Genomic DNA, 71,041 nt, shown 5'->3' with positions numbered 1-71,041 from the left:
CAGCCACAAGAAACTGAACTCAGTGAGTACAGCTCTGTCAAGGTGTGATTTCCTTGAGAGGCCCCTCCTGACCCCTCCTTCCTCATTTGTTACTGGACCAAGACACACCCACCCTTGCTCCCCTCTGCATGGTTTATTGTACTTTTCACCTAGATAGGAAAGTGCTTCCTTCTCTTTCTGCTCCCCTCCTTCCTCTGTGCTGTGCATACTATAGAGGTTTCCCCAGTATACCACCCATGTTGGTGTCCTTTTGCTCATATCTAAACACACCTGCCAAATTTGAGAGAAACAGAAATATGGCTGAGTCTTCTCTCCTAAGCTCAGATGTCTTGATCATGAACATTTCTCCCACCACCAAAACAAACCCAAATTAAGGAACACGAAGCCAACTAGAGTATTCAAAGCAACTGTTTCCAATGTGTTTTTTCCAACCCCACCAAATAATTCTGCAATTCTCAGTAGACAGTGATTGCATGCATGTTAAGTCACTTCAGTCATATCAGACTCTTTACAACCCCATGGACTGTAGCCTGCCAGGCTCCTCTGTCTATGGGATACTCCCAGCAAGAATACTGGAGTGGGGTTGCCATGCCCTTCTCCAGAGGATCTTCCCGACCCCAGGAATAGAACCTGAGTCTGTCTCCTGCATTGGCAGGTGGGTTCTTTACCACTAGCACCACCTGGGAAATCTCAGACACTGAATAGGTGTTTCACAAATTGAGCTCAATTTTGACATCTACCGCAGAAGGCATCAGATCCCACAGGTTGCTGCTAAGGCGCTTCAGTCGCGTCCGACTCTTTGCGACCTCATGACGGCAGCCCACCAGGCTCCCAACATCCCTGGGAATCTCCAGGCAAGAACACTGGAGTGGGTTGCCATTTCCTTCTCCAATGCATGAAAGTGAAAAGTGAAAGTGAAGTTGCTCAGTCGTGTCCGACTCATAGTGACCCTATGGACTGCGGCCCATCAGGCTCCTCTGTCCATGGGATTTTCCAGGTAAGAGTACTGGAGTGGGGTGCCACTGCCTTCTCCATCCCACAGGTTAAGTCCCACTTAATCAGTCCTACTTTGTGTTCTCCTGGGGTCATAACTTGGCTCAGTCCTACCAAGACTACCCCACTTTAAATGTCAGGGCAAGGCTGGATTGTTACCTGTGCTTCTGACCAACTAGCTGTCAGTTGAAGGTTCCCCAAACACCTATGATTAATTTGCTGCAGTGCCTTACAGAACTCAGGAAAACAGTTTACTTAATTAGGTTACTGATTTATTACAAAGGACAGGAATGAACAGTCAAACAAAGAGATACACGGGGTGAGATCTGAAAAGGTCCTGAGCACAGGAGCTTCTGTGTTTGAGGAGTTTAAGGTGTGTCACGCTCTCAGCATGATGGTGCATTCTGGTTAACTGATCTGGAAGCTCTACAAAGTCAGAAGTTCAGGGATATTTATGGAGGCTTCACTACATGGGCATGACCAATTGAATCTTTGGCCATTGATGACTGAACTCAATTTCTAGCCATCGCCCATGACCCCACATTCCCAGGTGGGAGGTTGGTGCTGAGTGTTCCAACCCTCTAATCATCTTAGTGGTTTCCCAGACAACCAGCATCCAACCTCGGTGCATGCAAAGTTGCTTCAGTCATGTCCGACTCTTTGCAGTCCCACAGACTATAGCCCACCAGGCTCCTCTGTCCAAGGTATTCTTCAGACAAGAATACTGGAGTGGTTGCCACTTGCTACTCCAGGGGAATCTTTCTGATCCAGAGACTGAACCCATGTCTCCTGTGTCTCCTACACTGGTAGGCAGGTTCTTTACCACTAACGCCACCTGGAAAGACCTCAGGGGTTTTCCAAAAGTCATCTTATTAATGTAAATTCAGGTATGGTAGAAATGGTTTGTTACAAATAACATGACACTTATTTCACCTTTATGGCTCTGAAGCACTTTCAAGAACTGAGGACAAAAGATCATATCTTATAACAAAAGCGCTCCCCTTGCTCTTACTACTTAGGAAATTCCAAGGGTTTGGGGAGCTGGGAGCCAGGAACAATAGATGAAGTCAAAAATAAATATTTGTTACAAATCACAATATCCCATTATTGATATTTTTGATGTTGCTTGATTTTAAAGCGTCTACTGTATACATAATGCAAATTTGAACCAGATCCTGGTAGCTGTAGAGCTGCTGATCCCACACTCTCATGGGGGCTTTGACCTATTTAAAGGTCAGGGTGGAAAAAGTTCAACTTTAGGCTTTTAGGCATGATCACACTGTAGTGCTATTTCTCACCAACAGTTTCCATTCTTATTAAATTCAATAAATATTTATTTACTAACCCCAAACTCTGCTGAACCCGTGAAAGAAAACAAAAAATTTTGAAACTGGCGTCTTGCTTACCATGATAAGTTTAACAAGAAAAGGCAAAAATTCCTACTCCTTGGGATTTCCCTGGTGGTCCAGTGGCTAAGACTCGATGTGGCCAATGCAGGGCCTGGATTCAACCCCAGATCAGGGAACTAGATCCCACACGCCACAGCTAAGAGGTTTCATGCTGCAACTAAGAGTCCACAGGCCACAACTATGGCAAGACTCAATGCAGCCAAATAAATATTTTTAAAAAGTTCCTACTCTTGGCACTTGAAAAAAAGTCATGGTAGTCACCCTGTTCACCTTATCAGTCATCAGTCCCCAAATAGCCAATCAGATACATAGACTTCTTAGGGAAGTCATCCTCAAAGAGAAGGCTGCAGGCCATATGTTTACTTGAGACCTGTGGAATCCATTGAAATCACTTCTCAAGCGAACTTTGTGTTTATGTTTGGACCATCTTAGCTGTCAAAGCCTCTGAAACTGATTAGAATGCTGATGTGGCTTTTACAAACCCTGTCTTTCTCATATTTTCTTAAGGATTCATATCCTCTGGAGCAATTTATATATTCTACAAGAAATATGCCATAAAATAAGTAAATAAAATAATTCCCACTTACTAGATAATTTATTCATATGTTGACCTTATATTTGGACTAAATTTAGCTGTTATCAAACTTTGACCAATGAACAATAGCTGCTTAGTGATTTCTTTCACGAGTTTCACTGAGGCCGCAATTGGCATCTGCAGGCTTTCCAACAAGACCATTTTGCAGGAGTCTCCAAAATTTACAAACAGCTTATGACAACCCACTTAAAAACTGGGAAGAAGACCTGAATAGACATTTCTCTAAAGAGGACATACAGATGGCCAATAGGCACATGAAAAAATGCTCAACATCGCTGGAACTGCAAATCAAAACTACAATGAGATATCACCTCACACCAATCAGAATGGCTATTATCAAAAAATCCGCAAACAACAAATGCTGGAGAGGGCATGAAGTGAAGGGAACCCTCCTGCACACTTGGTGGGAATATAAATTGGTACAGCCACTATGGAGAACAGTACAGAGGTTCCTTAAAAAACTAAAAATAGAACTACCATATGACCCTACAATCCCACTCCTGGGCAGAGAAAAACATGGCTGAAAAAGGTACATGCACCCCCCCATCTTCATCGCAGCACTGTTTACAATAGCCAAGACATGTAAACAACCTAAATATCCATCAACAGTGAGTGAAAGTGAAAATCACTCAGTCATGTCCGACTCTCTGTGACCTCATGGACTATACAGTCCATGGAATCTCCAGGCCATAATACTGGAGTGGGTAGCCTTTTCCTTCTCCAGGGGGTCTTCCCAACCCAGGGATTAAACACAGGTCTCCTGCATCGCAGGCAGATTCTTTACCAGCTGAGAAAGATGTGGTATATATATACAGTGGAATATTACTCTGTCATTAAAAAGAGTGAAATAAGGCCATTTGCAGCAACATGGATGGACCTGGAGAGTGTAATACTTAGTGAAGTAAGTCAGGGAAAGAGAAATAGCATATGACATGCCTTATATGTGGAATCTAAAAAGAAATTATACAAATGAACTTACAAAACAGAAGGAGACTCACAGACTTAGAAAACGAACTCATGGTTGTTGGTGGGGGAAGGGATAGTTAAGACTTTGGGAAGGTCATATCAGTTCAGTTCAGTTCAGTCGCTCAGTCATGTCCGACTCTTTGCAGCCCCATGAATCGCAGCACGCCAGGCCTCCCTGTCCATCACCAACTCCCAGAGTTCACTCAGACTCACGTCCATCGAGTCAGTGATGCCATCCAGCCATCTCATCCTCTGTCGTCCCCTTCTCCTCCTGTCCCCAATCCCTCCCAGCATTAGAGTCTTTTCCAATGAGTCAACTCTTCGCATGAGGTGGCCAAAGTACTGAAGTTTCAGCTTTAGCATCATTCCTTCCAAAGAAACCCCAGGGCTGATCTCCTTCAGAATGGACTGGAAGGTCGTATATACATTGCTATATTCAAAATGGATAACCAACAAAAATCTATTGTATAGCACATGGAACTCTGTTCAATGTCATGTGGCAGACTGGATGGAAGGGGCTTTCAGGGGAGAATGGATACATGTATATACATGGCTAAGTCCATTCACTGTTCACCTGAAACTCACAACATTGTTAATTGCCTGTACACCGATGCAAAATGTTTTTGGTGTTAAAAAATTAAATTAAAATTTTAAGAAAAGACCAATTTGCAGGACATGACTGAGCAATTCCACTTGCTGAACTGAAATCCACATGTACTGAGCACTGCTGTGTACAGGGTATGCTCCAAGCATATAGGCAGCAAAGAAGAGCAATACGCATCCCTGACCCACAGAATTACCCTGCAGTCCCTGAATCATTCCAGCCAGGGAAGGATATTACAAGAGCTAACACCAGGTTTTCTGGGAAATAGAGGCCAAAGGGTAGGGCAGGTGAGAGAATGTTCCATCCTTTCCCTGAGCAGATGAGATAGGAGCTGGGTCCTGTGGGATGAGGGAAGCTATAACTGAAGGAGAGTAGGGAGCTTTGGGGAAGGCAGTGCATTTTGCTGGGACCACTGGCTTTGTGTGTGAGAGAAAGTAGAAGGTGGGAAAAATAAGTGGGATGGGGCCTGGCAGCCCAGTTGCCAAAAGCCATTAGATTCTTAGCAGCCCTAGACCTCAGAGACTCCCTTCTGTGTAAGATTTGAGAAGTTCACTGAGGACCTGAGACCTAAAGGGAAATTCTTCACCTCTTCTGGCTGCATGAGATCAGCTACCCATTGCCCGATGTCCAGCAGCATCTTTCAGTACCACGTTTTGGTGGTGGGCGGTGCAGAGGGAGGTGAGCAATAAGAGCATTGAATTAAGAGTTAAGAAACTGGGACTTCGCAGGCAGTCCAGTGGTTAAGACTGTGCTGGCAAGGCAGGGGACATGGGTTCAATTCGCGGTCAGGGAACTTAAATCCCACATGCTGTGTGATGTGGCCAAAAGATAGAGTTAGGAAATGAAAACAAAGTTTCCATCACTGTGTAAAACACCTCTACACAACTGGGGTTAAAAGTAACACATGCAACAAATGGATGAAAGCTGTGGTACATATACACAATGAAATATTACTCAGCTATTGAAAATAATGCATTTGAATCAGTTCTAAAGAGGTGGATGAAACTGTTATACAGAGTGGAACAGGATGTAGTATAGTATAGTATGTAGGATAGTAATAGGATGGAGCCTATTATACAGAGTGAAGTAAGTCAGAAAGAAAAACACCAATACAGTATATTAATGCATATATATGGGATTTAGAAAGATGATAATGATGACCCTATATGTAAGACAGCAAAAGAGACACAGATGTAAAGAACAGACTTTTGGACTCTGGGAGAAGGTGAGGGTGGGATGACCTGAGAGAATAGCATTGAAACATGTATGTTACCATATGTGAACTAGATCACCAGTCCAGGTTCAATGCATGAGACAGGGTACTCAGGGCTGGTGCACTGGGATGACCCTGAGGGATGGGATGGGGAGGGAGGTGGGAGGGGGGTTCAGGATGGGGAGACGCATGTACACCCATGGCTGTTTCATGTCAATGCATGGCAAAAACCACCACAATATTGTAAAGTAATTAGCCTCCAATTAAAATAAATTAATTAACTTAAAAAAAATTTTTAAATAAAACATATGGCCACAGATAGGGCCTTATATTTTCCCAGAGACATCACAATCTAAATCAATAACAAATACTATACATAGAGGAGGAGTAAAGTCAGATGTGGAACTCAGAAACGAGAAAGGCTTCACCGACGGGAGAGCGGAGGAGGTGTCACCTGATACCACCCTACTTAAACATGGACCACAGCTTGTCCCTGTTTCACTGGTGCTGGCAGAAGGCACGAGATTGCTGCGTCAGCGACCACGGGGCACCCATCATTCTTGCATGTCCTACCATGACATCCCACTGGAGAGGGATGTATGAGAGACGGGTGCCACTCACACAAAGGGCTGAATCACAGCTGAGGAACACTGAGTGCAGGGAACATTCCGGAGGGAGCCGTCGCCCCTCTGAAAATTTCCCGCTGCAAACACAACTCTGAGGCTGGCCTGGGGAAAGAACGGTCCAGTCTCACATTCTTGGCACACCCAGCATTTGAGTTTCTGGTGGCTGCCATAACAAATGATCATAAACTGGTGGTTTAAATCAACAGGTCTGGGATCCAAAGGTTTTAAACAGAGGGGTTTGCAAGGCTGGTTTCTTCTGGAGGCTCCATGGGAAAATCCACTCCAGGTCTCTCCGCCAGCTCCTAGTGGTTTTCTTTGGTGTCGCTCAGCTTGTAGATGCATCAGTTCAATCTCTGCCTCCATCTTCAATGACCTTCTCTCTGTCTCTCTATCACAAGTCTCCTTTCTTTTATAAGAACATCAGCCAATCCTAAATCCAGGATGATCTCAGGGTGCTTAACTTAATTATACTAGCAAAGATCCTTTTCCCAAAAATGTCAACTTCACAGGTTCCCAGAGCTAGGAATTAGACATTTTGGGAAGGAGGAGCAATATTCCACTCAGACTCAAAAAAGATATTCAGGAAAGGAAGAGGCCCACAGAGGATAGCTCTCTCAATGCTGAGAACCTTCTCAATAAGAGGAGGGCTGTGTGTCAACCTGAGGCAATCACTAACATGGAAAGACTTAAGGCACATTTGAGACAAAGCATCATATTTTACTAAAAATTGGGAAGCTATTAGTTTGGTACAAAAGTAATTTTGGTTTTTCAGTTGTTGAAATTTGCAATTTGACATTGGAATACATCCTTATAATTCTTATATAAATGTATCTATGTTATACATCATTTTAATGCACATTTCTCACTATATTTTCTTGCTAATGACTTACTATTTGCTGTTTCTTTTATATACATTTTGGACCATGGAAATGATATTAGACAAAAAGCAAATTCAAGTGATTTTCTTATTCAAGTTCAGCATGGGTCACAAAGCAGCAGAGATATCTCTCAACATCAACAACACATTTGGCCTAGGAACTGCTAATGAACGTACAGTGCAGTGGTGGTTCGAGAAGTTTTGCAAAGGAAGTGAGACTTTTGAAGGTGAGGAGCATAGTGGCCAGCTATTGGAAGTTGACAATGACGAGTTGAGAGAAATCATCAAGGTTGATCACCTTACAATTACACAAGAAGTTGCCAAAGAACTCAATGTCCACCATTCTATGGTTGTTCAGCATTTGAAGCAAATTGGAAAGGTGAAAAAGCTCAATAAGTGGGTGAAAAAAATTATCGTTTTGAACAATGAACCATGTCTCGATTGGATTGTGACATTCTACGAAAAGTGGATTGTATACACCAACCGGTGACCACCAGCTCAGTGAGTGGTTGGACTGAGAAGAAGCTCCATAGCACTTCCCAAAGCCAAACTTGCACCAAAAAAAGGTCCTGGTCTCTGTTTGGTGGTCTACTACTGGTCTGATCCACTATAGCTTTCTTAATCCTGCCTGATGAAACCATTACATCTGAGAGGCAAGCTCAGCAAATCGATGAGATGCACCGAAAGCTGCAACACCTGCATCCACCATTGGTCAACAGAGTGGGTCCAGTTCTTCTCCATGACAATGTCCAATAGCACATCACACAACCAACGCTTCAAAAGTTGAATGAATTAGACCACAAAGTTTTGCCTTATCCACCATATTCACCTGACCTCTTATCAACTGACTACCACTTCTTCAAGCATCTCAACAACTTTTTGCAGGGAAAACATTTCAACAACCAGCAGGAAGCAGAAAATGCTTTCCAAGAGTTCACTGAATCTTGAAACATGGATTTTTACACTACAGGAATAAACTTATTTCTCATTGGCAAAAATATGTTGATTGTAATGGTTCCTATTTTGACTAATAAAGATGTGTTTGAGCCTAGTTATAATGATTTAAAATTCACAGTCCGAAACCACAATTATGTTTGCACCAACCTTAATAGGAATAGACAACGGTTCAAAATTGGGAAATGAGTATGTCAAGGCTGTGTATTGTCACCCTGCTTATTTAACTTAAATGCAGAATACATCATGCAAAATGCTGTGCTGGATCATGCTGGAATGAGACTCCCAGGGGAAATACCAGCCTCAGATATGCAGATGATACCACCTTCATGGCAGAAAGCAAAGAGGAACTAAAGAGCATCTTGATGACGGTGAAAGAGGAGAGTGAAAAAGCTGCTTTGAAATGCAACATACAAAACACTAACATCATGGCATCTGGTCGCATCACTTCAAGGCCAATAGATAGGGGGGAAAAATGGAAACAGTGACAGACTTTATTTTCTTGGGCAGATATTAACTGTAGCCATAAAAACATATCTATACATGTTCATGTTCATATAAAAATACTTTTCCTCTTTTTAATATAAATTAAATCACATGCTCTTTTTTTTTTTTCCATTTTGCAATGTGATTTGGAGATTCCAACACACCAGGGCATAGAGGTGCCTTCACTCCCTTTTTTAAATAGCTGCACAAAATTCCATCACAGCGTTTATTTAACCACGATCCCAGGGAGAACAAATGTGTCTAGTCTTCTAGTCTACTATTACAGTGAATAACATGGTGTAACAGTCACGGTGGAATTCTGTGACTACCTACGTAAGATAAACGCCTAGAAATGAAATTTCTGGTTCAAATTGCACGTGCATTTTAAATTTTAATAGCTATTGTTACAGTGCTCTCCATAGAGGCTGTATGAATTTATACACTTTCTGGCCTTGTATGAGAACATCTGTTTTCTCACATCTTAGTCTACATACTTCATTAAACTTTTTGATCTTTGCTAACATAAGTGAAGACAGTGATCTCAGTATAATTCTAATTTTCATGGTTTGTATTACACATGAAATAGGGAATCTCTGCACATTTTTGAGTCTGGGGGCTTTATTTACTGATTCATAGAAAAGTCTTACACCTCAGAAATTCAGCCGTTTGATCTCATATGTAATTTTTTTCAAGTTTGTCATTAATTTTCTGACTATGCTTATGGTAATTTTTGTGAGGTTGAAATCTGCATTAAAATTTATCAGTATTTCTGGGCTTCTGATTTACATTCCCATAGCTAGCAAGGAGTGCTGCAGTCCAAAATTAAAAAGAAATCTTCCCATAATTTATTCTAAGATTTTTATGGGTTAATATTTTACACTTAAACCTTTGATGCATTTGGAATTTATCTTGCCGTGAAGCATATGGCTCAATCTTGTGTTTCCTGAATGGCTCACTGCACCCTGCTCACTCTGCTCCAATTGTCTTGCTGTATCTAACTGTTCGCTGAACCCAGGGTTCAGTTCAGTTCAGTTCAGTTGCTCAGTCGTGTCCAGCTCTTTGTGACCCCATGAATCGCAGCACACCAGGCCTCCCTGTCCATCACCAACCCCCAGAGTTCACTCAGACTCACGTCCATCGAGTCCGTGATGCCATCCAGCCATCTCATCCTCTGTCAGCCCCTTTTCCTCCTGCCCCCTATCCCTCCCAGCATCAGAGTCTTTTCCAATGAGTCAGCTCTTCGCATGAGGTGGCCAAAGTACTGGAGTTTCAGCTTTAGCATCATTCCTTCCAAAGAAATCCCAGGGCTGATCTCCTTCAGAATGGACTGGTTGGATCTCCTTGCAGCCCAAGGGACTCTCAAGAGTCTTCTCCAACACCACAGTTCAAAATAGGCAAGCACAAGTTGGGAAGCTGGAAGAAAACTCAAAGAGCTGTAGAACTGCAGACAAGTTTATTCTCTCTGGGCTGGACAACAGCCCCAGTGAAGTAGACATTGCTAGGCAGTCAGTATAGAACACTGAGACCTCCTTCTTATTTTCAGTAAACATCTCACTCCATTAGCATAAAACGATATCCTTTGTCTAGAATTCCTGGAATGTGTCTTTGGGCTGATAAATTATCAGCACTCAGATCCAGGGAAAGGCAGTAATTAGCTTCTATTCCATATGCTTGTGGGGAAAACAACTGATGATCATTAATCTTAAACCCATACATCTGATCCAGCAAAATGGTCAGGAGGCAAGAAAAAGGGTGAGGAGAGAAGCAATAAAGATGTTAAGCATCTTGACCTTTAAACTGATTGGTTAGAAATAACATGATTTAAGAACAGGAGCCAACTGAAAAAGGAAGAGATTAATACTGGTAAAGATACAAAACTGCTGTAATCCCCACCTTTTGGGGGACTCTTTACCCCCCTCAGAGTATAAAGCTCAGAGCTTTATTCTTTCCTCCTCTCTAATAAATCGTATTCACTTGCTACCATGAGTGTTTATGTGTTCCTCCAGTCCATACTTTGGCTTCATGAACAAGAGCTCAGATTCCCGTTTCAGTAGCAGCAGACACAACACAACTCACAATCTCCAGGGCTTTCCAGGTAGAACTTAAATATGCTTACAGAACAAAAGTAGCCCTTGGCCAAGTACCTCCTCAAGCAATTGCACAGTGCTCTAAGTGGTCTCAGCTGTTACATAATCATTATTAACAGGAGAGGGAGGGTGTGGGGTGAGAGAGCCTGACCTGCCATCTTGGCTAATTTGCTCTATCCCCACAGCTACTTAATTATATCAATAACCTATGTCGAATAAATGATTTTTCTGCCCACTGATTTAAAATGCAACAGTTATCAAAGACTAGAGCCACTAGATTTTTAGCAGGAGAATATATAATTAAATTTACTTTCATTTATTTTTGTTTTAGGTACATGTTTTTGGTTTTGTTTTCGTTTCTGAGGATCATAGTTTCCTGACTAGTGATCAAATCAGTGCCCCCCTGCAGTGGAATTCTAACCACTGGACCACCAGGGAATTCCCATGACTCAAGTAGAGCTTTTGATATTATCATCTCAACTATATGGAATTCTGTTTGATTTTAGGGATAATCAAAAAAAATCTAAGAAATTTTTTTTCTTAAAAAATTTTCTGTGTCTATTGTAAAAATCTAGATTCACAGTGTAGGAGCAAAGTAGCCAAGAGGGCATGGCCAGGCTCTCTCACCCCATTATTTTGTAAATAATGATTACAGAACAGCTGAGATCACTAACAGCACTGTGTGTGCATATCACTGTGAGGAACATGTGGGGTACTCTCTTGGCCATGGGCTACTTTGTTCTGTAAGCATATGTAAGATCCACCTGAAAAAGCCCTTCTGGCTGCATTATGGTGGCGAAGATGCATCATGGCTGTGTCCACTGGGTCAACCACAAGAGGAGAGAATATAGCATGTCTGCTGCTACAGTTGCTGTGCCAGTCAGGGAGAATAAACGTATTTGCAGTTCCTAGAACTCCTTGAGTTTTCTTCCAGCCTCTTAGTCCGTGCCTTACCTACCGTGGGTTCAATAAACAGTGCACACAGTGAGGAAGGGTGAGACACACAGTTATATATGTAGCAGCAATATGATAAATATAATTTTACAGTCCTCATTTTATAGACTGGAAAACTGAAGCATTGAGGAATTAAGAAGCTTACTCAAGATCACACTAGTAAGTGACTGACTCCAAGCTATTCATCATTATGATATAGCCCAGCTTAAAGAAACAATCAAATGATGGACAGACACCTCTTCCTTCTGCCATAGGCCCCCTCTCCCCTGAGACACTACTTTTATCCCCTTCTGATCTCCAGAGCACAATGACAATGTTTCTGGCTTTGAAGTTGGTTTACACTCTAAACACCACCTTTAGCCTTCTTTACTTTAGCAGTTCCAGGGCCTCCTTTCTGCCTATCTAAATCAAGATTAGCTCCAATTTTCTCCTGTTGCCCATTAAGCTAGGGACTCCCTCGTTTCTCCGCATTTCATAGTTTCTGCTGGTTGAACTGCTTCTTGTGCATAGCCTATACACACTTGAAAAGCTGAGTCACTCTCAACAAGCACTGCTGCGGTGAAGGAAGGCAAATTTCATGCTCCTTCCACCAACACTCAAAGGGCAAATGACTTGTCTCAGTGCCTATAGTGAATGCAGGGGCCTGGAGTTAATTATGGTTGAACATTTCTTGAGCAGAGGCTAGGCTCTTTACATTATCTTTCACTGAATTCTCATAGATACTGTGTGAGGGATGTGGCCTGGTTAGGCAGGTGGAAGGTGGTGGTCCGTGCTCATCGCAGACACAGGGTAGCCTTCCAACAGCTTGGGGGACATACTGCATTAGGGAGGAATAGCTGGCCATCCACCTAGATAAACCTAACATTGTTGGACAGACACTGCCAGAAGGAAGATCATGTCAGGAAAGAGGCTCACAGAGCAGGATCAGGGTTTTGGAGCATCAGATGTAAATTTACTCATCTTTTTTTCTACCATGTGTTCTGTCTGGTTTGACGGTTTTATATATCTGGCTGGATAACCCATCTGTCTGTCCAGCTAGAGCTTTGTGTGGCTCACCCAGTGTCTGCTGTCTTTCTGGCTGGAGGTCTGCATGTCTGTGCTATGGGTTTGTCCAAGGATCTTTTCAAGCTGGCAGTCGGTCTGTCTGGGGTTTGTTTTTCCAGCTGAGTCTACTTGGAGGTTCACCAGTCTATCAGTCTGAGGTGAGTACATCTGACTATGAGGCTAGTGCACTGTCTTGCTGACTGCAGATTTGTTTGCCAAGCTGGTGATCTGTGTGCATCTGGTGTCCAACTCAAGGGCTGGGGCTTGTGTGGCTAGCAGCCTGTGCAAACAGCTAGAGGTCTGACTTGTTGGCATCCTTTCATCTGTCCAGATGGGAGTCTACCTGTTCGTCTGGTTCTGGGGTCTCTTCATCTAACTTGAGATATAGCTGGCCAGGTGCTTTGGGATCCATCTATTTCTCTGGTTGAGGATGGTGTCTCACTGTGGCTGAGAATCTTATCTGTCCAACTAGGGGTCCATCCAACCAAAGGGATCCTATGTATCTGAGGGCTAGGAGCCCATCTGGCTAGCAGGGAGTCCATCTACCTGAAGGATTTGCAGTGTATGTCCCACTGGCAGATGGTCTGTGTAGTGGGGAGGGGTCCATCTGACTCCTGTTGCTTTTTCTATCTGCTTATCTGACCAGCTGATCACCTGGGAGTCCACCTGGCTGTCTTCCCAGCAGGAGATATATCGATTTGTCTGCCAAAATACGGATTCTGTATAGTTGGTGAGCTGGTAAAGTCTGTCCATTTGTCTGCCTAGTTGGAAGTCTGCCTGGCTAGGTGAAGTGTCTGTGCAGTCAAAGGTCTGTGTGGCTGGTATCTGTCTGACTGAAGTACATTTGGCTACCTGGGAGTCCATGTGATTAGGCCTATCAGTCTGTCTGCCCACATGGTAGGTCTGTGTAGCTGAAGGCCTGTCTAACTCAGAGGACATCTGTGTCTGTTCAGCTGGGGATCTGTTTATGGCTGTCTGGGAGTCTGTCCAGCCAAGGGTCTGTCTGTCTGGTGTCTGTCTAGCAACCTAGCCGGAAGAGAGGGTCTGTCTTTCTGGTGATGTCTTTTGCATGGGGTGGTCTGTTAAGACTGTTGGTGTGTCACTCTCCCTGACTGGAGGTCTACCCAGGGAATGGACTATCCCTCTGAAGCTCTGGCTGTCAAGGGGAATGGCCTGCCTCTCCAGGTTGGAATTCTATCTGCTTACCCATCTGGGGATCTCCTTACTTGTCTGTCTGAAATCAGTCTGCTTGACTGTTGTTACGCATGGCTTCCATCTGTCTGAATGGTAGTGGGGGATGAAGGTCCATCCATCTCTTTGTGTTGTAAGCTGAATGTCTGAGTGAGGGAGTCTCAGATACTGAAATGAACCAATCTTTCAGCTGGTCTCCAGAAGCCTATCTATCCATCATCCCCTTCACAATGGGGGCCCCTACCAGACCCTTAGGGTTGAGTTTATTCTTGAGTATGCTCAGTGTGACCTCACTAGCCATCATCACCCAACTACCTCCCCAAGTCTCATGGTGTTGCTAACTTGGCTTCTGTTTACTGGTGCCAAACAGAAATACAGAGACAGTTTTGGGTGAAGTAGAAAAGAGTAGCTTTTATTGTTTTGCCAGGCAAAGGGGGCCACAGTGGGCTAATGCCATGAATACCATGTGACCGACCCTAGAGGGGATAGTGAAGGGTTTTATAGTGTTCAAGGAGCAGGGGGTGATCATGGACCAAGCTCATGGACAATCCTTGGTTGGCGTCAAGGTGAAGTTTCAGTATCTTCAGCCTCTGCTTGCAACCAGTCTAGGGTCGATGTTCTTGTTGTCAGAAGTTTTTATCTTGTGGGGGTCTGCTTCCTATAAAAACAACTTAGGAGTGTGTGTGTATCAGGTCTTTATCCCTTTCAGGAAACTGGGAGTTCAGTGATTCTACTATGTGGTAGAATTATAGTCTAAATTGTTACCAGTTCCCTAGCTCAACAACTATTCTTTGTTTCTGCATCTTCACATTTCCAAATCATTAACTCTTGAGTCAGCATTTTACTTCAAAAGATAAGGACACAGGGACTTGAACATGGTTTCAGTGCCTTGAATGCTATAATCACAAAGGCAGAGCCCCACATCTTCCACGCTAAGAAACGTTTATTTTTATTCAGCCCAGCACCCCCATTCCCAACACTTCATAAAGCAGAGCATGACCCTCAGCAGTCCAGGCACCCATGTGGAGCAACAGACAGGCAGGGGTGCAGCGCTCACACCCGGGTCCATTCAGCAGGCGGATCTCGGGGTCCTTTAGGCCTCCCAATGCGCAGGTTAAAGCCTGGAAGAGGAAGGGCACCATAAGGCTCATAAGAGAAGCTGAGGTGTGGATAGGAAGGCAACCGGTGGAAAATCATTCTCAGGCCTCCAGGGCCTCCTGGTTTGCTGCAGCCACGTCCACAGGGCTCTGAGGATGTGAGTCCCCTGCCACCATACCCGCCCCATCCCCGTCGCAATTGCAAACGGCCCCAGCAACCGAGTTTATCTGACTTACCTAGCCCACCAGTCTGAGCTCCATCCGCCACGTCCTCATAGGCGCCAGGTCCAGCCACGCTTTCGTCAACAGGAACTGCGGGCAGAAAACCACCAGAACAGGTCAACTCAGACGGCCCTTCAAATTCCGGCATCCTCCCTGCGCAAGAAGGCTGGCTGGGGGCTGCAGGTCCGGGCCCAGGGGCCAGGGGCGTGGCCAGGGGCGTAACCAAGACGGAGCCCTCTGCCCAGACCTGGTGACCGGGTCAGAGACTGCGGCGGGGCCAGAGACCACAGCGTGGCCCGAGACGCTTCCGGGCGTGACCTGAGGACAGGCAACAGTCCTAGAGGCATGGCCGGGGAAGCCCGAACCTCAGCCCTCCAGGGCGTGCCCCGGCCAGACTCGAGCTGGGGGGAGGGGAGGTCATCGCGGCCTCCAGGCTCTCCAGAACCTGGCCAGAGAGGATCTGCAGGAACAGGTGGGGGACGATCCAACCCAGCCCCGACCCCCGGCCTCCTAGACTCACCGCGGCCCGGCTGCGCGCCGCGCGCGTCCTCAGATTGCGCCTGGTGCCGCCAGGCACGCGGCGTCACCTGGCTGTAGAGTGGTGTGTCCTCCGTGCTGCGCGCCCGCGCGCCCGCGCCTGCCCCGGTGCCCACGGGGGCCGCACGCCTCTGTACCACCGCGTAAGTGTCGGCCATGGAGAGGGCCGGAGGCCCGGGCACCGAGATGCTCCTGCGGGTGGGGAGGGCGGGGAGGAAGTGAAACTGCAGCGCCTAGGCGGGGGAGGGAGGGAGGGAGCTGGGCGAGCAAACCACCGGCTTCCTTCCCGCCTGAGGCGGCTCGCAGTGAAGGAGCACTGAGATGGAGGCGGTTGGTCTCTGGAGAAGGGGGTCTCGTTTCTGTGTCCCTAGGGCCCAGCAGGTTGGATGGATGAAGGAAGGAAGGGCCCAGCTGGCAGGTGAATGGGACGAGGTGTTATTGAGGAGTGGTCATTTCTGTGTAGTTGTTTATTGAATAAATGAACGAGGAAGTGACATCTAAAGGGAAGGAAGCTGCTAAGTCACTTCAGTCATGTCCGACTGTGTGCAACCCCGTATACGGCAGCCCACTAGGCTCCGCCGTCCCTGGGATCCTCCAGGCAAGAACACTGGAGTGGGTTGCCATTTCCTTCTCCAATGCATGAAAGTGAAAAGTGAAAGTGAAGTCGCTCAGTCCTGTCCGACTCTTTGAGACCCATGGACTGCAGCCTACCAGGCTCCTCCGTCCATGGGATTTTCCAGGCAAGAGTACTGGAGTGGGGTGCCATTGCCTTCTCCAAAGGGAAGGAAGGGAAGGTGTCAAAATGGAGAGCTGGTCTCAGACCAAGGGCTGAAGTCTGCCGCACCAGATATGACGCCTGACAGTTGGGCGGCATCAAGAAATATCTGCTGAATTAATGACTTGGGGGGAATGAGGAAAGTATTGACACCGGAATGTAGGGGTAGGGGCAGAGACTGTGTCATCTCTGGTATTAAAGAATCATCTTCAGAAAGGTTCCCAGAGCTCAGTTCAAAGAAAGGGCTGGTGAACATGTGGTGAACTGAACGACAAGGATGGCGCCAGTGTTCCAAAGGTGAGGAAAGGGCTAGCCACCAAGAAGAAGAAACTGGAAAGGGAAGACTCCGGGGATGGGGCTAGGTACCTAAGGACTCCGCTGGATGGGTGGGCGATGGCATTCAGGGTCTGGGAAGTCCAGAGGGAGAGGGCGTCATCGTAGAGTGGGACACAATTCTGGAGGAAAGACAGGAGGGGAAGGGCATGAGGCTTCAGAGGACACTGTCCAGGCTCCTAGTGGAGATCCCTGTGGTCTCTGTGGGGGCAGCTTAAGAGGAGACACTCTGATAAGGAAGCAAGGAGGATGACAAAGGTAGATATCAGAGTGAGTCCCTGCTACTGGAAGGAGTCCAAGGGCTAGATGCTGCCATAGTGGTGGCCATAGACCTCTGCTCTGGGTCCTGGTCTCTGAGGGTTGGAAGGGGGCCTTGGTACCTCCTTGAGGTTCTGGTAATGAGGGCTGGCATTCTGTATCGCTGAGAGAAACATCTGAGCCACTGTGTGGTACAGGAACCTGTACTGCTCCTGGGGTAGTGGGTAGAGGGGAAGACAGGTCATTGAGAAGGGAAGACAACAGCAGGAGGGATGTGTCCCTGGAATGGGGAGACCCTGCTCACACCTCTGTCTGTATGGCCATAGGCCGCTGCTTCCGAATCTCAAGGACCACACTGAAGAGGCTGAAGTTAGGTGGGATCATCTAGGGCAGAGAGATGGGCACATGAGAAGGACCTGTGGGCGCAGGATGCACACCTCACGTGCATGCCCTCTTCATACCTGTGTCAGAAGCAACTGTCTCACATAATCCACAGTGCACAGGACACCTGTTCGCCCGCAGCCAGCACTGACAAGCAAGAATCAGAATGAGCTTGACCAGGGCCTTCCTGCAACCCATTTTAAAGGGGACATTTGGGGTGGGAGGTGAAGGACTTAATTAACGGAGGAACCCCTGCAGCACTTTTTGGTTCCCAGTATCCCAGGTTATAATTTGAAAGGAAAAACTTTTTAATTGCTGAAATTTGTTTAGCATCAGCTGTGTATTTATTCCCCAGCAGACAGTCTGTGTTCAATAAATACTGACAATTTCAGTTGCAACTTTAACGAGTGTGGCCTCAGTTTTCTTAAAATAGGCATTCGAGAAACTGCAAGACTGGCTCCAAGTCCTGCACTATTCTTCCCTGCCTCCTTCCCCAGCTACCATCCCCTCTGTCTCACCAGATCCCCATAAAGCCCATTTATTAAACCTGCAGTGGACACAGAGGGGGTTGGAACCAGATCCCTGGAGGTGCCGAGCTTCCTCAACCATGGCAAGCACATGGTCAGGATTGCTGGGGACCCCTCTGTCTGGCCAGGACATATACTGCAGCTGGGACACTGAGCGGGATTCCTGAAACACGGAAAATGAGAGGCAAAGAATAAAAAAAGAAAGAAAAGCATATATTGAGCAACTACTTCATGTCAGCCCTATTCTCCACATCTTCTATTTAAATGAAACAGATAATAACTAAAGAGAAGGGTACTATTGTTAATGCCCATTTTACAGATAAGAAAGCAGAGACAGGAAGCTCTCACTATGTGGAAGTCTCCTCCTCCCCTTGCAGTACCTTCTGGAAGGTGACCTGCAGGATCCTCAGTGTGATGTCTGGATTCAGCCACATCTCCCTTTTCTGTGGATATGGGGCATGTGGGAAAAGGGCAGAGAAAAATGATCACAGGTGCCAGTTCAGTTCAGTTCAGTTCAGTTGCTCAGTCGTGTCCGACTCTTTGCGACCAAAAAACACATTTTCAGGAAACTGCATTTCTGATTTAAAATTTTAAAAAAGTCGTTCCCTGGTGGCCTAGCGGTTAGGATTCTGGGCTTTTACTGCCATGGCCTGGTTCAGTGCCTGGTCATGGAACTGAGATCCTGCAAGTCGTACAACACAGTCCTCCCCAATACCACCCCCCCCCCCCCAGAAAAAAACACCTATTTCTAAAAATTCATTTAGTCTAAATATCCCCCATGACTTCTGTGAAGGAAACATTTTACATAAGGGATAAAGAGAAACTATGAGCTAGTTCCAACAAGCTCATTTGCAATGAAAGAAAGAAATGTCTTTTGTTTTAAAACAAAAGTTTGCTTGTATTTATCAGTACCAATTGTTTTTATAACCTATGAGAGATTTTTCTGAGTTCTTTTGAAATGGTAAGGGAAATAAGAATTTTAAGAACCTAACCAGGTACATTTATATTTACAGCGATAACCGTGATAGTAGTTAAAATGCAAAATCAGTGTATAATGAGTTCTGACTATTTGCATGCTAATACCAGAGAGCTCCCTGCAGTGTGAGGGGGACTGTGGGGAAATTGTTCATTCTTTCAAGCCCAGCCCAAAAGCTTTCCACTCAGAATCTTCTGTGAAAGACAAAATCCAAGATTTCCGTAAAGTGCTGTTCCCACCTCTGCCCCAACTCACCAGAGTGATGCAGAAGGGCCCAATCTGCAGTGGTTCCTGTTGTAGGGCCCAATAACGCTCACATTTTTTCTGCAAAAAACAAGGGGAAAAGGGCAGGGACTGAAGAGGGGGAGTCTGCCTCAAGAGTTCATATTAACATGTGTACAACCCCTTGGAACAGCCCAGCTTGCTGGTGGAAGCACAGACAGCAGCAGCATCTCATCAGATTAAACACAGACTCAGTGCAGATGTGAGCTTCTGACTGTGCAGGAGCAAGACAGTCCAGAATATTTTACTGTAAGCAACTAAAATCCTGGAAAGAAATGTATGAGCCACTATTTTCAGACACTGGTCCACATGCATTTGCAGGACTGTGATCACTGAACAAAGGGAAACACAGGAGTGAAACCCTATGAGTTCCCAAGGTTACTGCCTCGAGGCAGTAACCAGGCTGCAGACCATGAAGGGTCTGATGATCCCGCTAGTTGAGAAACCAGAAATCTTGGCTCAGGGAAGCCAAGACAGAGTTCTTGAAAGAACAGTACTATGCAAACAGAAGCAAAGAACACCAGAAGTCTGCATGAGGTCCCCTTGAGTCTGGGCACATATGATATGAAACCCCATGAAGCTAGGAAAGAATAACTTTCCATGAAAGCATAATAGCTATGGAACTATAAGATGAACATTTCCTAGAGCTCACAATGGAACAAATAATTTACATTTCCTCCAGCCAGAGTGGAGACCTGATTGATTAAAAAGGGCATTCAGTAAGGAACAAGACACCACACATTAGTAAGTAGAATGAACTCAGTTCTAGAATAAAGGCTTCTTTAGACGTACCCTTAAAAAGCTTAAAAATAAACCTTAAAATGATCAAATATCCAAAAATAACTGCCTTCCAAAAAAAGTTCCAACACTTTTTTAAAAAAATTCCTTTTTAAAGGAAAATAACAAGATCTAAAATTTATCAATACTTGTGTAAAATTTGGGCTTCCCATGTGGCACTAACGGTAAATAACCCACCTGGCAATGCAGGATACATAAGAGATGTGGGAAGATCCCCTGGAGGACGAAATGGCAACCCACTCCAGTATTGCCCTGGAGAATCCCCATGGACAGAGGAGCTTGGCAGGCTACAGTCCATAGCGTCATAAAGAGTCAGACATGACCCAAGCAACTTAGCAAGTGTAAAATTTAAAATATTAAGCATCCAATAAAAATTTACTAGACATACAAAGAAGCAAAAAATATGACCTACACCCAGGAGATAAGTCAGTCAATAGAAAAAGACCTAATACAGATGAGGAAAAAGGCAGACAAAGACTTTAAGATGGCTCTTATAAATATGTTCAAAGATGAGAAGGAAAAACATGAATGTGATAGAAAAAAAAAGATATAAAAAAGACCTAAATGGAACTTCTAGAGAGGAAAAATAAAATATATGAAATAAAAAATTCATTATCTAAGGTAAATGAAAAGATGTTCAACACTGGTAATTATTAGAGAAATGCAAATTAAAATCACAATGAGGTACCACCTCACACTAGTCAGAATGGCCATCAGTAAAAAGTCTACAAATAACAAATACTGATGAGGGTGTGGAGAAAAGAGAACCCCCATACATTGCTGGTGGGAATGTAAATTGGTGCAGCCACTATGGAAAACAGTATGGACGTTCTTTAAAAACTAAGAAGAGGGGCTATATGATCCAGAAATCCTACTCCTGGGCATATATTTGGACTAAACTATTATCTGAAAAGATACATGCACACTGTGTTCATAGTAGTAGTACTCACAATAGCCAAGACATGGAAACAACCTAAATGTCAATTGACAGATGAATGGGTAAAGGAGATGTATGTATATATACACACACACAATATACTCATCCATAAAAAAAAGAATGAAATAATGCCATTTTCAGTATGATAGAGATTATTATACTAAGTCAGAAAGAGAAGACAAATACCATATGATATCACTTATATGTGAAATCTAAAATCTGACACAAATGAACTTATCTACAAAAGAGAAACGGACTCACAAACACAAAGAACAGACTTGTAGTTACTGGGGGAAACAGGGATGTGGAAGGAACAGTCGGGAGTGTGGGATTAGCAAATGCAAACTATTATATATAGAATGGATAAACAAGGTCCTACTATATACGCAGGGAACTATATTCAGTATCCTGTGATAAACCATAATGGAAAAGAATATGAAAAAAACTCACTGTCTAATCACAGATTAGGGGCGTCCCTGGTGGTCCAGTGACTGAAACTCTATCTCCCAACACAGGGGGCCTGGGTCAGGGAACTAGACCCAGCTGAAGATCCTGAGTACCACAGGTAAGATCTGGCATAGCCAAATAAATAAATAATTTTTTTAAATAGCAGATTAGATACCAGATCAGTGAACACAAAGACATAGCAATAGAAACTATTAAAAGTGAAAAAGAGAGAGAAAAAGTGGAGGAAAAAAACTAACAGAATCATATATCTGTGGAAATATATCAAGTGGCCCAATGTACGTATACCTGGAGTTCAGAAGGAGAGGAGAGGGGAGAATGGAAACTATTTTTGAAGAAATAATAGCTGGAAATTTTTCCAAATTTCATGAAACTATGAACCCACAGAGCCAGAAAGGTCAATGAACCATAAGGAGAATAATCCAAGGATTATTAACACCAAGTTAGATCATGATCAAATTGCTGAAAAATCACAATAAAGAAAAAAAAAATCTTAAAACCATTATACATAAAAAGACATTAAATTTGAGAAATAAGAATGACAGCAGAATTTTGTCAGAAGCTTGCAAGCCAGAGGTCAATGGTGTTATGCCCTAAAAATGCTAAAATCAAAAATTCAGACAAAAGCTGAAAGACTTTATCATAAGCAAAACTGCACTATGAGAAATATTAAAGTAAGCTTTTCAGGAACTTCCCTAGTGGTCCAGTGGTTAAGACTCTGCACTTCCACTGAAGGGGGTATGGGTTTGATCACTGATTGGGAATTAATATCCCACATGCTGCATGGTGAGGCCAAAATAAATAAATAAAATTCTGATTTCTTCTTTAACAAAAAAAAAAAGTAAGCTTTCTATACAAAAGAAACATGATATCAGGTGGGATAATGACCTACACAAAGGGATGAAGAATAAAGAAAAAAAGTAAACAGGTAGCTAAGCACAAAAGGTATTTCTCATTTTTAACATCTTTAAAAGATAATCTAGTGAATTTTACCAAAAAAGAAGGAATAGCAATCCTTCACAAATTTTTCCAAAAATTTGAAAAAGGAATATTTTATAAGACTAGTATTACTCTGGTATCAAAACCAGACAGATATAACAAGAAAACTATTCAACAACTCAAGAATATAGACAGAAGAATTGTTAATAAAAGATTATACACAGTACACAAGATTGGTTCAAGATATGAAAGCCAATCAATGTCATATACCATAATAACAGAAAATAAAACCAAAACACATGATCATCTCAATAGATGCAGAAAAATGAACAAAATCCAGTACCTCTTCATACATAATAAAAACATGAAAGGCACTAGACATAGAAAAGAAATTCCTCATTTTAAATTAAAAAGCAAAACCAACAACAAGTATCTAAAAAAACCCTACAGGTAACTTAACACTTAATGTTGAAAGACCGAATGGTTTGTGCTTAAGATCAGGAACAAGACAAAGATGTTTGCACTTTCTGCTTCTGAACAATTTCGTATTGGAAGTTGTAACCAGTGCAATTAGGAAAAAAGAAATGAAGCAAAGAAGCAAAGAAACGAGAGGAGGTGGGAGGGAGGAAGAAAGAAAAAGACAGGAAAGAAAAAAGATGGGAAGGAAGAAGAAACAAAGGGAAGTTACCCAGATTGGAAGAGACAAAACTATCTTAACTTGCAGGCAGCATGATGTTATATATAAAAGTGATATTAGATAAAGTGTTAATCGCTCAATTATGTCCGACTCTTTGTGACCCCATGGAACGTAGCCCGCCAGACTCCTCTGTCCACAGATTTTTCCAGACAAGAATACTGGAGCAGGTAGCCATTCCCTTCTCCAGGGCATCTTTCTGAGCCAGGAATCGAACCTGGGTCTCCTACATTGCACGCAGATTCTAGCCACTGGGAAAGCTCTATAGAAATCATATAAAAAACCCTGAAGAATATACACACACATACACTATATTAGAGGTAAAAAGTGAGTTCAGCAAGGTTCAGAATACAAAATCAATACAGAAAAATCAATTGTATTTTCATGTAAAGAAAACTGTTGTTCGCAATATCTACCCTGAATTGATAGATTCAGTGCAGTCCTTATCAAAATCCTAGGCTTTTTGATGATATTGGCAAGCTGATCTTAAAATTAATATGTTAACATTAATAAATGTGTTGTGGATACCCAAGGCTGCCCTCAGGTTTGATGATTCAATAGGTCTCACAGGACTCTGTACAGAGTTGTACTCATGGCTACAATTTATCACAATGAAAGGATACAGAATAAATTGGCAAAGGGAAAAGGCACACAGGGTGAAGTCTTCAGAAACCAAGGTGCCAGCTTCCAAGGGTCTTCACCCAGTAGAGTCACTTAGGATGTGCTTAACTCCTCCAGCTATGAGTTGTGACCACACATGTGAAATGTCCACAGGGAAGCTCCTTAGGAATTGAGTGCCCAGGATTTTTACTGGGGGACTCCATGTGGTATGTAGGCACCTCTGACTAGCATGGGCCAAAACTTCAGAAGGAAAGCAGGTATCATATAAACCTGCTGTCACTTAGACACATTGCTTATATAAATACTTTAGCAAAGTCGACCACTCTTATTGGAAATCGGATTTCCAGTTAAGAGCCAACATTGCAGGAAGGCCTTTCTAAGCATAAGCACTTAGGCTTGCTATGTTAACTCTTCTGTACAGCAAGTGACCAAGAATAGACAAAACAATCTTGAAAATAGAACAGATTTGGAAGACTCACCCTTATTGATTTCAACACTTAACTATAGACCTACAATATATTGTAGTACTGGTATAGTACTACAATCAATGAAATAGAATTGACAGTCCAGAAATAAACCTTTACATGTACGGCTGGTCAATTGATTTTCAACAGAAGACCAAGACCATCCAGTGGAGAGAGCAGTCTTTTAACAAGCAGTACTGGAACAACTGGATATCTATATGAATTTGGATCCCCTATGTTACACCATATACAAAAATTAAGTCAAAATGAAAATGAATCAGAGACCTAAGCATAAACACTTAGAAGAAAACATAGGAGTAAATCTTTTTGACCTCTGGTTAGACAATGACGTGTTAGAAACAGCACCAAAAGTACATTAAAACAATAGATTGGAAGGATTCAAACTTACAGAAGGTTTGTGCTTCAAAGGACACTGTAAAGAAAATAAAAAGACACCTACACAATGAGACAAATATTTGTAGATCATATACTGATAAGGGACTTGTATTCAGAAGAATTCTCCAATAATAAAAAGACAAATAATCCAATTAAAAATTGGTAAAGGACCTAAACAAATACTTGTCCAAAGAAGACATACAAATGGAAAAATAAGCACATGAAAAGATATTTGGTAAATCCACATCATTAGGCAAATGCAAACCAAAACCATGAGACACCACTTCCCAGCCATTAGGATGGCTAAAAAACAAAAACAAAAAGTAACATATATCTTGGTGAGTGCATTGAAAAAAATAGAACCCTTGTGCATTGTTGGTGAGAATATAAAGTGGTGCAGCCACTGTGGAAAACAAAACAAATCAATACAACATTGCCACATGATCCAGTAATTAATTCTACTACCCCAAAAAATTGAAAACAAGGACTCAAAACAGATACTTATATATTAATATTTATAGCAGCATTATCACAATAACCAAAAGGTAGAAACAACCCAAGTGTCCATCAACAAATGAATGGATAAACAAAATGTGATACAAAAACAAAACAAAATGTTATTCAGCCTTAAAGAGAATGAAATTTTGATATGCTCTGCAACATGGATGAACCTTGCAAACATGATAAATGAAATAAGTCAGACACAAAAGGACACGTATTATATGATTCCACTGAGATGAGGTACCTAGAATAGGCAAATTAATAAAGCCAGAAAGTAAAATAAAGGCTACCAAGACCTACACGAAGAGTAAAGGGGAAGTAATTATTAAATGGATAGAGTTTCTGTTTTGGCTGATGAACAAGTTCTGGAATTGGATATTGATAATGGTTTGAAACATTGTGAATGTACTTAATGTTTCTAAATTGTACATCTGGAATCATTAAAATGGCAACATTTATGTATATTTTACCACAACTGAAAAAAGAAAGACACGATGAATACCACTTCACATCCAACAGGATGGCTATAATGAAAAAGACAAAAATAACAAATTTAGACAAGAATGTAGAGAAATTGGAAGACTCATACATTGCTGGTTGAATGTAAACTGGAAAACAGTTTGGCAGGTGCTCAAAATGTTAGAAATAAAGCTTACCATATGACCCAAAAATTTCACTTCTAGGTATATACTGAAGAGAAATGAAAACATACTTCTATACAGAAACTTGCACATGAATGTTTATAGCAGCAATATTCATAATAACCAAAAAGTGGAAATAGCTCAAAGTTTATAAAGTGATTGTGCTGTGTGTGCTTAGTCACGCAGTTATGTCCAACTCTTTGCAGCCCCGTGGACTGCAGCCCGGCAGACTCTTCTGTCCTTGCAGCTTCTCCAGGCAAGAATACTGGAGTGGGTTGCCATGCCCTCCTCTAGGGGATCTTCCCAACCCAGAGATCAAAGTCAAGTCTCCCACTTTGCAGGCGGATCCTTTACTGACCGAGCCATGGAAATATAAAACAGAATGTTATCCAGCAACAAGAAGGACTGAAGTATTGACATGGGCTTCCCTGGTGGCTCAGCCAATACATGCTACACTGAGCATGAATCTGAAAAACACTACCTTAGTGTTTGAAGCCACTCACCAAAGGCAAAGTGCCATATGATTGCAGCTATATAAAAAGTCCAAAGTGGGCAAATCTACCAGAGTAGATAGATTAGCAGTTGCTTAGGATGGAGTTTGGTAGGAAATGGAGTATGCCTACTAATGGATATAGGGTTTCTTTATGGGGTGATGAAAATATTCTAAAATTTATTGTGGTGATGGTTGTATGATTCAGGAATATACTAAAAACAACTGAATTGCACACTTTAGATGGATGAATTATATCTCAATAAAGATTTTTAATCTATATGCAAATAATAGCAGTATGTTGTGTAGTATATTTTAAGTTTAGAACTAAACCTGTGGCAACAATAGCCTGAAGCATAGAAAGAGAAAATTGAAATATGCTGTTGTAAAGTTCTCACATTTTACCTGAAATGGTATAATAATAGTATTTGACCATACACTGTGGTAAGTACATATTTCACTAAACAATAAGCACATAATACAGAGGTAAAACTAATAAGGTAATGATGACTATTATTTTCATTACACGGCACTGGAATGCAAAAGTAGGAAGTCAAGAAACACCTGGAGTAACAGGCAAATTTGGCCTTGGAATGCGGAATGAAGCAGCGCAAAGACTAATAGAGTTTTGCCAAGAAAATGCACTGGTCATAGCAAACACCCTCTTCCAACAACACAAGAGAAGACTCTACACATGGACATCACCAGATGGTCAACACCGAAATCAGATTGATTATATCATATGCAGCCAAAGATGGAGAAGCTCTATAGAGTCAACAAAAACAAGACCAGGAGCTGACTGTGGCTCAGATCATCAACTCGTTATCACCAAATTCAGACTGAAATTGAAGAAAGTAGGGAAAACCGCTAGACCATTCAGGTATGACCTAAATCAAATCCCTTATGATTATATAGTGGAAGTGAGAAATAGATTTAAGGGCCTAGATCTGATAGATAGAGTGCCTGATGAACTATGGAATGAGGTTTGTGACATTGTACAGGAGACAAGGATCAAGACCATCCCCATGGAAAAGAAATGCAAAAAAGCAAAATGGCTATCTGGGAGGCCTTACAAATAGCTGTGAAAAGAAGAGAGGCAAAAAGCAAAGGAGAAAAGGAAAGATATAAGCATCTGAATGTAGAGTTCCAAAGAATAGCAAGAAGAGATAAGAAAGCCTTCTTCAGCGATCAATGCAAAGAAATAGAGGAAAAGAACAGATTGGGAAAGACTAGAGATCTCTTCAAGAAAATTAGAGATATACCAAGGGAACATTTCATGCAAAGATGGGCTCGATAAAGGACAGAAATGGTATGGACCTAACAGAAGCAGAAGATATTAAGAAGAGGTGGCAAGAATACACAGAAGAACTGTACAATAAAGATCTTCACGACCCAGATAATCATGACGATGTGATCACTCACCTAGAGCCAGACATCTTGGAATGTGAAGTCAAGTGGGCCTTAGAAAGCATCACTATGAACAAAGCTAGTGGAGGTGATGGAATTCCAGTTGAGCTATTTCAAATCCTGAAAGATGATGCTGTGGAAGTGCTGCACTCAATATGCCAGCAAATTGGGAAAACTCAGCAGTGGCCAGAGGACTGGAAAAGGTCAGTTTGCATTCCAATTCCAAAGAAAGGCAATGCCAAAGAATGCTCAAACTACCGCACAATTGCACGCATCTCACATGCTAGTCAAGTAATGCTCAAAACTCTCCAAGCCAGGCTTCAGCAATACATGAACCGTGAAATCCCTCATGTTCAAGCTGGTTTTAGAAAAGGCAGAGGAACCAGAGATCAAATTGCCAACATCCGCTGGATCATGGAAAAAGCAAGAGAGTTCCAGAAAAACATCTATTTCTGCTTTATGGACTATGCCAAAGCCTTTGACTGTGTGGATCACAATAAACTGTGGAAAATTCTGAAAGAGATGAGAATACCAGACCACCTGACCTGCCTCTTGAGATATCTGTATGCAGGTCAGGAAGCAACAGTTAGAACTGGACATGGAACAACAGACTGGTTCCAAATAGGAAAAGGAGTACGTCCAGGCTGTATATTGTCACCCTGCTTATTTAATTTCTATGCAGAGTATGTCATGAGAAACACTGGACTGGAAGAAACACAAGCTGGAATCAAGATTGCTGGGAGAAAAATCAATAACCTCAGATATGCAGATGAAACCACCCTCATGGCAGAAAGTGAAGAGGAGCTAAAAAGCCTCTTGATGAAAGTGAAAGAGGAGAGTGAAAAAGTTGCCTTAAAGCTCAACATTCAGAAAATGAAGATCATGGCATCCGGTCCCACCACTTCATGGGAAATAGATGGGGAAACAGTGGAAACAGTGTCAGACTTTTTTTTTTGCAGATGGTGATTGCAGCCATGAGATTAAAAGACACTTACTCCTTGGAAGAAAAGTTAAGACCAACCTAGATAGAATATTCAAAAGCAGAGACATTACTTTGCCGACTAAGGTCCATCTAGTCAAGGCTATGGTTTTTCCAGTGGTCATGTATAGATGTGAGAGTTGGACTGTGAAGATGGCTGTGCACCAAAGAAGTGATGCTTTTGAACTGTGGTGTTGGAGAAGACTCTTGAGAGTCCCTTGGACTGCAAGGAGATCCAACCAGTCCATTCTGAAGGAGATCAGCCCTGGGATTTCTTTGGAAGGAATGATGCTAATGCTGAAACTCCAGTACTTTGGCCACCTCATCGGAAGAGTTGACTCATTGGAAAAGACTCTGATGCTGGGAGGGATTGAGGGCAGGAGGAGAAGGGGACGACAGAGGATGAGATGGCTGGATGACATCACGGACTCGATGGACGTGAGTCTGAGTGAACTCCTGGAGATGGTGATGAACAGGGAGGCCTGGCGTGCTGCGATTCATGGGGTCACAAAGAGTCAGACACAACTGAGCGACTGAACTGAACTGAATGATTATGAAATAGAGTCATAAAAATTCTCAGGAAAAAAGACAGAAAAGAAGAAAGGAACAAGAACAGATGGAACAAATAGAAAACAAATAGCAAAATCATAGATTTATACACATAACTGACACATTAAAGGTGGTGGTGGTTTAGTCACTAAGTCTTGTCCGACTCTTGAGGCCCCATAGACTGTAACCTGTCAGGCTCCTCTGTCCATGAGATTTTCCAGGCAAGAATACTGGAGAGGGTTACCATTTCCTTCTCCAGGGATTTTCCTAACCCAGGGATCAAACTCCTGCACTGCAGGTGTATCTTTACTGCTGAGCCACCAGGGAATCCCCCAACACATTGTTAGCCGCTCAGTCATGTTCGACTCTTTGCGGCCCCATGGACTGTAGCCCACCAGGCTCCTCTGTCCATGGAATTCTCCAGACAAGAATACTAGAGTGAGTAGCCATTCCGTGTTTCCAGGAGATCTTCCCCACACAGGGATCATCTCCTGCATTACAGACAGATTCTTAACCTTCTCAGCCACCAGGGAAGGCCAACACATTAAATACTATGCCAATTAAAGGCAGAGATTGTCAGATTGGATTTTATAAGTAAGTATCCACAATATGACAGCTATAAGAAACAATTTAAAAATAAAAATGAGGAATTCCCTGATGGTCCAAGGGTTAGGACTCCATGCTTCCATTGCAGGGGGCACAGGTTCAATCCCTGACTGGAGAACTAAGATCCCTCAAGCCTGGCGGCATGGACAAAAAATGAAATTGAACACAGATTTTAAAAAGTAAAAGAATAAGAAAGATAATCACGCACATTCTAATCTAAGGAAGTTTAAATAGCCATATTAATACCAAAGTACACTTCAGAGAAAGGGTCATAAAAGAGACATTACATATTGAAAACAAGCTTGATTCATCAGGAGACATAATCCTAACTGTATAAGCACTCAATTATAGCTTTAAAGTAACTTAAGCCAAAATTGACAGAACTAAAAAAAAAATAGATAAGTGAAAAATTACAGAAATCTCAACACTCCTCTTTCAGCAAATAACCAGACAAGTAGACCAAAAGACATCTATTTCTGCTTTATTGACTATGCCAAGTCTTTGACTGCATGGATCACAATAAACTGAAAATTCTGAAAGAGATGGGAATACCAGACCACCTGACCTGCCTCTTGAGAAACCTGTATGCAGGTCAGGAAGCAACAGTTAGAATTCAACATAGAATAACAGACTGGTTCCAAATAGGAAAAGGAGTATGTCAAGGCTGCATATTGTCACCCTGCTTATTTAACTTCTGTGCAGAGTACATCATGAGAAATCCTGGGCTGGATGAAGCCCAAGCTGGATTCAAGATTTCTGGGAGAAATATCAATAACCTCAGATATGCAGATGACACCACCCTTATGGCAGAAAGTGAAAAAGAACTAAAGAGCCTCTTGATGAAAGTGAAAGAGGAGAGAGAAAAAGTTGGCTTAAAGCTCAACATTCAGAAAACAAAGATCATGGCATCCAGTCCCATCACTTCATGGCAAATAGATGGGAAAACAGTGGAAACAGTGTCAGACTTTATTTTGGGGGGCTCCAAATTCACTGCAGATGGTGACTGCAACCATGAAATTAAAAGATGCTTACTTCTTGGAAGAAAAGTTATGACCAGCTTAGACAGCATATTAAAAAACAGAGACATTACTTTGTCAACAAAGGTCCGTCTAGTCAAGGCTATGGTTTTTCCAGTAGTCAGGTATGGACTGTGAAGAAGGCTGAGCACCGAAGAATTGATGCTTTTGAACTGTGGTGTTGGAGAAGACTCTTGAGAGTCCCTTGAACTGCAAGGAGATCCAACCACTCTATCCTAAAGGAAATCAGTCCTGAATGTCCATTGGAAGGACTGATGTTGAAGCTAAAACTCCAACACTTTGGCCACCTGATACGAAGAGCTGACTCATTTGAAAAGACCCTGATGCTGAGAAAGATTGAAGGCGGGAGGAGAAGGGGACGACAGAGGATGAGATGGTTAGATGGCATCACTGACTCAATGGACATGAGTTTGGGTAAACTCTGGGAGTTGGTGATGGACAGGAAAGCCTGGTGTGCTGTGATTCGTGGGGTCACAAAGAGTCAGACACAACTGAGTGACTGAACTGAACTGAGACAAAAAAATATGAATAATACAATTTGAGTATTACTATTCACAAGCTTGTACTAATTGACAGTTATAAAACAGTTGAAGGTTTCAACACTCCTGTCGGGAACTGACAGAACATTTAGAGAAAAGAAATCAGTAAAGATCTATCAGTTCAGTTCAGTTCAGCTCAGTCACTCAGTCGTGTCCGACTCTTTTGTGACCCCATGAATCGCAGCACGCCAGGCCTCCCTGTCCATCACCATGTCCCAGAGTTCACTCAGATTCACGTCCATCGAGTCCATGATGCCATCCAGCCATCTCATCCTTAGTCGTCCCCTTCTCCTACTGCCCCCAATCCCTCCTAGCATCAGAGTCTTTTCCAATGAAGATACAATAAAGATATAAAATATTAAAGTGTCTTTCAAAAAGGCACAATCAATTTGACCTGATATTTATAGGATACTCAACCAAGCAGAATACACATTCTTTTCAAGTGCACACAAAACATTTACCAAGATAAATCATATTCATGGCCACAAAACAAGTTGCAATACATCTGGAATAATATAAAATTGTTCTTTGACCACAATGGAACTGAAATTTAATAACAGGAAGATATATGGAAAAGTCCCCAATATTTGGAAATTAAGCACAGCTATAGTCAAATACCATGTCAAAGAAGAAATCACAAGGGCAACTAGAACACATGTTGAATTAACTGGAAAAAAAAGACAACATCGCTTATGGAATGTAGCTAGAGCAGTGTATGGAGAAAAATGAATGGCGTTACTTACACATGATAAAAATCACAAATCTATTATCTAAGCTTAAAGAACTAGAAAAAAGCAAGTTAAACGTAAACCAGAAGAAAGGAAATGATAAAGATAAAAGAAATTAATGAAATAAAAATTTAAAATTAGAGAAAATGAATAAAATTCAAAGCAGCTTCTTTGAAAAAAATAAAACTAATAATCCTCTAGCCCAGAGATTGGCTAACTTTCTATAAATGGCCAGATAATAAATCTTTTAGACTTTGGAAGCCACACAGTCTACTTAACTTGCAACTACTGAACTTGACAATTGTGGCATGTATACACTATGTAAACCAATGAGCATGACTATGTTCTAATACATTTTTATTTACAAAAACAGGCAGCAGGACAGATTTAGTACAACAGTTAAAAGTTTGATTCTTTATTCTAGCCAGACCAAATAGCCAGGAGAGAAGATATCACAACTACCAAAATTAGAGATGAAAAATGTACATCACTATAGATTGCATAGACTCCATGATCAGCCAGCTCTCCCAGCCGGCCAGGATGCAGAACCATGTGCCTTCAGTGATGATACACATTTATTGAGTAACTAATTTATACTTATGGGCAAAGCAAAGATCCCTGCTCTCCTGGAACTTCGCTTCCACTCAGGGAGACAGAATAAACAATATACATAATGCATTTGTAGATTATCTTATATTTCATTCAGAAGTTGGTAGGAACTGTGAAGGAAAATGAAAGTAGGACCAGGGAAGGAGAGTGGGAGTTTCAAAGGGGGTGAGGTCCAGGAAGATCTCATTGAGGAAGGAGCACTTGAGCCAAGACCTGAGGGTGGTGATGCAGCAGCCCAAGAGGAAAAATGTCCCAGGCAGAGGGAACAGACAAAGCATAGGACTCGAGGCAGAACAAAGGCCCCAGTGGTCGGAGCATAGTGAATAAGTGGGAGAAACATGGGGAAAGACATCAGACTTGTGCTGGGGAAGCCACAGTTATAGGGTCTTATGGTCTATGGGGCAGGAAGACCAGCAGGAGAGGGTTGCCAACATTGGAAGGATGAACCACACGAATAAAAGGAAAAAGATCATTTAAAAAATTAAAGCCAGTAATAGTGGGCTTGGCAGAGCTACAGTGGGGTCACTCCAAGAACCGGTCCCTTGAGTCATGGGATCAGGGGAGAGCTAGTGAGATTTATCCTGTCTCCTGCATAAGGACATGCACTCCAGAGGCTGAGCACACCTACCCGTCCATTCTCCATCTCCTGACAGGCCATCAGGATGACCTAGACATAGGGGTAAGGGAGGAGAATCAGTTTAGGGGGTGCAGTTATCAGGGCCAAGGGAGGACCCAGAATACTGGCCACACCTCCCCCTCCCCCAAAGCTGACCTTGACCCCAAATTCCCAGATGAGGCGCCAGAAGTCTAGCAAGGTGTGAGGCAGGGGTCCTTGTGTGGCGATGTAGGCCTGGCTTCCGTCTGCACCCTGGTAAAGGCTAAGTTCACTATTGAGGTTCTGCTGTCACCTCCACCACCTCTGCCCCTTTCCTGACTCCCAGCCTGACCCTGATGAAGTTGCCATTGATGTAGTCGCCATGTCCCTCTTCCTGGAGCAGGGAAAGGATCACTCGTGTCTGATCGTCTGCCAGCAGAAGTGAGAAACATGGACTTTGTGGGTGACAGCCCTGATGGCCTCCCAGATGAAAGCCAGCAGGGGACAGCACACCTGGGGGGATCCCATCGGGGTGCACTGGTGGGATGCTGGGGATAAATGCAGCCAGAGCAAGGCTCCTGGAGGGAGAGTTCTGGGAACCCAGTAGGACACAGGGACCCTGGCTAGCACCTGGATCCCACAGCGTGGGGGCACCGACTCCTCCGGAGGCCCCACCCCCACCCCCGACTTACAAGGCAGCACATCCTTGTAACGGTTCTTCCTCAGGTTCTCGGGGCGACTGCCGGCCTCCGTTGAGCACACGCTTTCCGTCTTCCAGGCGGCTGAGTGGGCCCGGATGTCCTGGTGGGAGGACCGCAAGAAGACCCGGGGGTGGGAAGAGAGAGTAAGAGAGGAGCCAGATCAGAGGCCTGGGACACTGAGGCTCTCAAAGGGATATGCGGCACGTGCCCTATGAAAGGTGAGTGCTGCGTCCAGATAGTGTTGCTGCTGCTAAGTCGCTTGAGTCGTGTCCGACTCTGTGCGACCCCATAGACGGCAGCCCGCCAGGTTCCCCCGCCCCTGGGATTCTCCAGGCAAGAACACTGGAGTGGGTTGCCATTTCTTCTCCAACGCATGAAAGTGAAAAGCGAAAGTGAAAGCCCTCAGTCGTGTCCGACTCTTAGCGACCCCATGGACTGCAGCCTACCAGGCCCCTCCGTCCATGGGATTTTCCAGGCAAGAGTACTGGAGTGGGTTGCCATTCCCTTCTCCAATATTGATTCAATAACAGTAGCCATTCAGAGTGCCCTCTCTATGCTAAGCCCTGTGTAAGGGCATTGAACTATCTGCAAGGTGCCTCCGAAGTTGGTATTATTGACTCCCCGTTGTGCAGTAAGAAAGCTGAGGCACCACATGTGTCAGTGACTTTTTGAAAGTGCCACCCAGGAAGTGGGTGAGTGTTGAACTCAGACCTCTGAGCATCTGTGCCCATACCCTCAGTGTGTATTTACATCTTATCATGAACAATAATTGTAATATATTATGTACTTAACATAACAAACATGATACACAAGAGGATAATATACAATGTATATGAATTAAATGTATAACATTACTTATGTAGATACTATTAGGTGCTTTAATACTGTTAGATTATTATGATCAGTGAATAGTATTGCCATCATCACCAGGCATTCATAATCATGACAATAATAAATAACACCTACCAAGCCACCGTGACTGCAAGCCACCATTCTAAGTGTTCTTACACCCATCAGGTAGGTCATTTAAGTCTTCATGGACACATTTCTGCAGTAGATACCACTATGGATATTTCTACTATGCTGATAAGGAAACCAAGGCCCAGAGAGGCCTTGGAAGATTCTTGTGAGTGCAGGAGATTGCAGGAGGCTGGCCTCCAGCAACTGGCACTGCTCACCACCCAGCTTCTGCATAGGGATCGTCAGCACTGCTCACTGTCCCAAATTGGACCCAGACCTGGATTTATATGATGTCATGTACTACCTGGGTATTATATGTTTACATTTATTATGCACATTTTCATATTGCATAAATTATATATTCTGCATTTATTACACAGTTCTTATACATAATATTTACTTTATATTTGTATAAAGATTTATACTTTTATTATTGTTTCTTAGAAACTTGAATAACTGCTCATTTTATAAATGAGTTTTCATGTTTATTCTGTTCTATGAAATTAATGTATAAGTTATAGTTTATGACATACTTATACATATACACTATATATTTTATATTAATACAATTATTTCATAAATCTGTTCTCTATTTCTATTGTTCTTAATGAATATATAGTCATTTATTACTTACATATATTTATCAGACATTTCTAAATTTAAGATGTCACCATATATGATTCTAACACGTTTCTATGTTATTATATTTAAAATATCTCAGTACTTGTACAGTGCGATGCCTACGACGCTGCTGGATTATCACTCCTTACGTATAGCTTGCACTACCCCACTGTAAAGTTTAGGATTATTTATAACTAGTGACAAAGCCGCCTATAAAGTAAGCGCTCAAGATGTGCTAAGCGCGGTTTACCCACACTGGCTATTTTAATCCTCAGGTCAGTTTCGTCACATTTCACTCTAGGAGAAACAGAGGCCACAGAGACCGGATAAAGAGCCTCAGGCCACATCGCCTGTAAGAACTGGCCTCCATATCCTCACTGCAGCGGGGCCTCTTGGTTCCTCTTTTCCCAGCCCCTTCCTCCCCAGGACCACAGTGGGGACAGTGACCACCGGGTCGCCTGGAGCGGCCGAGCATCGCGTGAGCGCTCGCCTTCTCCGCTCAGCAACCCGACGATACCGGGAGCGCAGCTAGGGCGCAGGGACCGGAGGGCGTGTACGCGGCCCCGCCCGGGCCGGCAGTGGACTTCGCCCTCTGGGGCTCTGCAGGCAGAGGGTGAAGACGGGCAGGGAGAGAGAGAGTGCGACAGAGAGAGGTGCTGGGGAGAGAAAAACAGAGATCTCGAAGTGAGAAGACGACCCTGGACGCCGAGAGAGAAGCAAAGTGCAGCAGGGTGCACAGAACAGACGGAGGTCCGAACTGTCCAGGGCGAGGAGCAGGAGCTCGGCAGTCCACACTCGCCCACTCACGCTGAACTCGCCGGCGAAGACCACCCCATCCCTGCCGCCTAGTGCTTCCAGCTGCTCCAAGAAGCTCCGCGCCGCATCCAAACTGCGGCTCATGGTGCCGCCTGGGAGTGAGGTGCAGTCCACCTGCACCTCCGCTCTCTCCGCTGGGGTAGACTCCGCTGAAGGCAGCCGAGGCCCCACCTCAGATCTCGCCGGCCAATGGGAGTGCTCAGCGGCAGACAGGGCGCGCCCCTCAGCCAATGACACTCAGAGCCCGCCCCAGCCCCGCCCACAGGCTACCGGACTGAGGGCGCTAGGTTCCCGTGGCTGCGCGTGGGACTAGAAAACTGCGCCGGCGCTATAATTTTTTTGTCTCCGCGCGGGCTGGATGAGTCCCTGTGGTCCTATGGACACCCCCTCTAGCTTGGGCCCGGGGTCCACGCCCTGGCATGGCGGATGGCTACATGCCCTCGCCCGGCCTCCAGGGAGCTGGACGTATCCGGATCCCAACCAGGGTGGCGTGTCAGCTGTGAGTAAAGACGGCTGCCTAGATGAAGCTGAAATTCCTGACTGGGAAACCCTATGTGGAGACCTTACCCCGCTCTGCGCTCCGGCGGAGTCCAAGGGAGGTTGGGAGAGGTTGCCGCGGGGGGAAATGACAGCCGGGCACCTGAGCTGTGAGAAAGACAAAATTTCTTGAGGTTCCTTCTTTTTCTGGGTCGGGCCAGGAGGAGCCGAGGGAGCCAGGATCATCCTAATTTGAGAATCTCAAGCTGTATAAAACTTCCAGGAAACTGAGAATTGAGGTTTTGGGAGTGGGTTCCAGGGATCTAGATGTTCTCAACGCTTTTAAGGATTTTTTTTTTTTTCATTCTCATACTGTCGTCTTCAGAAAATGGGGAGAAGGCCAGAGGACGGCTGCTGCCCTAGGGCCACAAAGGGGAAGGCTGGAGAGAGTAGGTAGGAGCCAGGGGCCCCTGCCAAGGGCCGTTCAGTGTAGGTGAGCTACCCCATCCTTCACTTTGGAGGTAAGGGGTGTGAACCTAATTCATTAGGGAGTTATCAGAATGTTGTCACAGACAGGCAAACTGTTTCTTGAAGGACTGAGGTCTCTGGTTCTTGTCCCAGCCACTCAACTTCGACAGGCAGGATGAAAGCAACCATAGGTCATATGTAAAGGGATAAGCATGGCTGTATTCCAAACTTTATTTGTGGACTTTAAATTTTAATTTCATGTGTCAGTCTTTTTTCTTTGGTGGGCTGCAGGCTGTAGGTTGCCAATCCCGGTTTAAGTGACTGAGAAGGCAAAAAGCAGGTCAGTAGGGATGTTTCACTTATTGAGGGATTGAGTCACTGCTGACTCACTGTCATCTTTGAAAGTTCAGAGGTCAGTAGTGACCACCAAGGATTGACGTTCTCAGTGAGTTCATTGCAGGCCAGTGAGAGGTCCTTCGATGTTCATGAGACTGTCAGTAGATGTCAGTGGCAGTTACTGGGAGGTCAGTGATAGACTGAAAGTAACCAGGGAGCCATTGGGACTTGGAGTGTTAGTTTACCAAGTAATTGAGGGGTCAAAAGGGTCAGGCAAGTTCATTGAGGACCCCTAACCAGGGCTCGATAGTGAATGTCAGTGTAATCACTGAGATTTCTTGGATGGTCTCAGGACTCAGTTGTTGCACTCAGGGTGGTGGGATAAAGAAGCATCACTGAACTTTGAGAAAATATGGAGGTCCACTGGAGGAGTCACAGAGACACTTGAGCCCCTGAGTAATCATGGACACTAATAGCAATCATTTGGGGATAGTGGACACCAGGGTGAAGGAGGAATATCCACTGCGGATCACAAAAGGGCTTTCTGAACCCTGCTAGTAGTGAATGTCATTGGATGTCAGTAGTCACTGGAAACTGAACCTGGAGAGCAGAGGCAACACTGAGGCTCAGTGAGCCCTGCGTATCTGTGGTGGTGACTGGGAAGCAGGGCAGCTAATGCAGCAAATGGGTTCTGGCTAGTTGGGGGATCTCTGTTCCACTAGGGGCTGGAGGTGTGTTTGTCCAACAGGATGGGATGTCTATATCTATCTGTCCCCCTGGTTTAGGGGACATCTGTCTATCCTGAGCACCTTTCTGATAGGCTGGGGTCTTTCTTACTGGCAGTTAAGTCTGTCAAGCTAAAGATCTGGCTGGATAGTTGGCTGGGTAGTAGGATGTATTTCCACTGTCTCTCTGTCCAGTTGTGGTACTTTGTCTATTCCTGCAGGATTCTGTCTTTCTGTTGGCTGGAAGCAGGGTGGGAGGGGTGTCCTGTCTGGACACAGGTCTCTCTGGATGCCTGGCTGGTCATCTTCCCACCTGTCTAAGAATCTGTCCATTTGTTTGGCTGTCTTGCTATGTAGTCTTTGCCTGGGACTTTATCTAGAAGTCTGCCTTACCAGAGGTTTGTGTGTCTGTCTGCCTGTCTGGGGATCTATCTGCCTATCTGGCCTGTGAACAGAGTGGCTGAGACTTCAGTCCACCTGCCCTGCTTCCACCATGGTTCACTGTTTCTGGGTGCACATTCACCCACAACTCCAAACCTTCCTCCCCGTCCCACTCTATGTCCTGCTCTTGTTAAGAGGACTGCCATCCTGACACTGGCCACCCCTCCATGTCTCTTCAGCATCCAGACTCTCCTGGCTTGCCCTCCACTCAGCTCAGGCACTGGGTGTGGGGGGTGGGAAAACCACCAAGACCTCCTCCAGCAGCCGTGGCTCACCCCTCTCCATTCTCCCAGAGAACTGCAAGCTGTGTTCTTGCAATGGGACTCACTGCTGCGGCTTGCCCTCTTGCACACACACCTGGAGGCAAGCAGTGGGAGCAACTGGCACTGTCCTGCAGGTCCTGGGCACTCCAATACCCACGTGCCAATCTGCCACCTGCTTGCCAGCTCAGAGGCCAGCAACAGAGCCAAGTGGACAGGGTGCTGGAAGGTGCTCAGGGAAGCTTTCACAATACTGTGCAGAGCCCAGCCTAGGCTGTTGTTACAAAGCGGAAACGTAAACAGGAGACACCACCTTCACCTAGAAAGCTTGTGAGGAGACAGTCTGAGACTACTGAAATCCCTACTGAAAAGTTCCTCTCCGACTTCCTTGTTTAACTAGGCCACAAGAGGGAAGAAGCAATTTGAAAAAATTCTCCCACTGCTCTACTCTGTTAAGAACCTTTGGTTGGGTGGGCTTACCTACTGGCCCACCTACAAGTCTGCCATTTGGGGGTTTGATTCTAAGCATGAATTTGCCCCTCCTACCATCTTGCTGGGGCTTCTCAGCCCTTGGACGTGGGGTATCTCCTCACAGCCGCTCCAGCGCCACACAGCAGCTGCTCCAGAGCCTACTGTCTTGCTGGGGCTTCTCCGACCTTGAACATGAGTTCAAGGGTTTGAGTGTCTCCAGTGGAGGTACGGGTCAGCAGTGGACTGCCGCAGGGGCAGGGGCTCTGGGTACAGCAAACCTGGGTATGGCATAAGCCCGCTTGGAGGAGGTCACCATTAACCCCACCACAGAGCTGCCAGGACTTACAAAGGCCTTGGAAATAGACTCCTGGAGAGCACAAACAGAACCTTGTGCATACCAGGACCCAAGAAAAAGGAGCAATGACCCCACAAGAGACTGACCCAGACTTGTCTGTGAGTGTCCAGGAGTCTCCAGTGGAGGTATGAGTCAGTGGTGGCCTGCTACAGGGTTGGGGGCACTGATTGTAGCAGTACACGCCTGGGGCCTTTTGAAGGAGGTCACCATTATCTTCATTGGATTCCCTGGTGGCTCAGACGGTAAAGCGTCTGCCTGCAATGCGGGAGACCTGGGTTCGATCCCTGAGTCGGGAATATCTCTGGAGAAGGAAATGGCAACCCACTCCAGTACTCTTGCCTAGAAAATTCCATGGATGGAGGGGCCTGGTTGGCCTCCACCATAGTTTGGAAGTGAAGTAGCTCAGCTGTGTCCAACTCTTTGCGACCCCATGGACTGCAGCCTACCAGGCTCCTCTGTCCATGGGATTTTCCAGGCAATAGTACTGGAGTGGATTGCCATTTCCTTCTCCAGCGGATCTTCCTGACTCAGGGATGGAACCCAGGTCTCCCGCATTGTAGACAGACACTTTACCTGAGCCACCAGGAAGTCCGAACTCCACCATAGTTTGGCCCCAGGTAAATAACAGGGAAGGAACATAGCTCCACCCATCCACAGAAAATTGGATTAAAGATTTACTGAGCACGGCTCCACCCATCAGAACAAGACCCAGTTTCCCCCTCATCAGTCTCTCCCATCAGAAAGCTTGCATAAGCCTCTTTTCCTTTTCCATTTGAGAGCAGACAGACTGAAAACCACAATCACAAAAAACTAACCAATCTCATCATAAGGACCACAGCCTTGTCTAACTCAAAGAAACTATGAGCCATGCTGTGTAGGGCCACGCAAGACGGATGGATCATGGTGGAGAGTTCTGACAAAATGTGGTCCACTGGAGAAGGGAATGGCAAACCACTTCAGTATTCTTGCCTTGAGAACCCATGAACAGTATGAAAAGGCAAAAAGATAGGACCCGGACAGATGAACTCCCCAGGTCGGTAGGTGCCCAATATGCTACTGGAGATCAGTGTAGAAGTAACTCCAGAAAGAATGAAGGGATGGAGCCAAAGCAAAAACAACACCCAGTTGTGGATGTGACTGGTGATAGAAGCAAGGTCCGATGCTGTAAAGAGCAACATTGCATAGGGACCTGGAATGTTAGGTCCATGAATCAAGGCAAATTGGAAGTGGTCAAACAGGAGATGGCAAGTTAATGTCGACATTTTAGGAATCAGCAAAATAAAATGGACTGGAATGGGTAAGCTGAACTCAGATAACCACTATATCTACTACTGTGGGCAAGAATCCCTTAGAAGAAACGGAGTAGCCCTCACAGTCAACAAGAGAGTCTGAAATGCAGTACTTGAATGCAATCTCAAAAATGACAGAATGATCTCTGTTCATTTCCAAGACAAACCATTCAGTATCACAGTAATCCAAATTTATGCCCCAACCAGAATGCTGAAGAAGCTGATGCTGAATGGTTCTATGAAGACCTACAAGACCTTCTAGAACTAACACCCCCAAAAGATTGCCTTTTCATTATAGGGGACTGGAATGCAAAAGTAGGAAGTCAAGAGATACTCAGAATTAACAGACAAGTTTGGCCTTGGAGTACAGAAAGAAGCAGGGCAAAGGCTATAGAGTTTTGCCAACTGAACGCACTGGTCACGGCAAACACCCTCTTCCAACAACACAAGACTCTACCCATGGACATCAACAGATGGTCAATACTGAAATCAGACTGATTATATTCTTTGCAGCCAAAGATGGAGAACCTCTAAACAGTCAGCAAAAAGAAGACTGGGAGCTGACTGTAGCTCAGATCATGAACTCCTTATTGCCAAATTCAGACTTAAATTGAAGAAAGTAGGGAAAACCACTAGATCATTCAGGTATGACCTAAATCAAATCCCTTGCGATTATACAGTGGAAGTGACAAATAGATTCAAGGGATTAGATCTGATGGAGTGCCTGAAGAACTATGGAGGTTTGGGACATTGTACGGGAGTCATGGATCAAGACCATCCCCCCAAAAAAGAAATGCAAAAAAGAAAAATGGCTGTCTGAGGAGGCCTTACGAACAGTTATGAAAAGAAGAGAAGCAAAAGGCAAAGGAGAAAAGGCGAGATACACCCATCTGAATGCAGAGTTGCAAAGAAAAAGGAGAGATAAAAAAGCGTTCCTCAGTGATCAATGCAAAGAAATAGAGGAAAAGAACAGAATGGGAAAGACTAGAGATCTCTCGAAGAAAATAAGAGATACCAAGGGAACATTTCATGCAAAGATGGGCTCAATAAAGGACAGAAATGGTATGGACCTAACAGAAGCAAAAGATATTAAGAGATGGCAAGAAAAGATCGTCACAACCCAGATAATCATGATGGTATGATAACTCACCTAGAGCCAGACATCCTGAAATGCAAAGTCAAGTGGGCCTTAGGAAGCATCACTACGAACAAAGCTAGTGGAGGTGATGGAATTCCAGTTGAGCTATTTCAAATCTGAAAAGATGATCCTGTGAAAGTGCTGCACTCAATATGCCTGCAAATTTGGAATACTCAGCAGTGGCCACAGGACTGGAAAAGGTCAGTTTTCATTCCAATCCCAAAGAAAGACAATGCCAAAGAATGCTTAAATGACTGCATAACTGCACTCATTTCACATGCGAGGAAAGTAATGCTCAAAATTCTCCAAGCCAGTATGTGAACCATGAACTTCCAGATGTTCAAGCTGGTTTTAGAAAAGGCAGAGGAACCAGAGATCAAACTGCCAACATCCACTGGATCACGGAAAAAGCAAGAGTGTTCCAGAAAAACATCTATTTCTGCTTTATTGGCTATGCCAAAGCCTTTGACTGTGTGGATCACAAGAAACTGTAAAATCCTTAAAGAGATGGGAATACCAGACCACCTGACCTGCCTCTTGAGAAATCTGTATGCAGGTCAGGAAGCAACAGTTAGAAATGGACATGGAACAACAGACTGGTTCCAAATAGGAAAAGGAATATGTCAAGGCTGTATATTGTCACCCTACTTAACTTATATGCAGAGTACATCATGAGAAATCCTGGGCTGGATGAAGTACAAGCTGGAATCAAGATTGCTGGAATAAATATCAATAACCTCAGATATGCAGATGACACCACCCTTATGGCAAAAAGTGAAAAAGAACTAAAGCACCTCTTAAAGTGAAAGAGGAGTGAAAAAGTTGGCTTTAAACTCAACATTCAGGAAACTAAGATCATGGCATCTGGTCCCATCACTTCATGCCAAACAGATAGGGAAACAGTGGAAACAGTGACAGACTTTATTTTCGGGGGCTCCAAAATCACTGCAGATGGTGACTGCAGCCATGAAAGTAAAAGACACTTGCTCCTTAGAAGAAAAGTTATGACCAACCTAGACAGCATATTAAAAAGCAGAGACATTACTTTGCCAACAAAGGTCCGTCTAGTCAAAGCTATGGTGTTTCCAGTAGTCAAGTATGGATGTGAGAGTTGGACTATAAAGAAAGCTGAGCGCAAAAGAATTGATGCTTTTGAATGGTGGTGTCGGAGATGACTCTTGAGAGTCCCATGGACTGCAAGGAGATCCAACCGGTCCATCCTAAAGGAAATCAACCCTGAATATTCATTGGAAGGACTGATGCTGAAGCTGAAACTCCCAATACTTTGCCCACCTGATGCAAAGCAGTGACTCATTGGAAAAGTCCCTGATGCTGGAAAAGATTGAAGATTGAGGAGAAGGGGACAACAGAGGATGAGATGACTGGATGGCATCAAGGACAACGGACATGAGTCTGAGTAAACTCCAGGAGTTGGTGATGGACAGGGAGGCCTGGCATGCTGCAGTCCGTGGGGTCGCAGAGTCGGACACGACTGAACGACTTAACTGAAACCATGAGAATGCTCCGAATACATGATCAGGAGACCCCAGCTGTGAGCTGAACTAAGGACCCCTCCCTTCGAGGCACAATTTCCCATCGATAGGGTATAAGAAGGGTTGGCTATAAAAGGAGAGCACTGGTAAAGGCAGATCCCTTTCTCTCGTCCTATACTGTATCTTTCTCTGCCATGGTCACCTTACATACACATATAATAGAATACTATTTAGGGACAAAGAGGAATGAACTAGTGATACATACTACAACATCAATTTTGAAAACAACACTGAGAAATGTGAAATATTTCCTGCTATATCAGTGGGCAAGAATGTCACCGCCATCAGTGATTTCAGGCCTCTAAACATAAATGAGAACTCCTAAAAGGGAAAACGATGCCTGTGATCCAGTAGATACTGCTAACTCGCCTCCCACAGCAATTGCTAAGGAGCTTGGAGAGGGGTGAAGGGGGATGGAGGGCGTTGCTGGATGTGAGCAAAAGCAGCAGTCTTCTGCCACCCCTTACAGTGAAAGAGGAATTAAAGATGTGAACACTCAAAAAGCAAGATTGCGGGATTTGGTCCCAGACAGCAGAAGTGCATATGAAAGGAAAGAATTCAGTGAGCTCAGAAACTTGCATCTTCCCATATAAAGAGCACTAAATTCCTTGAGACATCTGGTTTTCCTTAATTACAATAATCTTTGAAGTTCAGACTGCCTGCCTTTTGTTGCAAACTTCTATATATAGCCTGCCTCCCTCTCCAGCTTCTTCAGAGCAGCTTCTCAGGGCTACCTGAGATGCTGTTTCCCGGGCTTGAAGTCCTAAACATTCCCACCAAATAACTTTTTATTCTCAGGTTGTGACTATTCTTTAGTCGACAGAAGCCAGTCACAACACACTACAAATTGTATGATTCCATTCCATTACTGAGTGTAAGCTCATACTAAGCTCGCTGCACAACAGGCAGGTTCAAGAGATGAGTCACTGAGACAAGGAATAGAGACTTTATTCGCAAAACCAGGAAACGAACATAATGGGTTTGAACCATCTTGCCTGAATCTGAATTCAGGCTCTTTTATACCAAAAGGGGAGGGAGAAAAGTCAAACACTTCCTGGTTCCCGTTAGCCTCCAGAGGGGATATGTTAATTTCTTCCTCCCTGCAGTCACTCACAGCTGGGCCTGGTCACGATGTTTCCTGGAGCTAAACAAAGGTATTTCAGCCTAACACTCATTACCTGGAAGCAAGGTTCCCAGAAGTGGGCCATTATGTATAGTTTAAGCTTGGAGGCAACATCCCTTTAGTGAATAACTTGTAATGGAATACAAGATTCTTTTCTATCACAGTTCCTATGCAATGTCCAGAGTAGCCAAGTCTATAGAGACCAAAAGTAGATTAGTGGTTACAAGGCGCTGAGAGTTGGGAGAAGGTTGGAAAGGAATGGGAAGTGACAGCTAAAGGGTATGGAGTTTCTTTCAGAAGGGACAAAAGTGGCCTAAAATTAGATTGTGGTGATGACTGTGCAACCCTGTGAATATAATAAAAAAATATTTAACTGTATACTTTAAACAGATCAATGGTGTTGACATGCATTATATCTCCATAAAGCTGTTTTTAAAAGGACAAGAGAATTGTCAACCATTTGCAATGAAATGCACCTAAGTTGTATCCTGGTTCAAATGAACATACCATATCAGGGAAAAATGAACATTAACTGGATATGTAGAGTAGAATCTGGAATAACTACTGATTTTTTAAAGTGTGACAGTGCTATATTATTTTTGTTGAGTCTTATTTTTTAGAGCTATATGGAAATATTTTTGGATGAAATGATACGTATCTGGGATTTGCTTCAAAATAAACAAGTGGAGCAGGTATCGGGAGAGGGTGCAGCTACAAAGTGGGTGGTTGTTTAGTTGCTAAATCCTTTGTGACCCCATGGACTGTAGCTGGCCAGGCTCCTCGGTCCAAGACATTTCCCAGGCAAGAGTATTAGAGTGGGTTGCTGTTTTCTTCTGTAGGGGATGTTCCTGACTCAGGGATCAAACCTGTGGCTCCTGCGTCTCCCCTGCGTCCTGCATTGGCAGGCGGATTCTTTATTGCTGAGCCACCAGGATACTGGTCAATGAGATGGGCTTTGTGGACTCACTGTACAGTCCTCTCTGCTCTTATTTTCGAATTCTCCACAATTAAAAGACTTCAAACAATCTATCAACGAACAGGTAAACAAGTTTCTATAAAGAGCTAACAGGTCACAGAGAACACACATATAGCCAATGAATATTTGAATACGTATGACATCTGTTATGAGCTCCCCTGGTGGATTAGATGGTAAAAAAGCCGCCTGCAATGCAGCACACCCGGGTTCAATTCCTTGGCTCAGGAAGATGCCCTGGAGGAGGGCATGGCTATCCTCTCCAGTATTCTTGCCTGAAGAATCCCATGGACAGAGGAGCCAGGTGGGCTACGGTCCATGGGGTTACGAAGAGTCAGACACGACTGAGCAACTAACACTGGCATCTGTTATAATTTTCAAAATACATTCAATTGAGGAACAATTTTGCACCCAGAGCTTGACCAAGTCTGACAGTCCCCAGTTATGGCAAGAACACAGGAAACACTCAGATCTACTGACAGTGGCTGGAAGAGACAGCCTCTTGGAGGACAATTCAGCAGCATCTATAATCATTTTCAAGACACAATTCCACTTGCAGCAGTTTACTCATCAGATATACTTGTATAAATATGCACAGACGTTACGTTCAGTGTTCCTGAAGCAATATTTGTGGCTGTTAAAACAGGAAACAAGTTGAGTTTGTGCCCATCAAAAAGTGGGGAATTCATATACCAGACATCCTTGATAACTTAAGAGAGATCCTCGGTAATCTAGGGAGATCCTAAAGAGCTTCTTAAAGGGAAAGATGACCATATAAAGCTTCCCACTGCTGGTGAACCCAACTGCACTGGGTTCTCTGCGGAGCTTGAATTACACTCAAAGGAGGCCACAATGAAATGAATAAATGGTTTGCATCTTGTTTATTTTCTGCCTGCCCTGGCTGAAAGCTGGTCCCCAGGGCCAACCTCCTCTGTGAGACTTCTAGGCTCACACTTTTATTCCCATTCCCAGATGATGAATGTTCACGGCCACTAACAGCAGCACCAGATCTCCCAGGGTAGCAGCAAACCCTCCCAACAGCCCAGGAGCTAGTCACTGCCTCAGGTCTGCCTTGTCCTACTGGCAGTCACTACCAGGCCTGAGGACGTCCCAGAGCTGCCAGGTCCGCACCTGAGGAGACCCCCACACCTTTCACGCTCAACCCAACAGACCTGCCCTGACCACATAAGAGGTAAACAGGGTGCTACAGCAATTAGATTTTATCTGACCTCTCCCCACCTCCCAGGTCCAGGTCCACATCCTCATTAGCGAGTGGGCTACTCAGCACTCAGGAAGACTCTCTTGTGTGCGGTGTTGGTGTAGGGGTGCCAGCGCCATTCTACGTCTGCAGTGGCCTCTTGTTCCAGCGTGCCCAGGCGGATCATGTACACTGGGGGAAGGGGGTGAGATATGGTCACCTACATATCCAGCACTGCCCCCACCAGATGCAGGAGAAAGCCCCAAACTCACACTTCAGCTCAAAGCGCGGCCCAACCTCGGTCAGCTCCACGTTGCGGTGGTTGGTCTTCTTGTATACATGGTGCCTGGGGCAAAGTGGGCAGGGCAGGGTTGAAGGGAGGCAGGGAGCAGCTACAGGATAAACAACAAACAGTACAGGGGCATAAAGGTTGGGACATCACTTGAGCCCAGCCAACAGACCCACCGGAAGGAGATGTAGTCATCCTGGTTGGCGAAGGTGATGACCCGGTGGCTGTCATCTTTGGGCACAGGGAACAGGTAGCGAAGTATGTCAGAGACCTAGGGCAGCAGGAAGAAAAGCCTCAAATGCCTGGCCTCGCACCCCCAGCTCCCAGCCCCCAGCCCCCAGCTCATGGCCACAGACTCACCCGCTTACCCAGGCGGGAGGAGAAGCCGTGTATGATGAGATGAGGTTTGGCCTCTGATGCAGTGCCCAGGTCAGGGATGTCATGCCTCATGACTACGTTGCACAGTGTGAAGTACGCAGTTGGGCCAAAGGGCAGGTGGCTGACAATGAGCCCCACTGGCAGGACCACACAAGCCGTCAGAGACCTTCTGCTCCTAGCCAGCCACCCTCGCAGCACCGAGCTCCCTCCCACCAGCCTTACCGGGTGTGCCTCGATGCTCGTGGACAACCAGCAGGTCAGTGACCCCATTGGCTTTGCAGGCTCGCACCAGAGCTCCTACCTCATGCCGGCCACGGTTCATGCGCTGGGCACCAGGGAACACCAACTTCAGCTCCTGCAGGTGAACTCCCTCTGGTTAGGATGGGGCTCCGAGTCTCTGAACACCTCCCACTCACGCTTGTCGTCATACCTTTGCAAACATCTTAAGGCGGGAACTAGGATCTCGGGAGGTAGTAATCATGACCTTGGGATCCTCAACCCCTGCCCAGCGATACTCATCATCTACGTGGTTGGTCACACCTGTGAGGAGCGTGAGGCACGAGAACACGATATTGCCGAAGGCAGTGAAATGCTAATGCCCAATGGCCAAATCCACCTAGAACAACACTGTCTGACAATACCAGCAAGAATGGAAACGCTCTGTACCTGCTCTGGGCAACAGGGTGACCCCTGGCCAAACTGGCTACAAGCACAAGTGTGATCGAGGAACTGAATCTTTATATTTGATTCTAGTTCATTTAAGCTCCGGTAATCACATGGAACAAGTAGCTACCATGTGAGCACAAGTCCAGATTCTGTTAAGGCCCAGAGTAACAGACTCCTTTACCTCACAACAAATATTTATGCTGTGATTCCTTTCATATTTGTTGAATAATGCAATGAATCAAACATCTGGATACCAATGAAGTACTGGTAGCTGGGGACACAAATGAAAAAAATGACACTGTTCTGTCCCAGCAGAACCTACATTCCTAGTGAGAGGGCCAATTAACAGACAAAACAAAGTACAAAGTGGGGTAATACTGTGTGCCATGTAAACAGAACTGGGAGCACTCAGTGAGAGGTCCCCTGAGGTGTCATCTGTGCACAGCCATGAGGGTGCCTGGAAGACCGTTTCAGGATCAGGAGCTTCACAGCCTTTCTTCAAGGTGTCTCAGGAATGATACAGAAGTGAGTGGACTCAAGTGCAGGAAGAGAAGCTGGCCCATAGAGTCAGGGAAGGTCACCTTCACCACCGGCATCCTCAAACTCCAGAGACCCCTGTAAGGCCAGAGCTTCCTTGCGTAACTCGGTGGGAATCAGGCGGTTCTCTGCAGGGGGAAAACAGAGAGGTTGAGAGAGACATGCATAGAACCTTCAGTTTTTACAACACTGTACAGACTTGATGGAAAAATACCCCTTTACTCGTTTCTGAGCAGAGAGCTGATATGTAATTAGAGGTGGAGGTGGTAATGAAACAATTATTTTTGGCTATATGCCACCTTGTTAAGAGTGTTTATAGGTGATTTCATTTACTATGGGTCCTGAGTGTCAAGACTTGAGAGGTTTCTAAACTATGTACCCACAAGTATGCATTCCCTTTGTAGTCAGAAAAAAATTAACAACGTTAAAAAAATAAATGGAAACTACTCATTCTATATTAAGGTGGATCAGAAACCCTCAAATCCTCTGACATAAAAATCATTAATTGTGATGCTCTGGGTCAGAGGTTCCCTCTGTGAATTAAGGCTAGATTTGGCAGAACGGCTGGGCTGTGTGGCCATGCCCACTTTGGAGCATGTCCTTTGAACCCAGCACTTCTAACATACCCTGGACAAACTCTTGCACACTGAAGACAGTGTTCACAGCAGCAGGGCTGACCCAAACTAAAAATAAGCTGTCCACCCCCAACAGTGAATTGGATGAAGACCCTGTGGAATATTCACCTGGAGGAGCCTCACCTACACTCAATGTATCTTAGTAACAATGCCAAACAAAAACATAATGTGGCAAAAGAATACACAAAACCTAATACTACCTAAAATCAACCAATATGATTTAGTATTACAAACAAGCATGATACAGGCAAAAAAGAAGAGGAAGGAAATGGCTTATTTTTAATCAATATTCAATACTGTGGTTCTCTAGGTCGGGGAAAATATTTCTGAACTTCAATATATTTATCAGTTTCATTTTTTAACATGAGTAGATAGGTCATTACAGCAGGAGCTCAGTCCCAACGGGATCCATGGGCAGCAGTCTGCCAGGTTCCTCTGTCCCTGGAATTTTCCAGGCAAGGATACTGGAGTGAGTTGCCGTTTCCCACTCCGGGTTTGAACCCACACCTCTTGCATCAGCAGGGTAGATTCTTTTACCACTAGCACTGAGAAGCTCTGTTTTACATTATGCTTGACATAAATATACATACTACAATACTTTACATGTCTAAAACCTAAGACAATCAAAGTGAATTTAAAACAGAGGTATTGAGTTGATGTACTATCAGGAAACAGAGCTCCAACACAAGAACCAACAAGATCCATATAAATAAAGCATTTCCAATCAGGCATGTGTGACAGACTGCTTTAACAGCAGGGCAAATGGAAAGTGGGCAAAATATTGCAAAGTTAAATTCCTAATTTACAACGCAAATAAAATGAAGTTCTACACGAATTAACAGTTTTCAAATACAAGGGACTTGTAACAGCAGTAAAAGACAATCAGATATTACCTTGTAGTGAAAACAGGTAGCAAGAACAGAAACGATGCAGGGGAAATATGTTAGGACCACGTGAAATGTTTAAATCTGGAAAGGCCTAGACACTGCAAGTTAGCGACTAAACAACAATAAAGACACTGTAAATAAAATTAATAAGCAAGCTGTAAAATCTGCATACTGTAACACAAATGACAAGTAATTCATACCATCTCGAAAGGAACATCTGCAAACCATGAGGAAGATCGAACAGTTAGGGAAATGACCAGTAAATACGTGAAAGGATACTCACCACCCTAACACCAGTAAATGCTAATTAAACGCGTTTTACAGCATTGGGGCCTGTTTCCCGTCGGGTTTTAAAACTAAAGTCTCTAGAAAAGATCGGAGAGCGGGGGACACACGTACCCTCAAGCGCGCGCCGAACCTTGTCCTTCCTCTCCTGGGCTGTTCGCTCAGCCTCCTCTCGTGCCTTGCGGTACAGGTACTCGCGGCGAAGGCGGGCCTCGCGGCGCAGCTGGGGAAGAGCGGGCCCATTCAGACGACCCGTTTTCGCCAAGCAAAGCAGGCTCCAGAAACATACGCCCCGACCTCACCGGCCACAACCCCAGCCTCCACGAGCCCCCGACCTCCAAAACAGGAGTTTAAAACATCCCTCCTACCATCCTGACCGCAACTTCCACGTGGGTCCAGGAGACTCTTTGGATACCGCTTGCGCAACGCAGTCCTCGCTTCCGCCACGCAGTCCTCGCTTCCGCCGTCCTCACTTCCGCCCTTAATCAAAAGTCGGTACAGACCTCGTCGGATTCCGCTGATTCCTACAATGCCCGAAGTTAAAATGGCTAACTGGTGGGAGTCGCAAAGCGATTGACCAGACTGAAGCGCGTGCTCACTGAAGCAACCAATAGGCAGGATAGGGCGGCAAGGTGCTGTCACGTGGCTTAGACCGGCAGTTAATAAAGGCGACAGCCCGGCTTCACTACCTACCGCGAGGAGGCGAATGTTCGATTTGAAGGTGAGGAACCCCTAAAATAATCATAACTGTAGGCTCCAGCAGCTGTAAAAGCTGTTCAGCGATTGACCAGATGATCGCCTACCCGCCCATTCTGAAATTAAAGCCGCCCCTCCTTTAAAATGGACGCCTCGTTTCATCGCCACTCCGACAACCCTACGTTTAAGTCGCGGCCGCTTCCAGAAGTAATTCGGAGATACCCACAGCTCTTGCCGACTGTCCGGGTGGCTGGTCCCCTTCGGATGCTTGCCTGACGAAGGTTATCACTTTCAGGGTCGCAGCTCCGAGGCCGCGCTGATCCTGAAAAGCGCAAAGCAGCCAGCCACAATCCACCCACGACTGGGAGCCCCAGAGAGGGCGGGCCTCGCACGCCTATTGGCTGTCCTGCTAGGCCGGCGGACACTGATTGGGCTACCTGTCAGGAGCCGGCTCTCGACCCTGCGTAGCAGATGGCTTCTCGGGATCTGCGGGCAGAGCTGGACTTTCTTCTCCTGCAGCTCCTCGGAGACCTGGAGCAACTGGAGGCGAAGCGGCAAGCGCTAAACGCCCGGGTGGAGGAGGTGGGAGCTTCGGGCGGGAGGGCGGACTGGCCAGCGCACGGAAGTTACCTTGTTTCACCTCTCTCTTCTCTCTTCCCAGGGCTGGCTCTCGCTCTCCAAAGCGCGCTATGCAATGGGTGCCAAGTCAGTAGGGCCCCTGCAGTATGCGTCCCACATGGAGCCCCAAGTCCGCGTCTGCACCGGGTGAGGAGCCTTGCATGCTGCAGCGGGTGGGCGGGCAGAGGGCCGGGCCGGCGCCGCCAAAGGTCCAATCTCCCTTCTCGTTCTGTAGCGAGGCTGAGGACGGACTCCAGAAGTTCTGGATGGTGAGAGCCGGCACCCAGACTCCAGAAGAAGTGGGATCCCGCGAGGCAGGTGAGCTCCCCGTCTTCTCGTCGGGCCCCTTCCCATATAAAAGATAAAATGCATGGGACGTCTGAGAAGATGATTTTATTTAGGCTGTTGCGATAGAGCGCGCCCCAGTTCTGAAGATATGAAAATCTCAGCAGAGCGGTTTTTTTGCCTTAGATTTACAGGGGGAATAGAAAGTTATGGGTGAGTCCTTTACCGTTAGAACTGTTCTGCAGTCAGAGGAAGTCTCCCCTGAACAGATGTTTATTTCTGTGTCTAGCTAGTTTCAGGGGGACAAATTTCTAATCCCAGTTAATCATTCATGAGACAGTGGGGAGTTGAAGGGTGTGTCTGGCTTTTCAGCAGGTTCAGGCAAAATGGCAAAAAGTCTGTGTACCTTTTTCAAAGGAAAACAAGGGGGGTCATTTGCTGATTTTATGTCAGTAAAAAAGAGTGTACAGACACAAGGGGCTTGTAAAAAGGTGTTTTCCAAAACATAAAACGGATTTTACAACAGTTGGTATTTTCTGGGATCTTGAGCTTAGATCAAGTTTAACATTGTCGCCAAGAAGACGGCCAGGTATTAATAACAAGACCCCCAGCCTTTGTTTCTTCAGCTCTGCGCAGGCGCAAGGGTCTCCCAAGGACTCCAGAGCCAGACTCCTCCCCAGCTCCCCAGAACCCTTTGAAATGGTTTGGAATCCTGGTTCCTCACAGTCTGCGACAAGCTCAAGCCAGCTTCCGGGAGGGTGAGTGACCCTGAAAGGGACCTTCTGTCTACAGGGAGTGCTAATGCCAGGCTTGGGATTAGTCTGCAAAAGGCTTTGCAGGTTTTCTCCGTTTCAGACTTGTTGCACACCTACGGTTTTTTAAAAAAGCATTTATTGGCTGTTGGCAGAGTTCAGGTTCATAGGAGGTGCTGGGGATACAGCAGGAAACAAAAGGTATAACACCCTCATTGGATCTTTATTGAGGGCAGAAAAACAACATGTGTGAAAACAAATAAGTAGGCCCTAAAATACCAGGCAATGAAAGTTGCTATGAAAAAATAAGGTAGAGAGAGCACAGTGGATGGCATAGCCTAGGGGAGCTGTTGTATATTTGGTAGCCTGGAAAGGCCTCTGAAGAGATAAAGGAAAGAGCTTTGTTGGTGATCTGGGGAACAGTGTTCTAGGTGCCGGGGACCAACCAGGGCAGATCTCTGAGGTGATGTTGCATCTGGTGTGGCAGAGAGGAGGCCAGTGGACAAGAGTGGAGGTGGTGTGGACAGTGGAAGACAGGGGAAGTCGGGGGAAAACTGCATGTTTTTTCTAGTGGAAACCACAGGATTTGCTGATAGACCAATTCAGGAGTAAGGGAGGCGCCCAGTCTGTAGTCAGAATGCCTGAAAAGGTGAGGCGGGAGGGCCACAGAGCCGCAGCTGAGGTACAGTCAGGAGTGGTGTGGGGTATGTTCCTGGTGTGGTGGAGATTTTGAGTGGATGGTTGGGTACATGTATCTGGAGTTTGGAAGAGGCCTGGACTGGAGAAAGAGATTTGAGAACTCACTGCATAACACTGGTTTTAAATTCCCAAGTTGCTGACACAGCCACAGCATTAAAGTTGAAATGGGATGAGGTCAGCAGAGGTCCCAGGAATGTGAACAGGAAGTAAGGGGAAAAGAAGGGAAGAGGCCAGTCAAGAAGACTAAGGAGTGGGGCAGAAGCAACATCAGGAGGGTAAAGTGTTACCTGGAGGGAGTGATCAGTGGGACCAGGCAGTATGGCAGAAGACAGGACTGGTCAGTGGACTGGGTGGTGTGGAGGGCCCAGAGGACTTCCCAACAGCTATTCCAGGAGAGAGATCAAGTGGAAGCAACATAGGTGTGGGTCCAGAATGTGGACCACTCTTGGGGGCAGAGAAAACAAGTAGAAGGAGAGAGGGCAAGAGTAGTGAGGGCCTGTGATAATGGAGAAAAGAAGGAATGATATAAGGACAGAGACTATGTTATGATCTGTGAATTTTTAGTTCCTGGTGGGTGCTGTAAGAGGGCCAAGGAAATTTGAGGGGGAAGTAACATTTTAGCAATGACCTGAAGGACTTGAGAGTATGAGTCCAGTTAGGTTCTCAAGGAGTCAATGCCAGCTGTACCTGGAATGTTTTAGGAATAGTTTGAAGGCCAAAGTGGCCTGAGGGTGTCCAGAGCCCCTTGAGACATGTGGCACCATAGATACCACAGTGACAATCTCTTCTCCTTCTCTAGGTCTGCAGCTGGCTGCAGACATGGCCAGCCTTCAGAGCCGCATCAGCTGGGGTCGAAGCCAGCTCCAGGAACTCCAGGAGAAACTCAAGCAGCTAGAACCCAGGGCTCCCTGACCTGTCACCACAGAAGCAAGGCAGTGGGAACAGCTATTCTTCGATGTGGCTCCCTTATCAGCCCTTCCTCCTTCACAGATTGCCCGCCACCCGAACTAACTCCTGCTCCTTAATACTTCTCTGGTCTGCATGTTTCCAACTTTGTTAGGTGGGGAAGGCTGAAGAGGCAAACTGCATAATGTTGAAAGTTACTACTGTGAAACCACTTGTAAACTCACATCCATGTAGAGCAGTCACAAAGCTGTTAGGTTAGTTCATATTGAACAATAACAACTTCATGCATCAGTTAGCTGTGGATTTTCATTACTGGATGAAATACTACACAGCTAGTGGCAGGGAAGGACAAGAAGTAGGTGCTTCAGTTTCTCTAGATCCTTAAAACTGACTTTGATGGAGGAAAAAAAACATACATAGCTACACAGATCAGGACAGAATGATTCTGCACTGATAGAAAAACACACATACCTAAGTAGATGGGGAATGCTTAGCAGGTTTTAAGCCAGAAAGTAAAAAGGATCTGACCTAAATTTTCAAGGGAACTCTTTCAAGACACCATTCAGGTTTTTAAACGACTGCTTTTGCCTTTCAAGAATGAGTCTTTTAATTTGTTGTGGGGCCAGAAACTCTGTGTCCTGGCTTCATTTTCCTATGGGCTTGTTGATATTTTTAGCAGTTTCTAGGAGCTTATGGGGATGTTAGTTTTTTGTTTATGAGATGTATCTTTTTTCCCAGTTTTTGTGTTTTAACTTTACTTATGGTGGGTTTAACTTTTTATTATAAAACACATTGCATTAAACTGCACAGAACAGTTGAATAGCGTAATGAGTAAGGTGAAAGCTCTCTCAGCTCTTGTGTGTTTAAATCAAGTTTCTTAGAACAGTTGAAATTATCAGGTAGCTATTTTATGATTTCTGGCTTTGGGATTGCGGTTGATGGGATAATAAGGGAATTCTCCAGTGTTTTCCTCAAGAACTTTTGTATTCAAGTGAAGTACCGGGTGAGTCCTGCACTCAACTTCCTCTTTTCTACCATAGTTCATACAGTGGACCATCCTTAGCGCTGATTTGAAATGCCACCCTTTTCTTTCGATTAATCCCAGTGTTGTATACCCCTACCATATTTTGGCATTTCCATTTTTTTCATTTATCTTAATGTAAGTTAAGACACAGGTACCAGTGTCTTAACACAGACACTGTTTTAATTCTTGAGCCTTTAATAAAAATACACTTGAATCGCAGTAGGGCAAATTTTCTGGTTGGACTGGAGGAATTTCGGAGAGGGGGCACCCTACCTTTGTCTGTGAAAAACTTAATTGAAGCACTCGAAACAATGTGACTGAAGGGGAAAAGGGCATCCGTCCCCCAACACAAAAGTTGCATTTCAGAGATTCTCAAGCCAAAATGAGCGAAGGTGAACACCCTGTTTTCGCCATTCTAGGAAAAGATTTTCTCTGGGAACCTGGTCCTGAGGCGGGTGCCGGGGGAGGGGGGTGGCCACGGGGAGAGAAGTCTTTTGTTTTAGACGTCAGTTGACAACGAAGGTCAAGCAATAGCCCTCCTTCGTTTACTGTTTGAAACTAGGCTTCGGGGGCGCCCAAGGTCCAAGAGGGATGCAAGCGCCTCGTCACCCACTCTCGCTCGGGTTCTAGAGGGCGCTTTCCGGGGAAAGAGTCCATACCTTCAAGAGACGCCCGATACGCTGACAAACTGCGTAGGCAGACCCGAGCTCGCGCAGCCGCAGTCAGGCCGAAATGCTACAAGCGCGCGCAAAGTGAAGTGCGCAGGCTTGTGGGTGTGCTGACGACAGGCTGACGCAGATGATATAGATACGAATAAGGGAGCTGTCCTTCTAGTGGTTCCCATATGGTCTAGCGGTTAGGATTCCTGGTTTTCACCCAGGCGGCCCGGGTTCGACTCCCGGTATGGGAACTTGGAGTGCCGTTTTATTTGGAGTTATTTGCCAAAGTTTCAGTTTTTTTGCCTTTAGTACATCTCAAGTCCGATTAACTGTTTCTTTCCATTTAATCCTAGCGAAATCGATGCCCAGGAAGCTCCGAGGCCCATTCTTAAATGTTTTAATCATTGTCAGTTTTCATCACATTATTAGCTGCTGCTGCTGCTAAGTCGCTTCAGTCATGTCCGACTCTGTACGACCCCATAGACGGCAGCCCACCAGGCTCCCCCGCCCCTGGGATTCTCCAGGCAAGAACACTGGAGTGGGTTGCCATTTCCTTCTCCAATGCAGGAAAGTGAAAAGTGAAAGTGAAGTCGCTCAGTCGTGTCTGACTCTTCGCGACCTCATGGGCTGCAGCCCACCAGGCTCCTCCGTCCATGGGATTTTCCAGGCAAGAGTACTGGAGTGGAGTGCCATTGCCTTCTCCGGCATTATTGGCTAGTTGTTCTCTAACAGCTACATAAGATACCTTATATACTACATAAGATACCTTATATACTGCCTATATAATACAGTGCCTTAATACTACAGAATTAATAATATTATTTACATATTAAATATTTAATTTTTAAATATTAAACCTCCGCTGCGCTGGGCGTCCCTGCTCTCCGGCTCCTCCCTGAAGGGCTGTGCGGCAAGTAGAGGTGGAGCCCCACCGCTGCAGATTGGCCCAAGAGACTTCCGGCAAGCCAGGGTGAGCTGCTGCTGACCTGAGTCCGTGGAGGGGCGATGTGCTGGGTGCAGGGAGGAACTGGAGAGTTCCCTGAAAAATTTAACTTTCTTAGCCCTGTGGCTGCTGTGTTCCTCCTGTGATCCAGTGGCTGGGGTTCCTGATAAGAGGGTAACAGGCAGGAAGGCTCAGTGCCCTTCAGTTCAGTCCCTCAGTAGTGTCCGACTCTTTGTGACCCCATGAATTGCAGCTCGCCAGGCTTCCCTGTCCATCACCAACTCCCGGAGTTCACTCAAACTCACGTCCGTCGAGTCGGTGATGCTCTTCTGCCATCTCATCTGTTGTCCTCTTCTCCTCCAGCCTTCAATCTTTCCCAGCATCAGGGTCTTTTCCAATGAGTCAATTCTTCGAACCAGGTCGCAAAACTATTTTTAATATGCTGTCTAGGTTGGTCATAACTTTTCTTCCAAGGAGCAAGTGTCTTTTAAATTCATGGCTGCAGTCACCATCTACAATGATTTTGGAGCCCACCAAAATAAAGTCTCTCACTGTTTCCATTATTTCCCTATTTGCCATGAAGTAATGCGACCGGATGCCATGATCTTAGTTTTCTGAATGTTGAGTTTTAAGCCAACTTTTTCACTCTCCATTTTCACCTTCATCAAGAGGCTCTTCTGTTCCTCTTCAGTTTCTGCCATAAGGGTGGTGTCATCTGCATATCTGAAGTTATTGATATTTCTCCCAGCAATCTTGATTCCAGCTTGTGTTTCATCCAGCCCAGCATTTCACATGATATACTCTGCATATAAGTTAAACAAGCAGGGTGACAGTATACAGCCTTGATGTACTCCTTTCCCAATTTGGAACCAGTCTGTTGTTCCATGTCCAGTTCTAATTGTTGCTTCTTGACCTGCATACAGTTTTCTCAGGAGGCAGGTCAGGTGGTCTGATATTCCCATCTCTTTAAGAATTTTCCATAGTTTGTTTGTGATCCACACAGTCAAGGGCTTTGCTGTAGTCAATAAAGCAGAAGTAGATGTTTTTCTGGAATTCTCATCCTTTTTCAATGATTCAATGGATGTTGGCAATATGATCTCTGGTTCCTCTGCCTTTTCTAAATCCGGCTTGAACATCTGGAAGTTCTCAGTTCACATACAGTTGAAGCCTCACTTGGAGAATTTTCGGCATTACTTTGCTAGCGTGTGAGATGAGAGCACTTGTGTAGTAGTTTGCACATTCTTTTTCATTGCCTTTCTTTGGGATTGGAGTGCAAACTGACCTTTTCCAGTCCTGTGGCCACTGCTGAGTTTTCCAAATTTGCTGGCATATTGAGTGCAGCACTTTCACAGCATCATCTTTCAGGATTTGAAATAGCTCAACTGGAATTCCATCACCTCCACTAGCTTTGTTCGTAGTGATGCTTTCTAAGACCCACTTGACTTCACATTCCAGGATGTTTGGCTCTAGGTGAGTGATCACACCATCATGGTTATCTGGGTCATGAATATCTTTTTTGTACAGTTCTTCTGTGTATTCTTGCCACCTCTTCTTAATATCTTCTGCTTCTGTTAGGTCCATACCATTTCTGTCCTTTATCGAGCCCATCTTTGCATGAAATGTTCCCTTGGTATATCTCTAATTTTCTTGAAGAGATCTCTAGTCTTTCCCATTCTATTGTTTTCCTCTATTTGTTTGCATTGATTACTGAGGAAGGCTTTCGTATCTCTCCGTGCTATTCTTTGGAACTCTACATTCAGATGCTTATATCTTTCCTTTTCTCCTTTGCCTTTTGCTTCTCTTCTTTTCTCAGCTATTTGTGAGGCCTCCTCAGACAACCATTTTGCTTTTTGCATTTCTTTTTCTTGAGGATGGTCTCGATCACTGACTCCTGTATACTGTCCCAAACCTCCATCCATAGTTCCTCAGGCACTCATCAGATCTAATCCCTTGAATTTATTTGTCACTTCCATTGTATAATCCTCCTAGATATGGATGGCTCAGATGGTAAAGTGTCTGCCTGCAATGCAGGGGACCCAGTTTTGATCCCTGGGTCAGGAAGATCCCCTGGAGAAGGAAATGGCAACCCACTCCAGTACTCTTGCCTGGAGTATTCCATGGACAGAGGAGCCTGGTAAGCTACAGTCAATGAGGCCGCAAAAAGTCGGACATGACTGAGCAACTTCACTTTCACTGTATAATCATAAGGGATTTGCTTTAGATCATACCTGAATGGTCTAGTGGTTTTCCCTACTTTCTTCAATTTCAGTCTGAATTTGGCAATAAGGAGTTTATGATCTGAGCCACAGCCAGCTCCTGGTCTTGTTTTTGCTGACTATATAGAGCTTCTCCAACTTTGGCTGCAAAAAATATAATCAATCTGATTTCGGTATTGACCATCTGGTGATGTCCATGTGTAGAGTCTTCTCTTGTGTTATTGGAAAAGGGTGTTTGCTATGACCAGTGTGTTCACTTGGAAAAACTCTGTTAGCCTTTGCCTTGCTTCATTTTGTACTCCAAGGCCAAATTTGCCTGTTACTCCAGGTATCTCTTGACTTCCTACTTTTGCATTCCAGTCCCCTATAATGAAAAGGACATCTCTTTTGGGTGTTAGTTCAAGAAGATCTTGTAGGTCTTCATAGAACCGTTCAACTTCAGCTTCTTCAGCATTACTGGTTGGGGCATAGACTTGGATTACCGTGATATTGAATGGTTTGCCTTGGAAATGAACAGAGATCATTCTGTTTTGAGACTGCATCCAAGGACTGCATTTCGGACTCTTTTGTTGACTGTGAGGGCTACTCTGTTTCTTCTAAGGGATTCTTGCCCACAGTAGTAGATATAATGGTCATCTGAGTTAAATTTACCCATTCCAGTCCATTAGTTTGTTTGACACTCGGAGGGCCCAAACAAACCTTTGTGTGCACCAGGACCCAGAGACTGCACACAGACTGAACCAGAACAGTGCTTGAGCGTCTCCTGTGGAGGTTTGGGTCAGCAGTGGCCTGCTGCAGGGGCAGGGGCACTCATTTCAGCAGTGTATGCAAGGGACATTTTGAAGGAAGTCGCCATTATATTCATTACTTCCACCATAGTTTGGCCTCAGATCAAACAACAGGGAGGAAACACAGCCCCACCCATCAACAGAAAATTGTATTAAGAATTTACTGAGCATTGCCCTGCCCATCAGAACAAGACCCAGTTTCCCCCTCAGTCAGTCTCTCCCATCAGAAAGCTTCCATAAGATCCTTATCCATCAGAGGGCCAACAGAATGAAAACCACAATCACAGAAAACTAGTCAAACTGATCACATGGGCCACAGTCTAGTCTAACTCAATGAAACTATGAGCCATGCCATGTAGGGCCACCCAAGATGGACGGGTCATGGTGGAGAGTTCTGACAAAATGTGGTCCATTGGAGAAGGAAATGGCAAACCACTCAGTATTCTTGCCTTGAGAACCCCATGAACAGTATGAAAAGGTGAAAAGATAGGACACTGAAAGATGAACTCCCCAGGTTGGTAGGTGCCCAATATACTACTGGAGATCAGTGGAGAAATAACTCCAGAAAAAATGAAGGGATGGAGCCAAAGCAAAAACAACACCCAGTTGTGGATGTGACTGGTGATAGAAGTAAAGTCCGATGCTGTAAAGAATAACATTGCGTAGGAACCTGGAATGTTAGGTCCATGAATTGGAAGTGATCAAACAGGAGATGGCCAGAGTGAACATCGACATTTTAGGAATCAGTGAACTAAATCTATGTTAAGGAAACTATATATTTACTTGGAAACCTGCCTTTCTTCAAGATTCATGTCAATTGTTTTACAGCCCAGGATGACTCACCTTTTGCCACTATTATCTCAGAATGCATGTTGTGGGTGAGGGGCCTGGTGCCAGTTTCTAGCTTTTGAGACATTCCCTTTCTCTAATTAGCAGCCTGCTGTTAGCTATATAACATCAGCTAAAGACTAGCAGTGGGGCACTCTTTCTGCCTTCTTCTGATGTCTATGTCAGAAACTTTCCCTATCTCTTTTATACTTTAATAAAACTTTATTACACAAAAGCTCTGAGCGATCATGCCTCATTTCTAGCCCTGGATTGAATTTCTCTCCTCCAGAGGCAAGAATCCCGGTGTCTTTCATGGCTCAGCAACAGCCTTTCACTGGTTTTCCAGGGGAGCAATCCAGGCTTGTCAGCCATGCCCCACTCCACCACCCCACTATCCACCCCCAACCTGTGCACACTTTCCATCGAGAGGAGAGTCAAACCCTCAGACACAAGTCAGTAAGTCCCTTCTTCATTCCACCCCTTTACTTTGATTCGATCAGTTAATCTGGAAAAGCTTTGTGCAGCCTGAGGTCCTGAGACAGGAGTGTACTACCCCACTTGTTTATTCAGTCACACTTTTGGGTAGGTGGGGGAGAAATTATATCTATAATCATATTAATTTTTTCAGTGTAGAATTTAAAGTAGGATACAGTGGTCTCTGATGTGGCATGAAAAGAGCTTGGATGTCATTTCTGACCTCACAATAAGGAAAAAGCTGAATAAACTATGGTTTAGCAGCTCTTCTCAGATCATGAGAAAATTGAGGTCACAGGGAAAACTGCTGCCTTGAAAACTGTAGAGAAGAGTGAATACAGAATCATACCTACCCAGGCCCAGAAGCTGCTGCTACAGTCAGCAACTGGTAGGAAAACTTAAAATCTTGTTCATCCTCACCCTCTTGTGGGTTTTACCTCCAGCAGCCCTACCAGCTGCTCAGGGTCAAGACTGGAGAAAAATCCCCAGGTGCTTCTGGCAAGGGGAGGAAGATAGAAACTACTTTGAAATGTACCAGAGCACCCAGTTCTCCTTAACAAAATCTTATCCTCAGGAAAACTTTTACCAGAGCCTGCCCAACCTGGAGGAAGGGAAATAACCAACTCCAGCCCACACTAGCCATCCTGTGTCACAGGAAATGAGGAAAAAAGCTCAGAAGCACTTGTGAGGGTCACAGCCCAGGGACAGAGGCTCAGTAAAAGACTGAGTCTAGGGATTCCCTGGCGGTCCAGTGGTTAAGACCCAGTCCTTCCACTGCAGGGGGCAAGGGTTCACCCCTCATGCCCTGTGATGTGGGCCAAAAAAAGAAAAAAAAATTTTTTGAGAGGAAATAAAAATGGACTTACCTTTTTGGGAAGGTATAGTATAGTTGCTTTACAATGCTGTGTCAGTTTCTGCTGTACAACAAAGTGAATCACTATATGTATACATACCAGTCTATCTCCTCCCTCTTGGCCCTCCCTCCCATCATCCCCATCCTCTTCCCACCCCTCTAGGTCACCATAGACTACCAGACTGGGCTCCCTATGCTATGGAACAGGTTCCTATTAGGAACCTCATCTTACAATTCATCCCACCCTTCCCGCCATGCCCACTTGTTTGTTCTCTACCTCTGCATCTCTATTTCTGCCCTGCCCATACATAGAAGAGCACAAAATCCCTTAATTTGTGATATCTGATTTTCCTTAATTAACAGTAATCTCTTAAAATTCAGATTACCTGCCCCTTGCTGCAAACTTCTACACTACATTCTCCCCGCCTCCTCAGAAACCGTTCTCTCAGGGTCACCTGAGATGCTGTCTCCTGGGCTTGAAGTCCACATGATTCCCACCAAATAAGCCTAAATCTCAACTTTTAAGTCACATGCATTTTTCAGATGACAGCGCATGTCTTCGATCAGCTGGCTGGCTCACCAGTAGTTGGTTCACACCCTCAGGAGTTTCTTGGGTAAAATCTAAAATGGGCCTCCATATACAGAAGCTAGGGAAAGACTAAAGAAAGAGCAGACGCTCTAAATTGGTAGGTGGAAGGTTTAATAAGCAATGAAACTTGCATACAAGTCTTGTCTTGGATGGCCACAAGTAGACCTCCATATTCACCCACCAGAATCTTAAAAACTTACAAAGAAGTCTTAACTGAGTTCCATCAGACTTATGCCATCCAGATGGTCTCAACAACACTTTATTATTAGAAATTTGTGTCCTTTGGACAGCTTCTAGGATGGGGGAGGCAAGTGAATAGGAGCAGGTGAGGAGCCTCATTACTTGGGTCTAGCTCATAGGTCACCCAGCAATGAGTGATATCGTCTCAATGAATTCCTCCAACACATTTTGTAGAGGGTTTTTGCATCAATAGTCATAAAGAATATTGGTCAGTAGTTCTCTTTTCTTACAGTTTCTTAGTCTAGTGATAGTATAAAAGAAATTGCTAGTATTGCTGAATCCAGGCTCCGTCTGCTCATACAACAGGCCAGTAATTGGGAGATGAGGTGCTGAGGCAAGGAATGGCAACTTTATTTGGAAAGCCAGGTGTCTGAGAATTTGGTGGGCTAGGGCTTCCCTGATAGCTCAACTGGTAAAGGATCTGCCAGCAATGCAGGAGATCCCAGTTCAATTCCTGGGTCAGGAAAATCCCCCGGAGAAGGGATAGGCCACCCACTCCAACACTCTTGGGCTTCTCTTGTGGCTCAGCTGGTAAGGAATCTGCCTGCAATTCAGAAGATCTGGGTTCAATCCCTGGGTTGGAAGATCCCCTGAAGAAGGGAAATTCTTCCCATTTCAATAATGGGGTCATAAAGAGTTGGACATGACTGTGACTCTCAGTGTCCTAGAGTACCATCTTCTCAGGGTCTGGATGCTAGTTTCTTTTACAGAACAGAAAGGGAGAGGTGAAGAAATAAAGTAAGAAGGCCATTTGTTGCTGTTCAGTCACTCAGTCATGTCCAACTTTTTGCAACCCCATGGACTGCAGTATGCCAGGCTTCCCTGGCCTTTACCACCTCCCAGAGCTTGCTCAAATTCATGTCCATTGAGTCAGTAATGCCATCCAGCCATCTCGTTCTCTGTCATCCCCTTCTCCTCCTGCCTTCAATCTTTCCCAGCATCAGGGGCTTTTCCAATGAATTGGCTGTTTGCATCAGGTGGCCAAAGTATTGGAGCTTCAACTTCAGCGTAAGTCCTTCCAATGAATATTCAGAACTTATTTCCTTTAGGATTGACTGGTTGGATCTCCTTGCAGTCCAAGGGACTCTCAAGAGTCTTCTCCAATGCCACAGTTCAAAAGCATCAATTCTTTGGTGCTCAGCCTTTCTTACATACATACATGACTACTGGAAAAACCATCTTTGACTATATGGATCTTTGTTGGCAAAGTAATGTCTCTGCTTTTTAATACACTGTCCAGGTTGGTCATAGCTTTTCTTCCAAGAAGCAAGTGTCTTTTAACTTCAAGGCAGCAGTCACCATATGCAGTGATTTTGGAGCCCAAGAAAAAGGCCATTAGTCTTACAAAATATCTCTTGGCTTGGCCAACATCAGGAAGGGGATGTGTTAACTTTTTTTCTGTAGCCATTCACAGGTAGGCAGGGACAGAATCTCTTGCAGCTGAACAAAGGTATATTAGTTTAACATTCAAGCAAAGGGCAGGTTCCCCAGGAAGGCCATTGTGTACACTTAGGGCTATAGACAGCATCCTTTTAGTGATTATAATAACAGAAGCAAAAAAAAAAAAAAAAAGTAAAGGTTAGAGTAAAAGAAACAGATCTATCTTGGAGTCAGATTTTGCTCTTTTCTGTTACACTGGCTTCAGAATGAGTTTAGAAATGTCCCCTCCTCTTCAATTTTTAAAAGAGTTTGAGAAGGATTGGTGTTTATTCTTCTTTAAATATTTGGTAGAATTCTGCCAGTGAGGTTATCTGGTCCAGGGCTTTTCTTTGCTAAGAGTTTTTGGTGACTTTCTTTTTAAATTGTGGTAAAATACATTCTTTGTTGAGAAGTTTTTGATGAGCATTTCAATCTCCTTGCTAATAATAAGTCCTTTCAGATTTTCTATTCTTCATAATTCAGTCTTGGTAGATTGTTTTTCTAGGAGTTTGTCCATTTCATCTAAGTTATTCCAATTTTTGGCATACAATTGTCCATGGTACTCCCTAATAATCCTTTCTATTTCTGTAAAATTCTATTAATTGTCTCACTTTTCTTATTTGAATTGTTTGTTTTTCTTATCTGATTCTTCTCTTTTCTTCTTAATCTAGTTTTATCACCTTTGTTCTGTTCAAAGACCTGACTTATGGTTTTATTGATTTCTCCATCATTTTCCTATTTTCTATTTTATTTATCTCTGAACTAAGTTTTTTTTTTTTTTAATATTTCCTTCCCTCTACTATCTTTGAGTTTAGTTTTTTGTTCTTCCTTTTCCTAGTTTCTTGAGGTGTGAAGTTAAGTTATTGATTTGAGATCATTCCTCTTTTTTAATGTGAGCATTTATAGCTATAAATTTACTAGTTATCACTGCTTCTGCTGCATTCAATAAGTTTTTTTTTTAGTTTATTTATTTGGCCACACTGGGTCTTAGTTGCTACACTCAGAATCTTCAGTCTTTGTTGCAGCATGCAGTATCTTTTAGCTGAGCCATGTGATCTCTTAGTTGTGGCATGTAGGATCAGGTTCCCTGAAAACGGATTGAACCTGGGTCCCCTGCACTGGGAGTGCAGTCGTAGCCATGGACCACCAAGAAAGGCTCTCCATGAGGTACTGTGTGCTGGGTTATTGTTTTATTTTGTCTCAAGATATTTCCTAATTTCCCTTGTGATTTTTTCTTTTACTTGGTTGTTTAAGAGTATGTTGTTCAACTTCCACATATTGTGAAATTTTTAGGTTTCCTTTTGCTATTGGTTTCTAGTTTCATTCCATTGCAATCAGAAAGTATACTTTGTATGGTTTCAATCTTTCTAAATTTTAAAACTTATTGTATAGCCTAATATATGGTCTATGCTGGAGAGTGTTTTATGTGTACCTGAGAAGAATGTGCATTCTGCTTTTCTTAGGCAGAGAGTTTTATATATATATATATATCTGTTAGGCCTAATTAGTATAGCATTGCTGAAATCCTCTATTTCTCTATTTATCTTCTGTCTATATGTTCTAACCATTATTGAAAGTAGGGGTATTGCAGTATCCAACTACTGCTGTAGAACTATTTCTCATTTCAATTCTGTTAATGTCTGCTTCACAAATTTAGGAGTGTTGAGGTTTGGTGCACATATATTTATAATTGTTATTATCTTCTTGGTGTTTTGACCCTTTTATCAATACAATGTTCTTCTTTGTCTCTTAGAACAGTTTTTTAATTTAAAGTATATTTTGTCTGTTATTAGCCACTTCTGCTTTCTTTTGATTACGGTTTGCAAGGAATATCTTTTTCTATCCTTTCACTTTCTGCCTATAAGTGCTCAGTCACTTTAGTCGAGCCCAACTCCGTGTGATGCTGTGGACTGTAGCCTGCTAGGCTCCTCTGTCCATGGGATTCTCCAGGCATGAATACTGGAGTGGGTTTCCTTGCCTTCTTCCAGGGGATCTTCCCAAGCCAGGGATCAAACCCTCATCTCTTACATCTCCTGCATTAGCAGGCAGGTTCTTTACCACTAGTGCTACCTGGGAAACCATACATGTTTTAAACACAGATATGCAGGCCTTGCTGTATGGCAAAGTAGAAGAGATCAAGAAGAGGTAGGAAGAATACACAGAAGAATTATACAAAAAAGGTCTTAATGACCCAGATAACCACGATGGTGTGTTCACTCACTTAGAGCCAGACATCCTGGAGTGTGAAGTCAAGTGGGCCTTAGGAAGCACTACAACAAGCAAAACTAGTGGAGGTGATGGAACTCCAGCTGAGCTATTTCAAATAATAAAAAATGATGCTGTGAAAGTGCTGCACTCAGTATGCCCACAAATTTGGATAACTCAGTAATGGCCACAGGGCTAGAAAAGGTCAGTTTGCATTACATTCCCAAAGAAGGGCAATGCCAAAGAACATTCAAACTACCACACAATAGCATTCATTTCACATGCTGGCAAGGTAATGCTCAAAATCCTTCAAGCTAGGCTTCAACAGTTTGTGAATCTAGAACGTCTAGACGTACAAGGTGGATTGAGAAAAGGCAGAGGAACCAGAGATCAAATTGCTAACATCTGTTGGATCATAGAAAAGCAAGAGAATTCCAGAAAAACATCTACTTATGCTTCACTGATTACGCTGAAGCCTTTGACTCTGTGGATCACAACAAGCTGTAGAAAAGTCTTAAAAAGATGGGAATACCAAACCACCTTACCTATCTCCTGAAAAACCTGTATGGGGGTCAAGAAGCAACAGTTAGAACTGGACATGGAACAACAAACAGGTTTAAAATTGGGAAAGGAAAATAAAAATAAAATAAAATTTGGGAAAGGAGTATATCAAGGCTGTATATTGTTACACTGCTTATTTAACTTACATGAAGAGTACAGCATGTGAAATGCCAGGCTGGATGAAGCAGAAGCTGGACTCAAGATTGCCAGCAGAAATATCAACAACTTCCGATATGAGGATGTTACCACTTTAATGGCAGAAAGCGAAGAGGAACTAAAAAGCCTCTTGATGAGGGTGAAAGAGGATAGTGAAAAGCTGGCTTAAAACTCAACATTCAGAAAACTAAGATCATGGCATCTGGTCTCACCACTTCATGGCAAATAGAAGGAGGAAAAGTAGAAGCAATGACAGATTTTTCTTTGTTTGGGCTCCAAAATCACTGTGGAAGGTGACTGCAGCCATGAAATTAAAAGACTCTTGCTCCTTGGAAGAAAGCTCCAAAATCACTGCAGATGGTTCCTCACCATTAGCACCACCTGGGAAGCCCTCCTAGGTGTATGCCCAGAGAAATAAAAGCATATATCCACACAAAAACTTGTACCCAATTGTGCATAGCAAGATTATTCATAATAGCCAGTAAGCAGAAATAACTCTATTAATCAACAACTGGATATATAAAAAATGGCATCATAAAATGATTTGGGAAAAACAGAAATTAAGTATTGATGGTTGATACACGCTATGTGGATAAACCTTGAAAACATTTTGTCGAGTGAAAAAAGTCAGTCATCAAGGCTGAACAGAGTTACGTGACTTGTCCAGAACAAGCAAATCTATAAAGACAAAAAAGTAGATCGGAGGGAATGGGAGATTGGGAGATAATAGATGTTCAGTTCAGTTCAGTTCAGTCGCTCAGTCGTGTCCGACTCTTTGTGACCCCATGAATCGCAGCACACCAGGCCTCCCTGTTCATCACCATCTCCCGGAGTTTACTCAGACTCATGTCCATCGAGTCCGTGATGCCATCCAGCCATCTCATCCTCGGTCGTCCCTTTCTCCTACTGCCCCCAATCCCTCCCAGCATCAGAGTCTTTTCCAATGAGTCAGCTCTTCACATGAGGTGGCCAAAGTACTGGAGTTTCAGCTTCAGCATCATTCCTTCCAAAGAAATCCCAGGGCTGATCTCCTTCAGAATGGACTGGTTGGATCTCCTTGCAGTCCAAGGGACTCTCAAGTCTTCTCCAACACCACAGTTCAAAAGCAGCAATTCTTCGGCACTCAGCCTTCTTCACAGTCCAAATCTCACATCCATACATGACCACAGGAAAAACCATAGCCTTGACTAGACGGACCTTAGTCGGCAAAGTAATGTCTCTGCTTTTGAATATGCTATCTAGGTTGGTCATAACTTTTCCTCCAAGGAGTAAGCGTCTTTTAATTTCATGGCTGCAGTCATCATCTGCAGTGATTTTGGAGCCCAAAAAAATAAAGTCTGACACTGTTTCCACTGTTTCCCCATCTATTTCCCATGAAGTGATGGAACCAGATGCCATGATCTTCGTTTTCTGAATGTTCAGCTTTAAGCCAACTTTTTCACTCTCCTCTTTCACTTTCATCAAGAGGCTTTTTAGCTCCTCTTCACTTTCTGCCATAAGGGTGGTGTCATCTGCATATCTGAGGTTATTGATAGTTCTCCTGGCAATCTTGATTCCAGCTTGTGTTTCTTCCAGTCCAGCATTTCTCATGATGTACTCTGCATAGAAGTTAAATAAGCAGGGTGACAATATACAGCCTTGACGTACACCTTTTCCTATTTGGAACCAGTCTGTTGTTCCATGTCCAGTTCTAACTGTTGCTTCCTGACCTGCATACAGATTTCTCAAGAGGCAGGTTAGGTGGTCTGGTATTCCCATCTCTTTCAGAATTTTCCACAGTTTATTGTGATCCACACAGTCAAAGGCTTTGGCATAGTCAATAAAGCAGAAATAGATGTTTTCCTGTGTGGATAACAGATGAGAGGTCTAGAATTTCTTCTAAAAAGTTAACTTTTCTAAAATTGTTTATGGTGAGGATGCCCAACACTGTGAGTATATTAAAATAGCCATGAATCATATCGTTTAAGTGGGTGAAGTATATGTAGATGACTTATAGTTTACTAACAGTTGTTTAAAAAAAAAGTGGTAGATGAACCTATGAATAAAAAAAATAGGTTTAAAATAGACAAATGAACAGAAAGATCAGTAAAGGACATACAGTTAGATATACAAAAAGTGTAAAGGCAGACAATGATATAGATGGACAAGTGGACAACTAGAAACCAGACAGAAAGAGAAATAGATGATAGATAGAGGGATGGTGGGTAGTGGGTAGATACTGTATACTTGCATAGGTAGTGAGATAGTAATAGATAGAGAGACAGAGAAAGAGCTAGATAGATAGATATGCAAGCATTCATACAGACAGAAAGGTAGGTAAACAGGAAGAAAGACATAAAAACAGAAATGATAGAAAAATAGACATAAATATAGACAAAAATGTAGAAAGTCAAAAAGACAGACATACAGAGACCTACAAATAGACAGTTACTAGGACTGACAAATAGATGAAATGGATACATAGAGATATTGACAGGTGGACAGACAGACATACTGACAGCTATGATAGGGAGTAGAGAGAGACTTTGAGAGAAATAGAGAAACAAAAATAAGCAGAGAATCAGACAGAAAACCAACAGATAAACAGACAGTCAGACAGGCAAATGGAAATGAAGACATCTAGGCAGACAGAAAACAGATGTATTGAAGGTAATACAGACAAACAGATGTATAAATGAATGGATAAAGACTATAGACATGGATAAATAGAAAATAAATAAGTATCCAGACACACAGACAAGTATATAAATCAGGAAGAAAGATAGACAAGACAGGGTTCCACTTGTGTGGTGCTAGCACAAGGATCTCTAGGGGCCAGCAAAACAAGGGGAGCTGTGAACACATTTCAAATATCTGAAAATAGTCCTAAGGACATACAACAAATGACAAACTTCGTTTTAAAAAAATTGCTGGCCATGCCATGCAACTTGGAGGATCTTAGTTCCCTGACAAGGGATTGAACCTGTGTTCTTGGCAGTGAAAACAGAGTCCTACCCAATGGACCACCAGGGAATTCCCAACACTTATTCTTTTTAATTAACTAAAACTCAATAGAAAGAGCCACAGTCTACAGCATGTGAGGCACAACCAGCTCTCTTCCTCCTCCACCTTCTTGGTGTGCTGAAAGCTCTCCTCCAGGTGGTGGCCAAGAAGGCAGCGCTCTTCC

The 71,041-nt window shown here is 44.3% G+C and overlaps 3 protein-coding genes and 1 non-coding gene across 6 annotated transcripts; 2 read left to right on the top strand and 2 right to left on the bottom strand.

Moving 5' to 3' along the window:
* Window positions 1-14,403: 14,403 nt before the first annotated feature.
* On the bottom strand, window positions 14,404-36,564 carry PTPN18 (protein tyrosine phosphatase non-receptor type 18). The gene is made up of 15 exons (XM_052635625.1): window positions 36,472-36,564; window positions 34,075-34,183; window positions 33,735-33,811; window positions 33,560-33,655; window positions 33,416-33,454; window positions 19,361-19,429; window positions 18,510-18,572; window positions 18,150-18,292; window positions 17,683-17,749; window positions 17,528-17,605; window positions 17,344-17,433; window positions 16,997-17,085; window positions 15,839-16,047; window positions 15,334-15,408; window positions 14,404-15,120 (listed from the first exon to the last, which is right to left on the bottom strand). The coding sequence occupies exons 1-15, from the start codon at window positions 36,562-36,564 to the stop codon at window positions 15,053-15,055; spliced, it is 1,365 nt and encodes a 454-aa protein (XP_052491585.1). The 3' UTR covers window positions 14,404-15,052.
* Window positions 36,565-46,636: 10,072 nt separating this feature from the next.
* Window positions 46,637-52,030, bottom strand: IMP4 (IMP U3 small nucleolar ribonucleoprotein 4). Its single transcript, XM_052660480.1, has 10 exons — window positions 51,887-52,030; window positions 51,333-51,488; window positions 51,079-51,187; window positions 49,202-49,285; window positions 48,385-48,494; window positions 48,177-48,309; window positions 47,937-48,091; window positions 47,753-47,847; window positions 47,560-47,633; window positions 46,637-47,479 (listed from the first exon to the last, which is right to left on the bottom strand). The coding sequence occupies exons 2-10, from the start codon at window positions 51,333-51,335 to the stop codon at window positions 47,367-47,369; spliced, it is 876 nt and encodes a 291-aa protein (XP_052516440.1). The 5' UTR covers window positions 51,336-51,488; window positions 51,887-52,030; the 3' UTR covers window positions 46,637-47,366.
* Window positions 51,640-56,143, top strand: CCDC115 (coiled-coil domain containing 115). Of its 3 annotated transcripts, none has more exons than XM_052660489.1 (6): window positions 51,640-51,685; window positions 51,956-52,242; window positions 52,322-52,425; window positions 52,514-52,596; window positions 53,175-53,321; window positions 54,814-56,143. In XM_052660489.1, the coding sequence occupies exons 2-6, from the start codon at window positions 52,132-52,134 to the stop codon at window positions 54,924-54,926; spliced, it is 558 nt and encodes a 185-aa protein (XP_052516449.1). In that variant the 5' UTR covers window positions 51,640-51,685; window positions 51,956-52,131; the 3' UTR covers window positions 54,927-56,143. The 3 variants fall into 3 exon arrangements, with proteins under 3 accessions (XP_052516449.1, XP_052516458.1, XP_052516465.1); XM_052660498.1 differs by lacking the exon at window positions 51,640-51,685 and adding an exon at window positions 51,705-51,867; XM_052660505.1 differs by lacking the exon at window positions 51,640-51,685 and having other exon boundaries at window positions 51,705-52,242; window positions 53,190-53,321.
* Window positions 56,144-56,782: 639 nt separating this feature from the next.
* Window positions 56,783-56,854, top strand: TRNAE-UUC (transfer RNA glutamic acid (anticodon UUC)). The gene has a single exon. It is a non-coding gene; the product is annotated as a tRNA-Glu (tRNA).
* The last annotated feature ends 14,187 nt before the right edge of the window (window positions 56,855-71,041 follow it).

This window comes from Budorcas taxicolor, chromosome 2, assembly GCF_023091745.1.
Source record: "Budorcas taxicolor isolate Tak-1 chromosome 2, Takin1.1, whole genome shotgun sequence".
Classification (NCBI taxonomy): Eukaryota; Metazoa; Chordata; class Mammalia; order Artiodactyla; family Bovidae; genus Budorcas; species Budorcas taxicolor.
Note: the sequence above shows the minus strand (reverse complement) of the source record. Positions and strands in the feature narration are given on the sequence as shown.

Bases quoted from the DNA above. Each gene is read 5' to 3' on its own strand.
- PTPN18 (XM_052635625.1), bottom strand. From the start codon at position 36,564: ATGAGCCGCAGTTTGGATGCGGCGCGGAGCTTCTTGGAGCAGCTGGAA. The intron at 17,750-18,149 runs GTTTAATAAATG...CTTGCTTGTCAG, and splicing joins CCCCTCTGTGTCCACTGCAG to TGCTGGCTGCGGGCGAACAG. The intron at 16,048-16,996 runs GTACCTAGCCCC...CCCCACCCGCAG, and splicing joins CCATCCAGCGGAGTCCTTAG to GAGCATCTCGGTGCCCGGGC.
- IMP4 (XM_052660480.1), bottom strand. The intron at 48,310-48,384 runs GTATGACGACAA...GTTCACCTGCAG, and splicing joins GCCTTAAGATGTTTGCAAAG to GAGCTGAAGTTGGTGTTCCC. The intron at 48,092-48,176 runs GTAAGGCTGGTG...TGGTCCTGCCAG, and splicing joins CGAGCATCGAGGCACACCCG to TGGGGCTCATTGTCAGCCAC.
- CCDC115 (XM_052660489.1), top strand. From the start codon at position 52,132: ATGGCTTCTCGGGATCTGCGGGCAGAGCTGGACTTTCTTCTCCTGCAG. The intron at 52,243-52,321 runs GTGGGAGCTTCG...CTCTCTTCCCAG, and splicing joins TAAACGCCCGGGTGGAGGAG to GGCTGGCTCTCGCTCTCCAA. The intron at 52,426-52,513 runs GTGAGGAGCCTT...CTCGTTCTGTAG, and splicing joins CAAGTCCGCGTCTGCACCGG to CGAGGCTGAGGACGGACTCC.